The sequence below is a fragment of the Pinus tabuliformis genome, chromosome 4_2, assembly GCF_031772625.1.
Source record: "Pinus tabuliformis cultivar Carrire ecotype Pingquan chromosome 4_2, CPIR1, whole genome shotgun sequence".
Taxonomy (NCBI): Eukaryota; Viridiplantae; Streptophyta; class Pinopsida; order Pinales; family Pinaceae; genus Pinus; species Pinus tabuliformis.
The window spans coordinates 1,016,076,609-1,016,148,697 of record NC_142304.1 but is presented as its reverse complement, the minus strand read 5'-3'; positions in this window follow the sequence as shown (position 1 = coordinate 1,016,148,697).

Below are 72,089 nucleotides of genomic sequence, written 5' to 3'. Positions count from 1 at the left end.
TTTGGTTGAAGGGTTTCTTTCAGATCTTATGATATACTGTTTAGAGAGTAAAATATCATTGGGCAATGGAGTCTGGAGTTGTGAAATGATTTGATACGCTGGATTGGTGGTGTTCAAACTGTAGGGCCTATTGTGTATTTTAGACAAACAAAATTAGCTTAAATGGTGATGTATGTCAACCAACAGAAAGCAATTAAGAATTTTCTATTAAGTTGGTGAGGTGAAGGTGAACACACTGCACAGGAGCAAAACTTGAATTCCTGTGACAAAGTCCACTGTGAAAGGTGTATTCTGAAAGTGCAGCAATTAAGAATTACACTTATCTAGATTACAGCTGAAGAAAACATTCATAAGCAACACAGATTGAACTCAGGGTACTCAGTGAATAAATCCTGAAAGTTATTCTTTTTCCTTGTTGCTTAGTATTGAAAATCAGATAACATATATGGATTTTTAACAAAACAACTAATTGACAGAGAGAGTTACAGAGACTTATTGTATGGTGAAATACACAGGAATCTAGCAGTTATCAACAGACACCAGAACGCATTCAACACTTCAGAAATCCGAGAAATTCCATCGCTTTCTTTATTAAACTTCTGAAAGGATTACAGCATAAGAATTTCTTTTGGAGAAATCAACAACAACCCTTGCAAGCTCATGCGAAGGGGATTTTATAGGAATGTTTATACAAAATATCTCAGGCATTGAGTCATCTGAGAGAGAAAATATCTTAATAAATTCGTACAGAAAGTAGAAAAGAAGTTATTACAACTTTGAATGCAGCATAAGTGCTCTTTATGTTTGTCAGAGGATAATTTGACCTTTGGAGATCATTGAGTCGGTTGAGCCGCTCTGCTTTAATGCTGGCGAACGCGTCTTTATGTCTGCTACGCTGTATTTTCTCAGGTTTGCCATCTGTGACTGTGATTGCTGCAGTGGCGACCGAATAGCCTTGCTGAGTTGGCTCAGCCTTTCGTCTTTGCTCTGTATGCTTATCTATCAAAATTCTACCTGTGTATGAATTACTTATAAACTGGAAAAATTATCACTTACAGGTTCTGGCTTGATAATATTATCTGTGTCAAATTCTTCCAGACTTCCTGTGTGGGAAATTGGTGCTTCACAATTGCCTCTATGGTTTCATCTGCTTCTGTATACTTAAAGAAATTTGGAGGCACATCAAACAGATGATTGATCTCATTCATAATAAAAAATAGGTTGTCCACCCTATTGTATAAAGTTTGCCCTGATGCTGGCCCTGATTCTGCTGAAGTGCTGGGCTGTCTTGCAATTTATTCTACAGCATAGGCATCAACCCTCTTAGTGTAGTTTTCAAGGGTAAGCAGTCTTCCTACACTGCTTAATATGCTGGGGAGGCCTCTGTTCTGTAATGCCTGAAATCTGTCCATGAACTTGTTGATTTCAGTCTGCATATCCTGGGTTCTTCTTTCCAATGTTCCAACCAGGTTTCGTAGTGTCAGGACCCTTTTAACCATTGAGATTGTCTCAGTCCTGTGAGCAATTCCCATGGTGGCCAGTTGAGAGCTTGTCCTGTTATTTAAAATATTGATCATTCTGGTGGCAACATCAGGCATGTTGCCAAGGCTTGCTCTAGCTTTGTGTATTTCCCTGTTTGCCTTTGCAATGAGTACTGATTGTTCATCCATAGTCTCAATATACTGCCACTGATTGGTGATAGACCGGCCAATATTGCCCCAAAGGACTGCTTTTAGCTCTGCTGTCACCTTTTCTAGTGTGAGCTCCTTCTCAAGCTCAGTTATCCTCTTCTTTAGAGCTTTTATTTCTCGTTCCTTTACAGCTTCATTCTGTTTGCTCTTATCATATCTCTCATTTACTTTAGCCAAAGATTCTTTGGCTGAATTGAGCTCCAACATTTGAGCTTCCAGGACTTGAATTTCATTTCGGAGCTTCTGCATATCCAGACTATGAGTCTGCTCTGTTGTTGGTGCAGTTGTTGATGTAGTTGGTGCTGTAGGCCCTGTTTGCTGAGGAGGAGGGGCAGTTGTTGGAGGAGCTTCCTCAAGATTGATTATTTCAGGAGGAGGCTGGGAGGTTTGACCCTCTTCTCTTTGCTTCAATGCTGCCTGTAGTGCTGCCTTTGCAGCCTCTGATTCTCCTAGTTTGTCTTGAGTCCGGATCAGCTCCTTGTATAGAGATATCATCAGATCTGTGGCATCTTTTTCAAGTCTTTGTTGGGCAACATCATCTGTTTGAGGGTGGATTGTGGCTGGGAGTTTGATTTTCCTCCTTAAGGCCACCATGTCTGCATCCCTCAACTTCAATATTTCTTGGATACCCTTAACATCCTTGGGATCATGTCCCATCTCTATAATTATATCTTCCAAGGATCTGATTCTGTTGTCCTTAGCTTGTGATGATGCTCTCTCCAATTCTAGCTGAGAGGCTGTATTATCAAGGCTGCTTTTTAGTTTGTAATTTTCTAATGTTTCATTTGCCAAGGAGGCATACACCATCTCACCAGTCTGTTTGTGCAGTTCGATTTTGTCCATTGGGTGTATGTCTTTGGCCAGGACCTCCATGTTGGTCCTGAGGTAATCTGAGGCAGATTGGGGATGCAGAGTTGTGGGCATAAAGTGACTCATGATCATTTTGCCTTCACTTACATCAAAGGCAGACATGAGTCTTTGCTGATTGGTGGGAGCCAAGTTTAGCAGATGATTGTACAGCTGTATCTTGATAGGATCACTCCTCCTTTTGATGTCTATAAATTGCTGTTTGATGCTTACTTGTCCTTCTTTCTGCTGGCTGGAGGAGCTGACCTCTCCTCCTATAGCTCTGTCCTGTTCCTGCTGGAAGGAACTGGCTGAAACTTCTCTGCTGGGTGGGCCCATGCCCAATGCTTGCCTTGTTGCTATGTCATCCTCAGAAGAGTCATTCAACCTCTGCCTTTTCTCTCCCTGGTTTATAGGTGATGTCAGGGGAGTTTCTCTATCCCTTTTTCTAAAAACAAATGTATCCTCCTTTTGAGGAGTTTGGAGGATCGAGGCATCAAAGGTAGTCTCTGGCCTAGGAGGCACTATGTTTTGAGCCTGTTGCTCAGTGGAACTTGGAGTATCAACTACTCTTTCTTGCTGCAGGGGCTGCTGTCTGTCATGTTGCTCTCCTTCTTGCCGCTGCCCTTCCCCCTGCAGCTCCATCTCTTCTTGTTGCTGCAGCAATGTTTCCACTTGCTCTTCTGTCAAAGGAGGTGGCTGTTCCACCTGCTTTTCTTTGCCTTTGCTGGCTGTCTCTGCAGTATTCCCGGCAGCTTGCTGATGTGTTGTTGATGATGAAGTAGCTGCTCCAAGTTGTTTTTTGTATGAGAGGGGAACCTGTCCACAAGTTTCTAAGTCAGCTTCCTTTTGAATATTTCTAGCCTCTCTCTCTAGCAGCTCTTCACTAGTAATTTCCTCTTCTAGGGTACCTTCTTCCCAGCTTAATGCATTGGCATACTGCTCAATCTCAGGCTGCCTCACGTGTGAATAGCTGCCCAATTTGTATTTTATCCTTCTGAGGGAGACAAAGTGATTGGGGTCATAGGGTATCCATTCAAAGCTAGTTTGCAGTTTGAGGGCCTCTAGGATACTGTTTGCCTCTTTCCACCCCTCCACTTTTCTGTTGTATAGGAAAGGGTCCAGTTGGCTCCTTACCTTTAACTGTGACTTCTTGTTCTTGCTTTGAAAGTGGAGGTAGTCGGCATTCCCAAACTGCCTGAAATATTCTAAGGCGAAAAGCCTCATGGGGACATACCTTGGCAACCTAAAAGGCTTCAACTCACAGCCATATATTCTGATGACTGTGTGGTTTTGGTAGAGGTACCAATTACCAATGCTGTAGGTTTTGTTTAGGTGGAGAATTCTCCTCATGTCATCAGTTAACCTTGGAGGAGGAACACCATACAATACTGTCATGGCTGGATGAATGAATAAGTCAATGAACTCAGAGTATGTATATGGTGATACAGAGGCACAATGAAAGACAGAGGTCCAAAACACAACTGACCTTGGATTTCCCTGGGCATTGACTTGCTTCAAGGGAATAGAGAAGCTGGCTGGCTGATAAAACAAGAATAGGTGATATATGTATGAAGTATACCTGAACAATCTTTCCCTCTTCAAATTCATAAGCTGGTCATGGATCTTATCTGCAATGAATGTAGCATAATCATAATGTACAGCTGGGGGCTTACCAGGAGAGAATATAGACAGCATTGCCATTATGATTTCATCCACATCCTCCAGCCCTTTGAACCCTAGGACATAACTGATCAAATCTACTAGCATTCTCCCCAATTCATTCAAGTACTGATATCCAATAGGAGGAGTTCTGATGGCTTCAGAGCCTGGTTTTACAAACAACTGGTTGATTTTGATGACTTGGTCATTTGACAACTTGTTCCCCTTCTTTATCAAGTTCTGCATGTGGAGGGGGGTCAATGGCTTTGCAGTATGGAAGTGCAGCATCTCATTTATACTCTCTGGGGTGATATGGAACAGGACTGAGCCTGTAGGGCTGATGACAGCTCTTTGGCCTGGGTCATAGCACTCCTGGCATCTGTAGATTAACTCTGGCATAGGATTTACCTGTGGGAGGTTGTAGATGGGCAAGTTTGAGTCCCAAATCCCTAAGATGTCTGCTCCACTAAGGTGCTGGGCTCTCAACTCGTTCAGCATCTGAATATTATATTTGGAGCCCAATGGAAACCAGTCTAACATTTGATAATCCATATCTCCCAGGGCTTTCCATTCTAATTCCTGGTGAGGGGCATTGAGAGGCTTGATGTTCAGTGCAATTGGAGTCTCCATGGTCTATTCAATTTCTGTCTTGCAGGTGAATTAGTTTCAAGTGAGCAGTACAGCACAGAGGTGAGTTTTTGCAATGCAACTGTGATTTATGGGGAGCAGAGGGTGAAGTGGACCCGCAGCAATTGAAATACTGCTCGTATTATAAATAAGACCAATGCCTGGTCTCCCTCTGTCTTTTATGGCAGGTTTTAAGTAACTTGACCAACTGTCTCACGTTTGCGCGAGCAGTTTACAGTTTTTGACCCAAAACTCGGGAAATGAAGGCTCGGCTGGTGGTTTCAAGGTTGCATTTGTAATCAAAAGTGCTTGCAGAGGAAAGCTATCGGTGAAATAGTGAGTTTCAGTGTTCCTTAAGCGTTCTGAGCAATTTACAGTGAATTTCAGGCGTATGGAGGATGAACTATGAGAAATACCTGGCTAACCGCGAACATAGGTCGTAGCTATGGGTGGAATTGGTGCTCTGGAGGTCTTCCGGACGTTTCCCGCAGGTGGCGCAGTTCAGAACGTAAAAACAGCATGCAAAGGAAACAGTAGCAAATGAGCGAAAAGTGCAAAAAAAACACGTTTTTTGGCTAAATATGGACTTTTTGCAATTTGGTGCTTTTTCTGTGATGACATCAGCATGACGTCATAGGGTGGGGTCAGCCTTGGATGACGTCAGCATGACGTCATCAGATGAGGTGGCGGGCTGCCATTGGTCCACGGGGTAATGAGGTGGCGGGCACGTTGGCACAGATACGGACAAAAGTGTGATGCGGTGGCAGGGTGGAGGTGACGTGGGCATGACGTGGGATAGCAACTTGGCGGTTAGGGCCGTAGCGGTTACGGTTAAGGATAGCCGCCACGGTTTCTCAGGGCGGTTAGGGTACGGAGCAGATCTTGTCAGAAAGCGCTCCGAGAGTCTTGAACGGGCGACGCGTGGCCGCGCCCTGACGTAACGCAACGTCATTTTCTCGGGCGCTAAACGTCCGCCGCGGGGGCTGCTCCGATATTGATACGGACCGTCGGATCTCTTGGATTTGATCCGACGGTGGACGGGGGAATGATATGTTCGGGGGATATGCAAGCGGGCGGAGACCTTCGGATATGGGTTTTTACAATGTTTTCAATGTATTTCAAAAAATAAACCAAATGCATGCGCCAACTTTGGTTTATGCGGTTAGAAGTGGGTTTTTTGGGTCTTTTCGTGATTTGAAAGGGGTTTATGGGTAAAGGGGATTTATAAAGGTTTTCAATGCGCAATAATGCAGGCCCGATACTTTGGACAAGAACAAAGTGGGTATTTAGGGGTTATCTTTGCAAATGAAGGGGGTATAGGTAAAACAAGGTTATTTATGGGGCTTCTTTTGGCAAATGGAGCTTTCCAAGGGGCCAAATGACTTCAGAAGAGGGGAGGGGTTTTAGGGTTAGGTTCATCAAAGTGACCAGATGCCATTTGATCCCTGACACAGAACTTATTGGCTATAATACCAAGGGGAGGGATATTTATACAAAATTTGGGGTTTATACACCATGGTGTTAGGTACTAGTAAGGGAAAAGGTAATGTAGGGGATTTACATAGTAGTGTTAGAGTTAATATGGATGAAGGGGTAAATGGAGGGGAAGCCACTAAGCTTACTTGAAATTTACTTAGTTTAGAGAGTAGATCAAAATGAAAAGATTTTTAGACAAGAAATGTGGCTTTTGAATGAACAAGAACCACCATGAAACCATGATCTTCTTCCATGAATCTCAGCTGATGAGGGGGTGTTAGTAATGAAATGGAAGGGGGAAGGAGGGAGGTTAGTCATGCTCCTTGCTGTAACTTGATGAAGATGAACACCTTGTCAATTAATTGACTTTACTCTGGTAAACATAGTTAACATATCTGCAATGGTAAAGATAACCTTTCTGCAACCCCAACTACTCACCCAGCTACTTACCTAGCATTTTTTATTTCTCCTTGGAGGGTGCACTTGGACTTGCAAACCCTTACTTGCCTTTTCTTTTCTTTGGCTTTTTCTTTGTTTTTCCTATCTACTTCTACCCTTATCTCTTCCAAGGTCCCAGATTAAGCTGTTGGGAGCCTTTTCTTCTCTACCTGAACTACTTGTCTGCCAAGATTAAACAGTTTGGACAGACTTCTTTCTCTAATCTACAACTGGAAATTTAAAACATGGCATGATCCAGATTAGACTATTGGACCATCCATCAAAATTGGGATGCATTAATCTATTTACACACCTTGTACTTCCTTGGAAATATGTGATCTTTGCATGATCAAAGCAGAGCATATTTGGACCTTCCCTCGCCAATCATGAAATATGAAACCTATTGGTATAGGTAGCTAACAAGCCTACAAAAGGCTACAACCTTCTCTTTTCTACCAGGGACCACGTTTCATAAATTTTCAGACTAGATCCATCAACAACATCATTCAAGCATCAAATATATCTGCATCAACCAACCTCCTTTTGAACCAACCACAACCGAATCAATCAATCACTTTGACAACTCATCAATCTGATCATTCAGAATTATGTCACCAGAATACAGTAACGAGAACCCAAGCCAGAACCCAAAACACTGCAACAGTAAACAGAAGCAACTAGAACATATTTTATAAGGTATACGCTACTTCCATGTGTCGAACCTGCGTGCTTAAGAACTTTCCTCAAAGCGAACCAACATACATATCTGAAAATCAAATTTATGATGTATACACTGCTTTAATATGTAGAACCAACGTGTATATGCTTCTTTTTTGAAGTGAACCTGCATACAGATTTGTAAATGATGATTTAAACATTACAACTATTCCATACTTTAGTCATACTCAGATCATCATATTTATAGACTACAACATGTGCTAGTTATTTAGATACATGATCAAACCACATAAAGATAATTCACTTCAACCCTTAAGATCCTAATAAATCATTAGATCTTATCCTTCACCAAATGATAATGTTCATCCTTGGTTCATATCGAGCATAGCACCATAAGCCAATAACCTGCATACTAGATCTCACACTTCATCAGGTATTCAATGCTTGTGTGTCTTGGCCTAATGATCTTCTCCTTATTTTATAGTTTTAGGCCTTTCTCAATACCATGGACCAAAACCACTTAGGAACAATACCTTGGATCAAATACCTAGGGTCAATACCTCGGACCAGATATCTTGGACCAATACCATGCATCAAAAATACCATGAACCAAATACTTTGGACCAAAAATTTAGTTTTCCAAGGTATACACACTTTACCTTCTATGAAAGTGCTTGTGTACATATATGCGACTTGTATATAGTGAACCTGCGTGTATACGTAGGTTGGTCAATGGTGAACTTGCGTATACCTCTCTTTCTTCATTATGTGAAGAGTGATCTACAATTCTTTGTTGTATACCTGCTATACTGTGTTCTTTCATTTGAGTGAGTTACCTTCTGAATTGATTCCTTGAAGCTACCCTGCATTTCATCACATCTATAAACACAACTGTCATGCATCCTATCATATCTGATATCTCTTCTGTAGATTTATCTAGTTACCATATGCAGGTGAGTTTTTATGCTACAAGTGGGTTGCCATCAAGTAAAATACATACATCATAATTCCAAGAATCTCCCCCTTTGGACTTGATGGCAACAACAACCATACCAAGCCACTTTCCCCCTTTGACATCAAGGGAAAAGGGTCATGCTCCCCCTGAGTGCATGCTGAATCCTCTGATATGCTAAAGTGTGTTGATTGAGCTCCCATGATCGAGTCCATGCTCCCCCTAAGCATAAGCAAAGTCTACAAAAAGATGTTCTAAAAGAAGAACATGACTCTATACATACATCAAAAATGACTTTCCTATCACCAATGACTCATATATACATCCATCTCCCAACCAAGTGGGGATATAACAAATTTGACTCATCTACCCAACCAAGTGGGGATATACCAATTGTTTATACATGTCAAAAACAAGAAACATTAGATCATCCATCCCATGAATAGTGGGGTTACAAATTAGGTCTTTTCATGACCTTTACATTAGAAGATATACATGACATATATAACAGAGACCAAATATCTTAAGCAATACCACGATAGTCATCAAAAGCTATCATATGATCTACACCATCAGTAGCATCTATCTATCAGCATCCAACCAGCAACCTATATATGTCCATCATTAGTTCCCAAACTATCATCAACCATGTTCTCCCCTAAACCTATGTCACCTGTTTACTATCAGATCTGATCATTGCATATGTCAGTAAGAGATATCAAAACATCATCATCAATCAGATATATATCAAGTTATCAACATCTTTATGAGGACCAATATATTTCCACATGTTATCAGTAGAGTGAAACCATCATCAAACAGAGCAGATAATTGACAGAACCATAGCAGACTCATTTTTTTTTGAGTCGGGCCTACTACTTTCCTTTAAACCAACATATACGCGACAATGCCCACAGAAACCCGCGTATGTATGCAACTACACTTTATGAAGCTCACGTATAACCACATTTCTTTGAAGAAAATGGGATTTAATAGCAAGATGATGCAACAACTACTCACAGCTTTTGTCTGAGATATTCAAATGTCTCTCTAGGTAGTGGTTTAGTAAATATATCAGCAACCTATTCTTTGGAGGGAACATACTCCAATTTGACCTTTTGTTCAAGCACTTGTTCACGTAGAAAATGATATTTGATGGGTATGTGCTTGGTCTTGGAGTGCATGACTAGATTCTTTGAAATATTGATGGCACTTGCATTATCACATAGAATGGAGATGGGTGTAGTACATGTGATTTGAATGTCTTGCAAGGTTTGCATCATCCAAAGTAGTTGTGTACAGTACGATGCAACAGCCACGTATTCTGCTTTAGCTGTAGATAATGCAATTGAACTTTATTTCTTGTTGAACCAAGACACTAACCTAGAACCCATATAGAATGCACCACCACTAGTGCTTTTTCTATCATCAACACTTCTTGTCCAATTTGCATCTGTATATGCATGAAGTGTAAGATCTATATCTCTAGGATACCATAAACCAAAGTTCTGTGTTCCTTGAAGACATTTGAAAATCCTTTTGACTGCTTGAAGGTGTGTTTCCTTAGGATTTGCTTGGAATCTTCCAACTATTCCCACTGCATGCATGATGTTTGGTCGGGTACCTGTTAGATAAAGCAGATTGCCAATCATGGATCTGTAAGTTGGTTGATGTACTGCTGTTGATTCATCATTTGAGCTGAGACTACATCCCATTACCATTGGGGTACATATAGGTTTAGAATCTTCCATGCCATACCTTTTCAAGATCTGTTTGCGATATTTGGTTTGTGAAAGAAAAATACCATCTTTATTTTGTTGAACTAGTAGATCAAGAAAATAGGTAAGTTCACCAAGCAATGACATTTCAAATTCTTGTTGCATTACTGAACCAAAATTCTGACTCATGGATTCTTCATTGCTACCAAAAATAATATCATCAACATAAACAACAATAATTAGCAATTTATCAGTGTCAATCTTTGTATATAAATTGCTATCTGCTGACCCTTTTGAAAAACCCTGTTGGTGTAGATATTTGTCAAGGCAATAATACCAGGCCCTTGGAGCCTATTTTAGACCATAGAGAGCATTTTTGAGTCTGCATACAAGTTTTTCATCATTTCCAAGAATGAATCCTTCTGGTTGTTCAATATAAACTTCTTCTTCTAAATCTCCATTAAGGAAAGCAGATTTTACATCCATTTGGTATACTTTGAATTTCTGAAAGCTAGAAAGAGCAAGAAACATCCTTATGGCTTCAAGTCTAGCAACAGGTGCAAAATTTTCTTCAAAATCTATACCTTCTTGTTGAGCATACCCTTTACAAACAAGTTTAGCCTTGTTTCTAATGACTTCTTCATTTTCATTCAGCTTGTTTTTTAATATGCATTTAGTTCCTATAATATTTTTATCATGAGGTCTAGGAACTAATTCCCAAGTATTATTCTTTTCAATTTGCTCAAGTTCCTCATTCATGGCCTTGACCCAACATTCATCTTTGCATGTTTCATATACATTTTTTGGTTCGGTGGAGGATAGTAATGCTAGATAGCTTGAGGTTTTGGCAATAGTTCTTCTTGTCTGCACACCTGCCCCTTTTTCCCCCAAAATTTGAGTTTATAGATGATTTTTCTAAACATAGACAGAGTCTTTTCTTCTATCTTTATCTCTTCTTCTGGTGCTTCATTGGTTTCTTCTTCAGAATCATTGTGATTTCATTTGGGAAAATGATGCTCATCTTATTCATTGTCATGATCTTCGGTTTTTATCTATTTTTTATTTTTGCATGCTTCATCAACTACAAAATCAATACTTTCAATAATTTTCTGAAGTCTTTTATTATAACATTTATATCCTTTACTTCGGGAAGAGTAGCCAAGAAGAATACCTTCATCTGATCTAGGTTCAAAATTACCGAGTTTTTCATCAATCCTTTTGATGTAACATTTTCTTCCAAAAACTTTGAAGTAATTTACAGTAGGAGTTTTACCATACCAAAGTTCCTATGGATTTTCAGTGTTGTTTACCCGAACATTTTCTTGGTTGAGAATAGTGACAGCGGCGAATGTAGCTTCACCCCAGAAGGTTGCAGGAGTTCCAGATTCATCTAGCATAGCATGAGCCATTTGTTGAACAGTTATGTTCATCCTTTCTACCACTCTATTTTGTTGAGGAGTCCTTGCAGTGGAGAACTACCTTTTATTCCATGTTGTTCACAGAAGTCAAAGAATTCATCCGAGGTAAATTCCCCTCCTCGATCAGATCTGAGGCATTTGATTTTGCAATCTGATTCATTTTCAACCAAAGCTTTGAAAGCTTTGAACTTTTCAAATGCTTCATCTTTATGTTTTAGAAGACCTATCCAACACATTTTGGAAAAATCATCAATGAACAATATAAAATATTCTTCACCACGAGGTGACTTTTTCCTTGATGGTCCACATAAATCAGTGTGAATAAGTTCAAGAGGCTTACTAGCTGATCCTTCCCTTTTGATGAATTCAGATTCGGTTTTCTTACCAAATTGACATGATTTGCATATAGTATTTTCAAGAATGTTGATATCTGGAAGATCTCGAACAACCTGGAATCTGCATGCTTTTCTTATTTGAGAAAATCTTAGATGTCCCAATCTTCTGTGCCATAGCCAGTTTTCATCATTTTTTCTTAGATAGAACTATTGTTGCCCTCCCTTGGGTATGTATAGGTTTTTCTGAGTTCTTGTACCTTTAATCACAGTTTCTCATGTATCAAGCTCATGAACAACACATCCATTTGATCGAAACACTACTTCATTTCCTTGATCACACATTTGACTCACACTGAATAGGTTATGCTTTAAGCCATCAACATAAATAACATTTCTAGCTTTAACTTTTTCTTTCAATAAAAAAGAGCCTTTACCTTTTATGACAGCAAGAGTGTCATTTCCAAATGAGACACTCTTTTCCTTTTCTAAGGCATTATATGAGTGTAGTTTTTCTTTGTCATCTATCATGTGTTTTGAGCATCCATTGTCGATGTACCACTAGTTTTCTTGTCCTTCTGCATACAAGGCTATACCACATCTTTCTTTTTGTGGTTTTTTCTTTCTCCATATTTTTGGATTTAATGGAGTTTTCTCCTTTTGAGATATTTGCCAAAATTTTCTCCTACATTTAGATTCTTCATGGCCAAAGTTGTTACAGATTGAGCATTCTATTTCATTTTCAAGCAGAGAAAAGTTATTATAGGAACTTTTCTTGATCCCTGTCACATTCCTTTGATTTCGTGCTTCTCTAGTCATGATGGTTTTGTAAGAAACACATTTAGCAGCTTTGTGTCCAAAATTATGACATGAGAAACATTGACCATTAAAGAAGTTCCTGCGATTATCGAATCGACTGACCTGGTGATTGTAGTTTCTATTGATATTCATCTTTGAAGTAAATTGAGTATCATTTACCTGAGGTTGGTTGTGGCTTTTGTTCATCCTTGAAGTAAATTGAGCATGGTTTACCTGGTGATCTGCTTTATGCCTTTGCTGACGATTGTCGAACTGTTCCCTGCTCTTTACTGCATCAAGAGAGCTTTTAGTGGAGGTTGACGGCTTCTGTGATTGAGATGCTTCTTTGGTATATCAAAGACCTATCTTTATCAAAGGAGAATTCTTCACTTTGATAATTTCATTTAAGGTTTCTGATCCTTTAGAAAATCTAAGATTGAGAGCTTTTGTTTTCTCAAGATCCTTTCTTAGACCCACAATTTCACATTCTAGTTTTTCATTGTGTTTTTCTCTTTCAACAGGTTGATATGTCAAGGTATCTATAATCATATTATTTTCTTCTAAATAGATTTTAAGTTTATAGATTTCTTCATAAATGTCATCTTCATCTAAAGCATCCAAAAAGTCATCATCTTCATAAGCCATCAGAAGTCTATAGTCATTACTATTTTTATCTTCATCACTATTTGATAAACCATCACTATCTTTATGAGTATAGTAGCTCTTTTTACTTACACTTTGTTTTCTATTCCATTTTGTAGATTCCTTCCCTTTATCATATTTATCTTTATGAGGACATTTGGCAGCATAATGACTGGCTCTACCATAGGCAAAACATTTGAAAGGTAGTTTACCTCTGAATCTTTCGAAACCCTGTTGAAGGTTCTTAACAAAGTATGCTTCTTCTTCTCATTCTGAAATGTGTCCCGATTCATTGAGTTCTTCTTTTCCTTTTGCTAAAGCTTTAAATGCGGCTTCTCTCATATCTGATGGATCTCCTTTTCTCATCTCAAAGGCAGTTAAGATTTTGTGAAGCTGTGTCATAGTAATAGTCTACAGATCCTGCTTTTCTTCTATGGTAGATACTTTTGATTCAAATTTAGCAGACAAGGATCTTAAAACTTTTTCAGCTAAGGTAACTTCCTTTATCTCTTCACCCAAATTATTCATGCAATTAACAACCTCATCTATACATAAGAAGTAACTAGCTATACTTTCATCATTGTGCATCTTGAGAGTTTCATATTGAATTTTGAGAGTTTGAAGTTTAGCACGTTTTACCTAAGAGTCTCCTTTGTAGCTTAGAATGATTTTGTCCCATATTTCTTTGGATGATTTGAGCTACATAAATTTGACAAACTCTAATTGTGACAGACTTCCCAATAATGTATTGACAGCCTTGGCATTGGTTTCATATTGCTTTTTACCTGTCGTCTCTGTAGGAATTGCTGATGGAAATGTATATCCTCCTTCCACGATTTTCCAGACATCTGTTCCAAGTGATTGAATATAGGATGTGGTTCTTACCTTCCAGTAAACAAAGTTTCTCCCATCAAATATTGGCGGTGTGATGGATCCCACGCTTTCTTGATTAATCATGATGACGGATCTTCCTTCAAGCGATCAAGATTCTTCTGAAGGACCTGCTCTGATACCAATTGTTGGAAATAATAATGAGATGGGGGCGTGAATTAGTATTATCATATCAATGATTTAATTTTCAAAAATTGATTTGTATATGCTACTTCAGCTCAGTGAACTAGTGTGTATACGCGACTATACTTAATGCAACCAGCGTATATGTACAGATCTTTAGATTTACCCAAATTATCATGTAATAAGCTTTAATCACTATATCCTGAATTCATTAGACAGTGCAGTAATAGAAGAATAAAGTATCACACATAAGCAACACACAAGAACACCAAGATATAAGGTGGAAATCCAATGCAGGTAAAAACCACCTGTTGTTGTCATCTCTGTCTTCTTTTAATCATAAGAAAATTATGTTTACAATTTTTGTACTGGTGCAGTCTTATACCAGTACGTAGGCTTCTATCTGCAGAAGGCTACAACCTTCTCTCATTCTCCAGCTTCTACTGGAAGGGAGCTACAACCCCCTAGCTCTTGTACTAGCTGATATGTTTACTAGTACATAGGTGCCAACCTACAGAAGGCTACAACCTTCTCTTTTCTACCAGGGACCACGTTTCATAAATTTTCAGACTGGATCCATCAACAACATCATTCAATCATCAAATATATATGCATCAACCAATCTCCTTTTGAACCAACCACAACCGAATCAATCAATCACTTTGACAACCCATCAATCTGATCATTCAGAATGTTGTCACCAGAATACAGTAACCAGAACCCAAGCCAGAACCCAGAACACTACAACAGCAAACAGAAGCAACTAGAACATATTTTATAAGGTATACGCTACTTCCATGTGTCGAACTTGCATGCATATGCGCTTTCCTCAAAGCGAACTAGCATACATATCTGCAAATAAAATTTATGATGTATACGCCGCTTTCATATGCAGAACCAGCGTGTATATGCTTCTTTTTTGAAGTGAACCTATGTACAGATCTGTAAATGATGATTTAAATATTACAACTATTCCAAACTTCAGTCATACTCAGATCATCATATTTACAGACTACAACATGCACTAGTTATTCAGATACATGATCAAACAACATAAAGATAATTCACATCAACCCTTAAGATCCTAATACATCGTTAGATCTTATCCTTCATCAAACGCTAAGGTTCATCCTTGGTTAAAATTGAGCACAACACCATAAGCCAATAACTTGCATACTAGATCTCACACTTCATCAGATATTCAATGCTTATGTGTCTTGGCCTAATGATCTTCTCCTCCTCTTATATTTTTAGGCCTTTCTCAATACCATGGACCAAAACCACTTAGGACCAATACCTTGGATCAAATATCTAGGGTCAATACCTCGGACCAGATACCTTGGACCAATACCATGGATCAAAAATACCATGGACCAAATACTTCGGACCAAAAATTTAGTTTTCCAAGGTATACGTGTTTTTCCTTCTGTGAAAGTGTGTGTGTATGTATACGCGACTTGTATATAGTGAACCTGCATGTATAAGCAACTTGGTCAATGGTGAACCTGCGTATACCTCTCTTTCTTCATTCTATGAAGAGTGAGCTACAATTCTTTGTTGTATACCTGCTATACTGTGATCTTTCATCTGAGTGAGTTGCCTTCTGAAATGATTCCTTGAAGCTGCCATGCATTTCATTGCCTCTGTAAACACTATTGTCATGCATTCTGTCACATCTAATATCTCTTTGGTATATTCATCTAGTTACCATATACAGGTGAGTTGTTCTGCTACAAGTGGGTTGCCATCAAGTACAATGCATACATCATAATGCCAACATATTTTTGGTTATGGTCAAAACATGTTCGTCATCATTGATAATTCCAATGTGTTTTTGATGACTCGATGTGCATGCTACCATATTTTTTGTCAAAAGATAATGATTTAAGACCATTGTTGTGGAGTATTTTTTATTATGTGTACAAGGCCATAGTCGGTAGAGTCAGTCAATTTGCTAAGAAGTAATTAGTGTGTATCATTTCCCTCAAGTAAAGAGAATATAATTTTCCTATGATTCAACACATGATTCATCTCTATTAGGTTTATTATCTAACAAATTTCATTTAGATAAGGTTCCACTAGTGTGTGTAGAACCTATATTATTTAATACATAATAAGTCTCTATCAATTCTATTAATGAGAGAGGCCTAACACTCCTCAACACTCTTGGCACATATTAACATGATTTGGCCCACACTAACATTCCTTGGCACCTCACATGTCTTGGATGTGAAAATTTATGAATCTAACACATCAGAAACCCCTACTGCATTTTCTGGTGTACTATCTCTTAATTTTTCTTTGCATTAACAAGTTATTTAAATGCATAAATATCAATGTAAAAAAAAATGCAACCTTCACAAATATACAGATCAACAATTGAAATAAACTGAGACAACACAAGGGACACCATTATTTTTGGGCAATCGTCCCCGAAAACCCAATGCAAGAAAACCAGTGCAACATATATGAGGGTTTTATTATTAAGCAGATTCTAAATTCAACTAGGGTGCCAGAAATGGCTCACCCTTCAGAGAATATCCTTGGAAGCAATACCTCTATCCAAAGATAGATATTCCGGCTAATTAGCAACCATATGAACATTCCCATAGTGACTCCAGCTGTTCCTTGTGCTGAACAGTGAAAGCTACTTCATGCACTCCTCTGGAACTATGTCACCTTCTCTGGCTCTACTTCAACTAATCAACTCCTAATCTACCCCAAAAATTCACCCAATGCTGCCTCTGAAGCCTTTTGCGTCCTCTGCATCAATATATACGACTTCTACATCAGCCTCTATGGCCCACTCTGTCCTTTGTGTTGGCCTTGTTAGCCTCTGCATCAACCCTCTTAGGCTTTTTGTTGCCTCTTCTGGCACTTTGCTTCCTCTCTAATATGTATCCTTCAGCCTTGGATCGAAATCCCTTGTTGAACTGCCCCTCACTACAACTAATCACTCACTTGATTTCCTCAGCAAACCCTGTCCCAAAAAATCAAATTCTTGATCTCTCTTGGTGCGTCTCCAGCTGACCCTCAAGCCTCCTCTTATACTTTTCATGTTGACAATTCAATGATTGATATTAAGTCCCTAATCAACGATCAAGATTATATCTTGCTTGATCCTCGTTATTTATAACTTTCTCACCCATATTATATTAATACATATTAATATTATAATTTTCCTAAGTTTATACTTAGGAACCCCATCAAAAATAGTAATTATTCTAATATCTCTTCATCCAAGTGGAATTTTCCCAAACTATTTTTGGTTCTTGGAGATATCATGTACCTTAGCCTCTCCACCAATTTTCATGGCTATAGCACATTCAATGCTAACAAAAATCAACATTGGAACATATTTGTACCTAGAAAATTGTGCCATGACTAGGACACCCAAGCACATGTTGGCAGGCCCTAGCATAGCATAGCACTATCCTAGAATGTGTTGGCATGCCCTGTAGTCCCTAGCATGCCCTGAAACACTTTGGTGTGCATTAACATACATTAGCACCTGGCACACATTGGGACCTGGAATGTATTAGAACCTATTATTAGTGTGTCTGGCATTCCCCTTTGGAAAAAGATAAAGTCCTAACTTATTAACCCTCTTATGTGTTTATTTCCTTGAATTTTAGCATCATTCTTCCTTATGTTTCCTTGACACTCCCTGACAGATATTGGCATAACCTGGCACCGTGCACATCCTAGCATGCCTTAGCATATGTCATGTCTTGGAATGCCTTGGCACTATTTGGCACATGTTAACACGGACTATGGCACTTCTTGACATGCCCTAATATTCCCTAACATGCCTTACACGTTCTTAGCATACCTTGTCACTCCCTCCTTGGAATTCCTGCTAGCACTCATTGACACTCCCTAACACACCCTCATATTCATCCACTTCCATGTATTTTGACCTAGCTATCCCTTGTGTTTCCCTAGTCCTCCCTAACACTCAACATTCATTACCACTCTCTGGAACACCTTAGCACTCTTTGACATGCCATGCCACTCCATAACATGTGTATCAATCCCTAACACACATTGGAACTTGGCACGTGTTGGTGCTTGGAAAGTCTTAGCATGTATAACATTCGTTGAGATGCCTTGGTATGCTTTGGCATGGTTTAATATTAAATTTATTTGAGATCAACTATTGGAAAGTAGATGAGAAGTAATAGAGGAATATTTGGCACTTAGAATGCACTAACACTTGGCACCTATTGGCACCTAGTGTGGGTGTGCCTAGCATGACCCTCTTGGAAAATGTAAATTGATGACTTATTAACCCTCTTATGTGTTCATTTCCTTGTAGTTTAACTTGTTTCTCCTTTTTGTTTCCTTGACAGTCCTAGGCACATATTGTGACACCCTTGCACATCTTGGCATGCCTTAGCACTTGGCACATCTTAGCATATTTGGCATGCCTTCACACTATCTACACATGTTAGCATTCCCTAACATGCCTTGATACTCACAACTAGCCTCACACCTTCATAACTAGCAGTTCATGTGACATTGGCCTGCTCCGGCCGCAATAACTTGACCAATTTCACATAATACAAGTAGATTGTGCCTTTTTCACCTAAGAACTGCCTATAACTCATCTTAGGTCACTCATGTCCATGCTCAACTTGTCCCACTTAAGAACTTACCAAGACAAGGGTCATATCTAGCTATGGCTATAAAACAACTAAGCAACATAGCTTACAGAGACAATATTTCACATGTATGTCCAGCTCATATAAACAATAGATCATTAACTAAGAGTTTGAAAGAACCACAAGATGCACAAGACACACGTGATATAATCTAGAACAAGTCGAGTGCCCCAAAACTTATACTCAATAATGTACAATATGCAATTGTATAAAATAGTTTAAAACATGAGCATTTGGCAAAAGTGTGCCACATGTAATATAAAAATAATAGCTAAAGGAAAAATAGTGTTGTGCCTAGTGCAAAGTCTCCCTTTGTTTAAAACTACTTTTTCAATCCCCTTATCACAACCTTAGGCTTGTCTCTTGCAAATCCTATTATGAACTTCTCCTAACACATTTTGTCCTTGGCACAATTGAATTCATTGACACTCTATAGAACACACTCTTATTTGTTCATTTCCATGAATTTTGACCTAGTTCTCCCTTGTTATGCCTCAACACTCCCTAACACTCCTCAGCATGCATTGATATTGTCTGACATGTGTTAGTGTGCCTTTTCATTCCTTGTCATGCCTTGACCCTCCATAGCTATCATGCCCTCACAACTACCCTTACTTAATTTGCAACTTGGGAACCCAACCAAGTCCTCGCTTGACTACAAGAGTTTGAATAAGTTATGATTACTACAAATAGACTATGTTATTGAATTGTGTAGCTTGGGAGGTACTCCACAAGCCTAGTGAGATGGGTTTGTGTGAGTTTGGTCACAAAAGGCTTTGTGGGAAAAGAACCCAAGCGAAGGGTTTTTGGACCCAATATGGGGTTTAAAATCTAAAAGAAAATTAAAAAGGAAAATTAATATTTCCTAAGGTATAAGTGGATAAAACTCTAAGTTCTAGAGGGTTCCTAAGAGGCCTAGCTAGAAAAAGCTATTTAAGTAGGCATTAGTATGAAGGCAAGAACATCAAGTGAGAAGGAGCTCATTTGATCAAGGAGGCCAAGAGAGATGTATTCCTAAAGTAGGTCGAGTTAGAGGGCTGAGTAAGGGTTGCTAAAGGGAGGCCATCATCATCCACCAAGAGAAAGATCATCATGTGAGGGTTCTCTTCTGGTATATTGAGCTCAAGAGAGGCAGCTCATGAGAATTTGGGCATGTGATTTTAGTGGTGTTTTAGCATGAAGGTTGCATGAAATTCTGAAATAGGAGAGAGGGTTGAGACCCTGTCTTGTTGTGGTTAGTAGGTTGCAGGGTTCGTGATGAAGACCAACACAAAAGGAGGAGGGATTGCATTGGAATTTAGGTCCAAAACAGAAGTAGTCGTAGGTGTAATATTTAATGAGGTAATCATAGTTTCAGGGTCATATAGATCTAAATTTCAGGTCAAGATTTAGTAAAAACAATACCTATAATTTATGGATCCATATGATATAGGTCAAGTCTCTTACGGAGGAAAGAGTTGTTGTTTTTTCTATGCGTGGATAAACTTTGCTCTAAAGAAATTAGAATACAAGTGTAATGTTGTAGTTAGGTTAGTTTCCTATCATGTTCAGTCCATGAGGTATGCCCTTAAGCTTGTGTCAAATCTACGCAGAAGAAGAGGGGTCATGACCCTTAGAGCGAGGATTATCTCTGCAATATACACCACATATATCGAAGATGGTTTGCAAAATTATGTGTGGAGATATAAGATCCAAAGGAGGGTTGAAATTGAGTAGAAGATGGAACAAAATAAATGTGCAATATGAGGAATGGATTGATATGAAGAAGAGTTGATTTTGGTGGACTGTCCATAAAGTTTTGGACAGAGATAGGAAGCAACCTATAAACAATTAGTCAATGGATTGTTAGTGGATGATTTTTGACCCTAATTTAGTCATTTATATATTTTTATAAGGATGAGAAGAGGTGTAGTTCATATTTGTTCATGGTTTTGACAATAAAGAAATGGGTACACAAGAATAGTGACTTTGAGAGGACTTGAATCACTATTAGGTGGAATATTTGAAGAGTCCTAGATGAGGGAAGTGTTGTGGGCCCTAGATCGGTAAACAAATTGACTGTGGTTGGGAAAATTGATGGTGTTCCTAGTACTATTGCAGGGTTGTTAGGTGACTGTTAAGGAAGAGCCCTAAGTCTTGTACTTATGAAGGACAACAAGACTTGTAGAAGGGTAGGTGTATTGGGCCTAAGGACGTTCAAAATTTTAAGGACTAAACTAGCAGTCAAGTGGGCTAGCCAACTAGCCCTAGTTCGATGTATTGTAGAGGATTGAGTCAGTGAGAAGAAGGGTGACATCCATAGCCCTAGACTTGTCATCTTGGAGCAACAATATGGAAAAAATGGGCATACCAAAGAGTTTTTCACAAATGGAGTTGTGAACAGTTGATTGAAGAGCCTAAGTGTTGTAGACCTTGAAGGAAAAATGAGGTATCTAGAGGGAAAATTTGTTGAGTCGAGTTCAGTAACCTAAAGGAGTTGAGTTCATTGATAGAGGCAGATTAAGGAGTTGTAGAATGGGAGGCAAGAGGACCTGCCAGATGTGTTCTAGACACATGGATTGAAAGGGTTGTGTGTGGCCACCATCAACAAGTAGGTCAAGTGTTGTCTTATTCAAGGTAGATTGGTTGTCAAAGGACTAACACCAAGCCCTAGTTGTATTCCTTGTATCAATGTGATTGTAAAGGGCCATGATCCTTAGTACGAGAGCTCTAACATGTTCTATTATAATTTGTAATATAACAAATAAGGGTTTGCAAAAGTTAAAAATTTTCATGTGCACTAGTTGATTCCCTGATGTGTGTAGATTTCATTGTGCAAAGTAGATGTGTTGTGGCACTTGAGTGTGTTTGCATCAAATATTCTAAGACCAAACCCAGATTCTCACATGCTGTGGAAATTCAACATATGCCTTGTTCACCTAAGAACTACATGTAACTCATCTTAGGCTACTCATGTCCAATGTAAACTCATCCCACTTAACAAGTTACCAAGACAAGGCTCATCACATCCAACCATGGCCATAAAACAACTTAGCATTCCTGACATGTTATCATAATTCCTTAGCACTATGTGGCATGTGTTAGCATCCCCTACATTGCTTAGCATGCTTTGACACTCCCTAACACACCCTATCACTTCCTGATGTGCCTTGGTAGTTTAGCATACCATGGCACTACCTAGCATAAAGCCTTGTCACTCCCTCCTTAACACACCTAGAACTTGTTTACACTCCCTGTCACACACTCTTAATCATTCATTTCCATGAATTTTGACCTGGTGCTTCCTTATGTTTCCATAACACTCCCTAGCATGCATTTTCACACCCTAGCACCTGACACATCTTGACATGTCGGCCTAGCACTCTATAATTCCTTGGCACTACCTAACATAACTTTCCACTATCTCCTTAGCACACTTAGAGCTTGTTGACACTCCTGGTCACAAACTCTTATTCATTCATTTCCATGTATTTTGACCTTGTGCTCCCTTGTGTTTCCCTAACACTCCTTGGCACATGTTGGTACACCCTAGCACCTAGGATATCTTGGAATGTTTGCCTAGCCTTTAGCATGCCTTAACACTACCTAACATACCTTGTTACTCCCTCCTTAACACGCCTTGAACTCACTAAAACTTCCAATCCGAAACTCTTATAATTTGTTCATTTCCATGCATTTTGACATAGTTATCCGTTTTGTTTCCCTCCCAACTAACACTTCCTTGCACTCATTGACACATCTTAGTCACGTGCCACTATAACACTCTAGAATTCCTTAGCACTGCCAAGCATGCCTTGTCACTCCTCCTTAGCACACTTGGAACTCACTGACACTCCCTATCACACACTCTTATTCATTCATTTCCATGCATTATGACCTAGTTCTCCCTTGTGTTTCCCTAACACTCCTTAACACTCCTTGGCACACATTAGCACACCCTGGCACTTGGCACATTTCAACATGCTTTCCTAGCACTTTATCATGCCTTGACACTACCTAGCATACCTTGTCACTCCCTCCTTACCACACTCAGAACTTGCTAACACTGCCTATCACACACTCTTATTCATTCATTTCCATATAATTGAAACTAGTCCTCCCTTGTGATTCCCTGGCACTCCCTAACATGCGTTGGCACCACACCCTAAGACCTAGCACATCTTGGCATGCCTTAGCACTTGGTATGTCTTGTCATGCCTAACATGCATTGGAACCTTCTAGAATGTGTTATCACTTCTTGACATTCCTTGCACACCTTGGCACTCCCTAGTTGGCATGCCCTCATAGATAGCCTTAGTTTTTTTGTGACTTGAGAACCCTACTAACTCATTGAAAAAATAGTGTTGTCCCTAGCACAAAGTCTCCATTTGTCTAAACTTTCTTTTCCCATCCCCTTATCATAATCATAGTCTTAAATCTTGCAAGTCCTATTCTAAAATTCTCCTAACACACTTCGTCCTTGGGACACATGGAAGACACTCTTAATCATTCTTTCCCATTCACTTTAACCTAGTTCTCCCTTGTTATGCCCTGACACTCCCCAACACTACTTGACATGCATTGACATGGTCTAGCATGTGTTAGCATGAATTTTCATTCCTTGGCACGCCCTGACACTCTTTAGATATCATACCCTCATAACTACCCTTTTTTTTAAGACTTGGCAATCAACCAAGTCCTACCTCAACTACAACATCTTGACCAAGTTACAATTACTACAACTATATTGTGCCTTGTTCACCTAAGAATGGTCTCTAACACATATTAGTCTATTCATGTCCAATCTTAACTCATCCCACTTAACAAGTTACCAAGTCAAGGCTCACATCCAACCATGGCCATAAAACAACTAAGCAACATAGTTTACATCTTGACATGCCCTAGCACTCTTGCATGCCTTGGCACTGCCTAACATATAACTTTGTCACTCCCTCCTTAGCACATTTGGAACTCACTGACACTCCATATCATAAACTGTTATTTGTTCATTTCCATGCATTTTGAACTAGTTCTCCCTTGTGTTTCCATCGCACTCCCTAACACTCCTTGGCATGCATTGGCACACCTTGGCACTTGACACTTCTTGGCATGTCTCCCGAAGACTCTAGAATTCCTTGACACTACCTAGCATACCTTTTCACTCCCTCATTAGCACACCTAGAACTCGTTGACACTCCTTGTCACACAGTCGTATTCATTCATTCCCATGGATTTGAAGCTAGTTCTTCCTTGTGTTTCCCTGGCACTCCATAACACTCATTGGAATGCATTGGCACACGTTAGCACTCACAAATCTTAGCATGTTTCCCTAGCCTCTAACATGCCTTAACACTACCTAACATACCTTATCACTCCCTCCTTAGCATACTTTATCACTCCCTAGCACACTGTACCACTCCTTGACATGCCCTGGCACTCTTGCATGCCTTGGAACTACCTAACATATAACTTTGTCACTCCCTCCTTAACACACTTGGAACTCACTGACACTCCCTATCACACACTCTTATTTGTTCATTTCCATGCATTTTGAACTAGTTCTCCCTTGTGTTTCCATCACACTCCCTAACACTCCCTAGCACGCATTGGCACACCTTGGCACTTGGCACATCTTGGCATGTCACCCTAGCACTCTAGCATTCCTTGGAACTACCTAGCACGCCTTGTGATCCCTCCTTATCAAACCTAGAAATTGCTGACACTTCTTGTCAGACACTCTTATTTGTTCAATTCCATGCATTTTTACCTAGTGATCCCTTTTTTTTTCCTAGAACTCCCTAACACTCTATGGCACACATTGGCACATCCTAGCACCTTACACATCTTGGAATGTTGTCTTGGCATTCTAACATTCATTGGAAATACCTAGCAGACATTTTCACTCCCTCCTTAGCACACATAAAACTCATTAACACTCCTCGTCACACACTCTTATTCATTCATTTCCATGCATTTGAAACTAATGCTCCCTTGTGTTTCCTTGGCACTCCTTAACACTCCCTAGCATGCATTGGCACACCCTAGCACCTGGCACATCTTTGCATGCCTAACAATCCTTAGCACTATTTATAATGTATTAGTACTTCTGGAATTCCCTAACACACCTTGGCACTCTCTATTTGTCATGCCCTCATAGATAGACTTACTTTTTTTGCAACTTGGGAACCCAACCAAGTCCTTGGAAAATTAATGTTTTTCCCAACACAAAGTCTCCCTTTGTTTAAAACTGCTTTGTCTAGCCCCTTATCATAATTGTAGGCTTGCCTCCTACAAATCCTATTTATAATTTCCCTTCACACACTTCATCCTTGGCACACTTGGAATTCTCTAACACTCTTTGGCACATATTCTTATTCATTCGTTTCCATTCATTTTACCTAGTTCTCCCTTGTGATTTGTTAGTGTCAATCTTTGAAGCCTTCCACCAGTGATCAAACATGCTCTTACTAAGTGGTTTTAGGGTGTCAATGTCAAATTTTGTCATTTCAGTGAGTCTTCAAGTAAAATTTGGTCACTAGGTATTAGGTCTAGGATTTGTTTTCACTCCTTTCAAATTTGTCCAAATGTTGGCCCATGTCACCATTCATATGAGTGTACCATAATTTAGAGAGTTTTCATCATCATTTTAGGTTCCAATTGGTCATTTTACACCTTGTTCATGCTTCAGTTGTACTGGATAAGGCTCATTTCCCTCTCCTAGGGTTTTGAAGGAAATTTCTCTTGGATGGTCAAATCATCATAAAAACTTGTATCCTGATGCTCATACACCTTCCCCTATCCTTAATGTACCTTATTAAACACTTCCTACCACTGATATCCCTCTAATTCATCATTTTCCCACAAACTGTAGCTTCTTGCTACAATTTGACAATTTTCTAGGCTAGGCGTGTGTTTTTCCCTTTTCGACCCCTTCCCCTAACTTGATATTTGAAATTCCACATTCCCCTGCTTCCTAGAATCCTTCCCTCTTCCCAAAATTTTTTCAAGAATTTAGAAGCCTCTTAGCCCCTTCATTTCCCTTCATTTCTACAAATCCCCTGTTCCACACATCGTGATAGGTTTTAGTAAAATGATGTTTCTAACTAAGAAAAAATGAATTTGGAAAAACTGAGAGAGGATTTTTTCCATAATAGGTCAAGGAAGAAACACCTCCTTCACTTTTTACACAGGTGTCATGGTTTTAGAGAAATGTCAAAAATACAAGTTGCCTCAGGAGAGTTCATGCACCTATGGAATGACCTTGGTAAAATCAATATTTCTCCTAGCTTGGTTGGCCAAATGACTTCTTGACGAGTAAAGATATATCTAGATAGAGAGAGATTTCCAATGAGCTATCATGAGCTCAATTTGGAGTTTAGGAAGACCTTCAAAAGTTGACGGTAACAACACTCTGCATTCAGGTAGCGTCATTTTGCACATTTTGACTAGTCTTGGGAGATTAGACTTTTGGCAGGGAAAATGACCTCCAAATTGGAAAATTCAAGATTTTCTAGAAGGTAGACTCGATTATATTTCCAACGAGCCATAACATGCCCAATTTGGACTCTGGGAAGGCCTATAAAGTGGGTCTGCAAAATTTGCGCATTAAATTGGCGTTGTGCACCTGTGGCAGGTTTCCAGTGTAAAATTACACTGGCGCTGCGCATTAAATTGGCGTTGCGCACCTGTTGAAAACACCTCAAATTTGTCATCAAAACACCTCCAGAGCTCTTTAATGATTCTTCCAAGTAATTACAGTCATCCACCTTACTGAAGAAGATTTGTTGCTTGGTTTATTGAGTTGTGTGGTCTCATCTAAAGCAAACCCTAGTTGTCTTTGAATTTCTTCTCAAAACCCTAAACTGATCACTAAATCACCTCTCATAAGTTGTAAAACATCTATTGTTGCTCTCCTATTCCATTTTTCACCTACTTTCCTAAGTCCCCTCCCCTATCCATAATTCATTAGAGTCATTCCCCTAAACCCTACCCTTCATATAAAACCCTAGCCCTATACACTATTCCCAAACCCTAACTCCCAAATCCTACATCTTCACTACTCCTACTTCCCTATCAAACCCTTATCCTACATTCTAAAACCCTATTCACTCCCCTCATTCCCCTCATTCCCTAAAACCTCAAAACCTCCACTCCCTCAAGTACTCACCATCCCCATACACCTCACTCATCTAATCTTTTAGGATCTCTTCACACTCATCTTGTCCCCACCTCATCTTTTCATTCCTCACTAGCAGCTACAGTCACTAAAACCCATTGGGCAATACAAAGTCAATAAACTCAAGCTAAAATTACATGACTGAATACTGATGACTCAAAAACACCAAATGACTGAAACTGACTCAATACTAAAACACAATTGACAAACTTGAAGATATGCTCAAAATGGAGCTTATTCAATAAAACATACTCTAACTGTTCCATTCATCAGCTAATCAAGTGAAATGAAACAACCAATGCAACCAAGTAAGTATTTCGACTGCTGTTTGAATTCTCCACAAGTGCTTGATTATGAACAACAAGAGAGAACTACTGAAAGGCAACTCCCATGAAAACTTGTAAACAGACTTGTTGAATAATATGGATTCTCTATCTGGCTCCAAAAACACTGCATAAGGATCTTGAAATTCATGCACACTGGGACTTAGCTCATCCCATGGATTACTTTTATTGTCCTCGTACTATGAATGAAAACTTTCATCTAAGCTTTGTGACAAGACTCCTGCTAATGACAAAGAAACCAACTGCTGAATCAAGTTTGTATCAGTACTTGTTTCAAGCTCACAGTTAAATAATGGAGAAGGACTTTGACTGCAGAAATCATCCAAAACATTAGCTATTGGATCATGAAAATTTTGAAAGGACTGTTGCAACCCATTTTCTATTGGTTCTAATGAGATGGCATGATTTTTTATAGGTCGCTCATAGTTTATTGAAGATATACTATGCAGATTTCCCTTCAAGAACTGAAATGATTCAAAGAAAAATGGTACATAATCATCTGGCATCATTTGATCATATGGTCCAGCTTCCAAATCTTCATTTGCAACTTGACAATCAAAGGAATTCAGGAGCTGCAACTTTGGATATGAAAAGTCTTGAACAAGGATTTCATTGCCCTCAAGATGGTCAAGATCAAAACTTATCGACGGTTGATTTCTGATTGCATGAAATTTGCCTTTGATGAACTGAAATGAAGCAAAACAAAAGGGCAAAGATCCTTCACTTACTTCAAAATTTACTGCACTTTCCTCGTCACTTTCATAGTTGATATGTAACGGTTGATCACTATATTCAAACTACTGAAAGTGAACTTCCTCCTTCCACAAACCAACTGTTCATTTGTCTCCAAGATTAGCTTCTGTTTGGAGAAGATAATCATCATCATACTGATCAAACTGAGGAAAATCATCGATATAAAACACATCATCAAGCATACATGTCATATCAATAGATCTCTCTTCTTCAAGATGATCTATAAAACTATAATTATCTGATCTATGACAATTGGGATAAGAAAGAAAATGTTCTGGAGTAGCCATTTGTTCTTCTTCAATTAGTGAACCATGGTCTTGAACATCATACTCATTCCTTATAGTGATCTTCTACATCATCTCTTCCACCGAACTTACCAAAATATCAAGCTTTACCTCTAAAGATGTCGATTCCTCTAGATCTATGTTCTTCACCTCTTCTTCCTTCAACTTTGCCCTTCTGATCAACAGATTAGCCTCTACATCTACTGCACTATTATGCATCTCTTCAAGTGTTGGAAGGTTCCTTTCTCTCAGCTGAAACTCCATTTCTGGATCAAAGGCATCCTGGTAGTGCAAGAGAGCAGATCCAAGAGGAGGCCTTATATTAACCAGCATCGAGAAATAGACTTGGTTAAATCTAGCAGAAAACTGTTGTACTGTCTCCCTTGGCAATGTTTTCAGCTAGTTATACTCTTCTATAATCATGAAAGGGTTTTGTCTGACCACCCACCTGTCGAGAAAAACTCTAACTAATTGCTGGAAATCTGAGATGCTCGCATCAGGCAGGGTTTTGAACCAACTCTTGACTTTGCCTTGCAAAGAAAGAGCAAAAATCCTAATACTAACATCTTCTTCATCAACTTCAAAACGGTCAAGAAAGGACTCAAAATTCAGTACATGTCTCTCAGCAGTGATGTTGTCACATTCACCATCAAATCTTGGTAGATATAGGTCATGATTTTTAGGGAAAGCGTGGGATATAGGAGGTAAAATAAAAGGCTTGTATCGATTTGGAATTTTACAAGGTATAGGGGTATGTACAAAAGGTGTAGAATCAGTCTTGGTTTCTTGAGGCTCATTAGTTTGAAGACGGTCATCACAAGATTTAGAAGAAGGGTCTTGATCAAGATCAAAGGCATGTGAACATTTTGTATTCACAATCTTCAAAGGGAAAGAGTCAAATGCAGGCTAAGGATCTTTTCTCAAATATAATTTACTTTGCAAAGCCTTCTTGACATTCTCGAGAAAAGAGAAGAAATAATTTATAAAAAAGAACAAAATGTCTTGGATGAAATTCCAACTTGAATACCTAATCTTTCCATATTTTCCTTTCATGTTTCTGTTGTTCAGGTTCTTCCTCCAGTGGAGTTCTTAGATCTGATCTCGAAACTGATTTAGAGTCGCCAGGTGAATGATTTCAGCCTCGCTGTGTCTAATCATTGGCCACCATCAACAATCAGATCTAAACTTGATACATTTTGCTGAGGAACATAAAACTACGTTCCCCAGTATGGTCGCCACTATGTTAGTGCCTAAATCTACCTCAGGTTGAAGGAAGACAGGTCTAGGGTAACATCAAACCACGCTTAACCTAGTAGCTATCCCTACCAGGTCGGGAGAGGGCTCTCTCCTTGTCAATCTCAAGTAGGATATTGGCAACTAGGGCTTGAGATGACTCAAATGAATGCTGATTTTAGGCTAGGTATAGTAGATTAGGGTTTCTAGTTTTGATTTTAAGTTTTGGTTGCTAGATCAATTGGAGAAGGTAGATTGGGTCTGGGAAATCAACTCAGGGATACAGTCATGTCCTGTGGGGCAAGCTAGATAAGAGTTTATGTACTATAAATGGATTGAGATGGTAGAGTAAGACAATTGAGGAGTTGAGGAGGGCATAAGAAACTAGGAATCCTCTTCAAACAGTGAAAACATTGAAAACCAAATCCATTCCCAAGACAAAGTACTGTAAATTTAGTGTATTTTGTCTATTCACCTTGATTCATTTAGTTTTAGAAGAGAAAGATAGATTTGGATACATATAAAACATAAGAAAAACTCATTACAAAGAAGAAACAATACATAAACTCACTGTCACAAGAGTCCCACAAAAAATAGTTGTGAAACCTGGTTTTATTCCTTGCCAAACTGCTGATACAAATCTTCAGTGGGTCCAACACTTCTGCCAGAGTCCAACCGTTACAAATGAATAAAAAGTACATGATATAGGTGTTGGCTACTTGAATTGTTTATTGATTAAACAGTCAAGTACCACATTAATTTGTCAACCCGGGAAAGTCCTTTTATTTCAAAGGTGATCTCGTACTGTATGTACTTAATTCTAAAAGCATTAAAAGCTGTAGTATACACAATTCTATCTTCTGTCAACTCCTTACTCTATGTTATAGTAGTTAAAATATATTGCAGAGATGAAATGAAAGCAGTTAACTAAGAATACAAATCTGCAAAGAAAAATAATGGCTGCTCTGTTAGCAGAGGATCAGGACCCTATCCTCAGGGTAAGGATGTTCAACACCTGCCCCTGTAACCAAATTGCCAACACACACTGCAATTTCTAATCACCGGTGAAGTATTAACAAAATAGAGTATCAGCAAAAGGAGATTATCAGAGGTAGTGCTACAGAATCCAAACAGAGTATCAGCAAAAGAGATAATGCTACAGAATTCAAACACACTCACACACTAACAGAAAATAAATGGGTGAATCTTGTGAAGAAGTTGGGCCCTGTCCCTCTCACAAGATTCCCCAGAACATAGACGTCGGATTAGATGCTCAGAACAACCTTTTATTCATCTGCCAAAATGTCCAGTTACAATGAAGATTCAGACTTGCTTTTTTTTTCAAAATTTCCCTTACAAATTGTTTTCTCCCCCCTTCTAATGTAGATGTCTCCTCTTTATAGAGGAGACATCTATTACAATAGACCATCATGGTTCATTCGGTTTAACATTTTTGTCAAAAATAAGAAATCCATCCTTGTTACAGGATGCCGTTACAATAGTGTGACGGTGTATTCTTTCTTGGGTCTCTTACTGTTACACAGCTGGTAAACAAACCTCAACCGTCTTCTTGGAATCCTCGTACTATCCTTTGCCGCTTCACCATTGTTGATGATTTAGTAAACTCATGTTGTTCCTGGTGTTTCAGCAACTGTAACTGTGTTTTACCCTTTTTGGACAGTTGCTGATCGTGCTGTGTCAGCATGGAACTCTGCCGATCTTCTGATAGTTGCTGTTTGTCATTTCCGGTATTCCAGTTGTTGCAAAATAACGTTTTCCCTGCTTTAGATAGTTGCTATTGCTGGTGTTGCAGCAACTCTGTAGTTGCTGTTTCTAGTGTTGCAGCAACTGCGAACTATAATTTCTGCAGACTTTAGACAATTCAACGGTTACTTAGCAACTTGGTTAACTTATCCAAAGATTAATTATAAAGATAACATGAATATGTAATGAATGATTAAACATATAGTAATGAGGAGAGTTGCTTCATACCTTGGAATGATTACGTCATTATATAATCAAAAGCTTTCAACTTATGGACTGAAGAGGGTAATATTATAGCAAAAATACAAGGTCAAAAGTGGTCAATTCAGAGTCCTAACAATAGGCAAGGAAACTACTCAAGCTATCTATCAAGGTTGAGTCCATGAGAAAAGGGGTGGTTTCAACCATATCTAAACTAAGAACAGGAATATAGGTAGTGGAACAGCTTGCCTCTAAAACTAAGGAAACCAATTCATTCAGCTCAAAACCACCTTTGACTTGATGTATCCACCCTATTAAGTGTTTTACATCCATAATTACATCAAGTTACATCATTTACCATGCTAATTTCACCAAGAGAGCAAGAAAAAGTCAATTGTAGAGAAAACTAGGTGAAATCTGGAAGATCAGGCAAAATTGGCAAAATTCATCCTATGCGCAACGGCACTGATCCTATGTGCAACGGCACTGATCCTATGCGCAACGCTTTTTCTAAGCCAATTTTGGAAGGCTTCCTAGAGTCCAAATTAGGTGCAGTATAGCTCGTTGGAAAGATGGATGAGTCTACTTTCTGGAACAACTTGAATTTATGAATTTGGAGCCCATTTGCCCCTCGAAAAATTGATTCTCCCAAGACTGCTTCCTGTGTGGCAAAAAAGTGGCAGAGAGGGCACTTTTTGGGTGTTTTTTTCCCTTTGGGAGACCTAAAACTTGTCAAAAATTCTCAGCCATTTCTGAGCTTCCATATTTTTCCATGTTGATACCAAAAATATGAACTTTTTTGCAAGAAAGTGTCCCCAACAAAAGCGCAAATGTCAAAACTTTCTCCAAATTTCTTGAAATTTGACATGAATGATCCTTGTTAATTGCTTTGATGAGCCAATGATGCTTCAGCCAAGATCTTGAGTTTATCTTGCTCTTTTTTTCTCCTCAAAGCTATTTTTAGCTTATCCTTTAGCCTCTTTATCCTTGTTTTACATATCTTGGGCTAGGTAGTGATAGGCCATATGGCGTAGCATTTTCTTCTCTTTGTTGGCTTTATCAAGCATCTTATCAAGGTGAATGTTCACCCTCTCCAACCATGATTCTCGGTTAGCCTCAATTTCTTGCTCAAGGGAGGTCATCTTGATCTTTCTTTTCCTTGCCTCTTGCCTATTTTACCTAATCATTTGCAGCTCCATAATAGCTTGCTTATCTTCCAGTTTCTTGCTTTCCTGCTCAAGAAAGTTGATGATCCATTTGGCCCTCTGAAGGTTAAGTGATAAGGTTTGAATTTCAGCCTCCTTCTCTTTGATAATCATGTCCTTGAGTCTTGAGCTTTGAGAGCCCAAATCAATGATATCCTCCTCAATCAAAATAAAATCTTTGTCTTGCCCTTCAGGATGGACCTCCTCATGCATCTTTTGTTTCCCTTTGTCTTTGCTCTTTGATTGCTGGCCAACCTGTATAGCTGGAGAAGAAGGCAAAGCCCCTTTCACCCCTGATGAAGATAACATTTTCTTGTGGTCTGGTGAAGAAAACGAGAACCCTTCCACCTCTGGTGGAGATAGTACTCGCCTGACAGTAGCAAAAAGCCTCCTAGTGCCTCTCTCATAGGTGACAAACACCAACACACCTGTAGTTTCAGTCTCATGAACATGAACACCTGGCTGTCCTGATGGCCCTCCTTCCTCTTGAGACACTAATGGAATCACTTGAGGGCTTTTGAAAATATCATGGGAAATAAAGGTATCCCATGGTATGTTCAGCAAGTTTAGCTAATGCAAGACAACAATTTTAATCAATGTGAAGTGGTAAATGTTGTTGAATTGTTGAGGAAAAGGTTTCCTTTTCACATATTCAGCCATCTTCTCAATATTCCTGCATATAAAGTATGGGAGGTTCATCATCCTTACTCTTGTGAAATGCATCAATAACCTGATATGATATGTATATAGGCGGGAAAACCTTCCTTCATAGGTAAAATACTTGATGATGAGTTTCATAAGAGGAGCATAAGTGTTCTGCAAGTATTTGAAAGGAAAAACCCTGCTGATTTTCCTGTGATATCTAGCCTTAATGTAAGGCTCATAATGTTCTTTGTCCACATGCTGCCCCTCTTTCCACTTTTCTCCTACGTTAGTGATACCTGTTGCTGCTGAAATGGTGGTAGCTGAAAACATGAATGAAACACCAGCAAGGTTTACCTGACCTTTGTCTAGATGAGTCACAAATAACCTAGTCAGCTCATGGTGAAACTCAACCCTCTCCACCATTTCACAGAAATCAAATCAAGAGTGATGTTTGAAACATGATATGGCAAGTGGGCAAGCAAGAAATTGTCTCAAACTGATAGGCTCCTCCCTCATTAGTTTCCCCCTTATGAGGTCTTCTACTGCACATGTTTTTCACTCCTTTCAAAGTTGTCCAAATTTCAGTCCATGTCACCATTCAGATGAGTGTACCATCATTCACAGAGTTTTCATCATCATTTCAGGTTCCAATGGGTCATTTTACACCTTGTTCGTGCTTCAGTTGTACTGGGTAAGGCTCATTTCCCTCTCCTAGGGTTTTGAAGGAAATTTCTCTTGGATGGTAAAATCATTTACAAAACTTGCATCCTGATTCTCATACAACTTCCCCTATCCTTAATGTACCTTATTAAACACTTCCCATCACTGATATCCCTCAAATTCATCATTTTCCCACAAACCCTAGCTTCTTGCTACAATTTGACAATTTTCTAGGCTAGGCCTATGTTTTTACCTTTTGGACCCCTTCCCCTCACTCGATATTTGAAATTCCACTTTCCCATGCTTCCTAACATCCCTCCCTACTTCCCAAAATTTTCTCAAGAATTTAGAAGCCTCTTAGCCCCTTCATTTCCCTTCATTTCTACAAATCCCTCGTTCCACAAATCGGGATAGGTTTTACTAAAATAATGTTTCGAAGTAAGAAAAAATGAAATTGGAAAACGTGAGAGATTTTTTTTTCCATAATAGTCCAAGGAAGAAAAATATCCTTCACTTTTTACACAGGTGTCATGGTTTTAGAGAAATGTCAAAAATACAAGTTGCCTCGGGAGAGTTAATGCACCTCTGGAGTGACCTTGGTAAAATCAAGATTTCTGCTAGTCTGGTTGGCCAAATGACTTTCTTGATGAGTAAAATGATATCTAGACAGAGAGAGATTCCAATGAGCTATCATGAGCTCAATTTTGAGTTGAGGAAGACCTTCAAATGTTGACTGCAACAACACTCTACATTTAGGCAACCTGATTTTGGACATTTTGACTAGTCTTGGCAGATTGGACTTTTGACAGGGAAAATGACATCCAAATTGGAAAATTCAAGATGTTCTGTAAATTATACTCGATAATATTTCCCACGAGCCATCACACGCCCAATTTGGACTCCATCAAGGCCTCCACAATTGGTCTACAAAACGGAAATGCGCACCTATGGTAGGTTTCCAATGTAAAATTACACTGGCGCTGCACACCTATTGAAAACACCTCAAATTTTTCATAAAAACACCTCTAGAGCTCTTTAATGATTTTTCCAAGTAAGTATAGTCATCCACCTTGCTGAAGGAGATTTTTTGCTTGGTTTATTGAGTTGTGTGGTCTCATCTAAAGCAAACCCTAGTTGTCTTTGAATTTGTTCTCAAAACCCTAAATTGATCACTAAATCACCTCTCATAAGTTGTAAAACATCTATTGTTGCTCTCCTATTCCATTTTTCACCTACTTTCGTAAGTCCCCTCCCCTATCCCTAATTCCTTAGAGCTCATTTACAAAAACCCTACCCTCCATATAAAACCTTAGCTCTATACACTATTCCCAAACCCTAACTCCCAAATCCTACATCTTCACTACTCCTACTTATCCTACATTCTAAAACCCTATTCACTCCCCTCATTCCACTCATTTCGTAAAACCCCAAAAACTCCACTCCCTCAAGCACTCACCATCCCCATACACCTCACTTATATTATCTTTTAAGATCTCTTCATACTCATCTTATCCCCACCTCATCCTTTCATTCCTCACTAGCAGCTACAGTCACTAAAACCCATGGAAAATGACACTGATTATGAAAGGGAGGAAGAAGTCCTTAGCGACAGTTCTAGGGAAAAACATGTGAAGCAGAAGACCTCATAAGGGTGAAAACTAATAAGGGAGTAGCCTATCAGTTTGAGACAATTACTTGCTTGCCCACTTGCCATATCATGTTTCAGACATCACTCTCTATTTGATTTCTGTGAAATGGCGGAGAGGGTCGAGTTTCACCATGAGCTGACCAAGTTATTTGTGACTCATCTAGACAACGGTCAGGATTCATTCATGTTGTCATCTGCCACCATTTCAATAGCAACAGACATCCCTAATGTAGGAGAACAGTGGAAAAATGGGTAGCATGTGGACAGAGAACATTATGAGCCTTACATTAAGGTTGGATATCACAGGCAAATCAGTAGGGTTTTTCCTTTCAAATACTTGCAAAACACTTATGCTCCTCTCATGAAACTCATCATCAAGTATTTCACCTGTGAAGGAAGGTTTTCCCGCCTATATACATATCATATCAAGTTATTGATGCATTTCACAAGAGTAAGGATGATGAACCTCCGATACTTTATATGCAGGAATATTGAGAAGATGGCCCTCTATGTGCAAAGGAAACCTTTTCCTCAACAATTAAATAGCATTTACCACTTCACACTAATTAAAATTGTTGTCTTGCATCAGCTAAGCTTGTTGAACATACCATGGGATACCTTTATTGCCCATGAGATTTTGAAAGGCCCTCAGGTGATTCCATCAGTGTCTCAGGAAGAAGGAGGGCCATTAGGACAACTAGGTGTTCATGTTCATGAGACTGAAACTACAGGTATGCTGGTGTTTTTCACCTATGAGAGAGGCACCAGGAGGATTTTTTCTGCTGCTAGGCGAGTACTATCTCCACCAGAGGTGGAAGGGGTCTCGTTTTCTTCACCAGACCACAGGGAAATGTTATCTTCAGCAGGGGTGAAAGGAGCTTTGCTTTCTTCTCCAGCTATACAGGTTGGCCAGCAATCAAAGAGCAAAGACAAAAGGAAACAAAATATGCATGAGGAGGTTCGTCTTGAAGGGCAAGATAGAGATTTTATTTTGATTGAGGAGGATGTCACTGATTTGAGCTCTCAAAGCTCAAGACTCAAGAACATGATTATCAAAGAGAAGGAGGCTGAAATTCAAGCCTTATCACTTAACCTTCAGAGGGCCAAATGGATTATCAACTTTCTTGAGTAGGAAAACAAGCAACTGGAAGATAAGCAAGCTATTATGGAGCTGCAAATGATTAGGGGAAATAGGCAAAAGGGAAACAAAAGAAATATCAAGATGACCTCCCTTGAGCAAGAAATTAAGGCTGACCGAGAATCATTGTTGGAGAGGGTGAACATTCACCTTGAGAAGATGCTTGATAAAGCCAAGAAAGAGAAGAAAATGTTGCGCCATATGGCCTATCACTACCTAGCCTGGAAGAATATATGTAAAAGAAGGGTAAAGAGGCTAAAGGACAAGATAAAAAGAGCTTTGAGGAGCAGAAAGGAGCAAGATAAACTCAAGATCTTGGCTGAAGCATCATTGGCTCATCAAAGCACTTAACAAGGATCATTCATGTCAAAACAGGCTTTTCCAATAGGTGGCGCTGCGCTTTTGTGGGGGACACTTTCTTGCAAAAAATTTTATATTTTTGGAATCAGCATGGAAAAATATGGAAGCTTAGAAATGGCTGAGAATTTTGGACAAGTTCTAGGTCTCCAAAAGGGCAAAAAACACCCAAAAGGTGCCCTCTCTACCACATTTTTTCCACACACGTAGCAGTCTTGGGAGAAACAATCTTTGGAGGGGAAAATGGACTCCAAATTCAAAAATTCAAGTTGTTCCAGATGATAGACTCATCAATCTTTCCAACGAGCTATCCTACACCTGATTTTGACTCTGGGAAGCCTTCCACAATTGGCCTAGAAAAAGCGCTACGCATAGGATGAATTTTGCTAGTTTTGCCTGATTTTCCATATTTCGCCTAGTTTTCTCTACAATAGACTTTTTCTTGCTCTCTTTGTGAAATTAGCATGGTAAATGATGTAAATTGATGTAATTATGGATGTAAAACACTTAATAGGGTATATACATCAAGTCAAAGGTGGTTTTGAGCTGAATGAATTGATCTCCTTGGTTTTAGAGGCAAGCTGTTCCACTACCTATATTCATGTTCTTAGTTTAGATATGGTTGAAACCACCCCTTTTCTTATGGATTCGACCCTGATATCTAGCTTGAGTAGTTTCCTTGCCTATATCATGTACTTTTTTACTCATTTGTAAAGGTTGGACTTTGGCAGAAGTGTTGGTCTCACAGAACATTTGTATTAGTAGTTTGGCAAGGAATAAAACCAGGTTTCACAACTATTTTTGTGGGATTTTTGTGAAAGTGAGTTTATGTATTGTTTCTTCTCTGTAATGAGTTTTTCTTATGTTTTATATGTATCCAAATCTATCTTTCTCTTCTAAAACTAAATGAATCAAGGTGAATAGACAAAATACACTAAATTTACAATGCTTTGTCTTGGGAATGCATTTGGTTTTCAATGTTTTCACTGTTTGAAGAGGATTCATAGTTTCTTATGCCCTCCTCAACTCCTCAGTTGTCTTACTCTACCATCTCAATCCATTGCTAGTACATAAAATCTTGTCTACCTTGCCCCATAGGACATGATTGTATCCCTGAGTTGATTTCCTGGACCCAATCCGCCTTCTCCAATTGATCCAACAACGAAAACTTAAAATCAAAACCAGAAACCCTAATCTACTATACCTATCCTAAAATAAGCATTCATTTCAGTCATCTAAAGCCCTAGTTTCCAATATCCTACTTGAGATTGACTAGGAGAGAGCCCTCTCCCGACCTAGTAGGGCTAGCTACCAGGTTATGCGTGGTTTGATGTTACCCTAGACTTGCCTTCCTTCAGCCTAAGGTAGATTTAGGCACTAACATGATGCACTAACACTCCCTAATACTCCTTGGCATGCATTAACATTTTTTGGCATGTTTTTTCATGCCTTTTCAATTTCTTGGCATGCCTTGGAAGTCCCTAACTATCATGCCTTCACAACTATCCTTACTTTTTTTGCGACTTGGGAATCCAACCAAGTTCTGGCTTGATTATAACAACTTGACCAAGTTACAAATACTACAACTAGACTATGCCTCATCACCTAAGAACTTCCTATAACTCATCTTAGGCTACTCATGTCCAATCTCAACTCATCCCACTTAACAGGTTACAAAGGTAAGGTTCACTTCCAACAGCAGCATAGTTTACATCTTGACATGCCATAGCACGTAACACGCCTTAGAATCCCTTGGCACTATGTGCCACATGTACTTAGCATCCCCTACATTCCTTGTCAGACTTTGACACTCCCTAGAACACCCTAACACTCCCTGACATGCCTTTGAACTCTATAATTCCATAGCACTACCTAGCATAGAAATTATACATTAACATAGCCAAACAAAGTCGTAAAAGTAACATTTATTTTCCATTTTTCCCAAGAGCCAATAAAATAACTTCTTTTCCTCAAGAACCTCTTCCTAACGTCACCTTCTACTTTTCCCAACCCATTTCCAACAATAATTAACATCCCCACATAAGCTTAGGGAAAATTTAGGGTCACGGTTAAAAGCATTCAAGTCACTTCAATGCATTTTGTAGGTTAAACCCTACCCCCTCGGTCATTAAACCCTAATGTAACTCATTTACCATATTTCAAATATTTTAGGAAATTATTTCCCATTATTGTATGTCCGCTCTATGCTAGACTCATGCTTAATGAAATGTTTCTAAATATGGCCTATTGGTGTCTAATGTCCTAATGTATTCCATATTATTGGAGCAAGAAGGTCTCACTTGAGACACACAATAATTTCCAATAATAAAGTGCAACATGTTAACCATTTTAGTGGGTATCACATTCGTTATGATATTATTAGCATCCATTTAAACCACTATAACTAACATGATTCAGGTGAATAAAAAACAAACATAGATCACACAAATATATTACAAATACAAACACATAGGTAGAATAATAATCCATTATACTAATAACATGCATGGTATTACATAACTCTAATATAGAGTGAACACCAAAAGTCAATAACAAATGTAATCCCTCTTACAACTTCTACCTAGTATTTAATCTATTTAAATAACCTACCGACCTTACATATATAAAAAACTAGAATAGCTTAAAGAAACTCAAAATTATAATATACAATCTACTAGCTTGTTTACGGTGCTAGACCCACCAACATGTCAGGGGATCTCCCTGATAAGAAGTCCCAATTAGACCTCAGACCATTTGGTGTATGAGTCCCAGCAGTGGGTGGTACGGTAATGCCTTGACCGCAGTTTCGAACATAGGCAAGTAATATGTCTCTGTTGGTAGCAATGGTGTGACAACTGTGGTGAGTCAAGGAAGGTGCATGAGCAGTTCTAACACACTGAGGGTGAGGTGAGTGCACCCCTTGGAAACCGGCAATAGTACTCGGCTTGGAAGCGAACACATGAGCAAGGATCCATCACCAGCTGGAAAGAAAGGTAGTGAGCAATCCAAAGAGATTGTTAAACCAACAACACGTCTACAAGAAGATTCATACAATTGCATACAAAATAGGTCATACACAAATGCATAAGCTAAATAACATACATTGCTACAACACCCAGAATAGTTCAACTACAATAACAAAATATGCATGAAAATTTGTTGGCTTTGTTTTATTAAGACGTGTAAGTTCCAGTCATACAATACATCCATGTCCAACCACTAGTTCCAATAGTGGAACGTTATAGCTGCAACCGCTTTCTCCTCCGAAGAGATATACTAGCTCTATGCATTGGAGAAGCCAAGGCGCATTGCAATGTTGTCCAATATTTTTCTAAGATACTCCTATTGAAGCTTGGTTGACCAAAAGCCATTACAATGAGTTATGAGGGGCTATTTATAGAAAAGGGCGGGGTGACCCTTGATATTCCCCTTTGTGACAGTTCATCTACCGTCATGACTCTTCATCTACTCTATGATTGTTACATCCAACTATCACACTTGAACTTACACTTGAAAAGATGTTACATTACAATGCACATGTACCCATGTGAGACAAAATGGCTTGAGTAATCCATGCAAGACATCACTATGACTCGGAAAACCGTGGGAAGTCAAAATCTTTGACATACTCATGATGATCGACAGTAGCGAACTGATGCCAATATCGGTAGTCTGGGATGGTGTTCGTGTATTCCAAGATGGCATTTTTCTGGAACCTAACTGCTACCTCCGTAACATCCAGGTACACTGCTCAGGCTCCTCTCTCCAACTCGTCTGAAAGCACGCACATCATTGTCTTCAACGCGGCTAGACCATCAACATACTTGTGCATGATGTCTACATTGATTGTGAAGTCTGGGTGGCAGCTATGTGCATCAACCCATCAAAGTACGAGTCAAGGTCTAGCCAGACCTATGCCTTTGTCTTCACCTGGGTGAGAGTCCCAATAGGTGGGATCACATGTGCACCCACCACAACATCTATACTCTTGAATACACGTGCCTCAGAAGCATGTAGACTAGTGATGCACTGCGGGAGAACTTCATAGTTCCGAATCTGACTCTGGATGCATGCCTTCAACTCAACTGCTCTGGGCTTCATCATCATAAGCAAGTGAAGTAGGGATCCCTTGTATCTCATCATCCATGTTTGCATGTAATCAATAGCTGATTCGAGTTGACTCACCTCCCAAATTTAACCAAGATATTTTACTTCCATGATGTTTTTAGAATTGCATTTAAAAGAGCATAAATGAAGACATATGCATGCTTAAACAAATGGAAACATAATAACAATCAGAAAATCATAGACATGAGACGTTGATAATGGAGTTCGTCCATGAGGGACTATGTCTCCAGGCCCCGGTGTCAAGATGGTGTAGGCCACTGCATTAAGTGCTGGAAAGGGTGATGATGTATATGAATGTGTTTTCTCTATCATGCAAGGAATATGCCCTCACACAGGAGTGGCTCCATGAAATGTTCTACTGCAGGAACTCTCATTCACAAAAGGACTCCTATAAAAATGACATAATTTCACGTATGATAATAATGATCATCCCGCCAACATGGCATCAAAGGGATCTCAATCCAAACATATATGGCGACAAATGAGTATCCCATCAACATGGCGATGAACGGATCTCAATCAAAAAATGACAATAAGTTCATCTCACATCAAGAACAAAACAAGATCCTACATCAAAACATAAAATAGGGATCTATACAACATAATGCATCTCAAGCAAAGAGAAAAAGATGTATATGATCATGCTGCGTATACCTCATATCAAGGAGTTATCTGAAGAAGAGGACAATAAACTGCTGGATCTAGTTATACCATCAATATTGTGGTGTCGAATATCATGGAAATGAATGTTTGCACATTGAATGCTGACACCTACACTCCACTTTGAAAAGTGGCTAAAAAATGGAATGATCAAATGGAATTTCTTCTTACAACATCATATTCATGGCTTCGAATAGTGTAAAATCAATTGCCAAATTTCTGAATTCTGACAAAGTGAAAATCTAGGGCTATAAGAACCTTTTAGATTCCCCCTAGATTCCTCAAAGACTCCCCCCTCCGAATCATCTGAAGATCTGCTACTCAATTCAGTAAACTAATCTCGCCATTGAGATCCTTGCGAAATTCTGAGAAGAATGAGTATAAAGTTGGCTACATTCTAAATCTAGGAAAATTCAACCTCCAAGAATTCTGGAAGATTCCCTCATGATTCTTGAAGATTCTCCTCCACTGGGAATCTGTAAATATTCTTCTCAAAAGACAAATAAAACATTTCCACTACGTTCCCTACGAATATATGAGAAAAATGACTGTAAACTTGATTACATTTTGATAAAAAGATATTTTACCTCCCCGGAGAATCTTTGCGCATCAAAGAATATTCTACCTTGAAATACGTGCAAATCATGGTTTTTCCTCAGCACTACAAATCATGGTTCTATTGTATGGAAGTCCACTCATGACACCTCCATTATGTTGCCTCTCTCACCATTTCGTTTTGCCTCCTCTCTCCCCGTGCAAATGAAGTTGAAGGTTTATATATTGTTTCTCGGGCAACGATATCAATGTGGAGTAGTTTGGCTTAACGATAAGCATTTTAAGTTTGGTTTAGGTGGTTGGGAGTTCCAACCCCATAGACCCCCACTTGGAAACGTGCATTTTTATTTTTTGGTAATGGTGAATATATGTATCCCAACGGTATAATATGTAATCGTTACATTTGTTTTGGAGCACAGTTTTGTGATATAGATGGTGTGACTGTTTGAGCGGAGGCACCTGGGTGGTGGACTTGCCAGGCTGGCCAGGCAGGTTCAAGCCCCCCCGCCTCTACAACATCTTAATATATGGCGTGTGGATGGGGGTCGGGCCCATCGGTGGGCGGCCCGTCTGTTACAATATATTTTGATATATAATGTTTATAACAACGTGCAGGCGGGTATGGGTTGGAGGTCCGGCAGGGTCATGGCCACCGATATATTTTTAATAAACATTTTGATACACGGTTTTGGGGTCCAGCCGAGGTGGTAGGGGTCATGGCCTGCCACCTATTTTATAATATTTTTTTCATTTTTTTTCAATAATAGCCACATTTTCAATTTTGTCTAATATAAGGGATATTAAACAAATTAAAGAGGCAACAATTTCGCCTACTCTCGTGAGCTATATTCCATGTCCGGGACTCGATCAATTTGTAGGACCCTTAAACCTAGCCCACAGCCCAACTTTGACCGCAACTTTGACTGACTCTTTCTCCCTCATACGAGCTCGGATTTGAGTGTCGTTCACAACATTGGAATCAGAGTGACGAGCAATTCGATCTAGAGTTGGTTTGGGAGAAATTCGAGCAATTTGAATTTTGACCCTTTCTGAGTTGTCTGGGACTTTTGCATGTGTCTAAAGCCACCTGGATCAATCCAGCCCACTAAGGAGCTTTTGGTCCTCCAAAAGCATGAAAATAATTTGCCACTTCTTTGTACCTTGTCTACACTTACAAGTATCTGATATGTCACCCTTCCTTCTCCTTCACCTTTGTCCTTTGGATCCATTAGTGATGACCCAACACCTGCAACCTCTGCAAACATGTAGTACATTGTTTTGCAAATTAAATGCTTATCAACATGACCAACTAATCACCCAAGCGTCCTATACTTGCCACGAGTTTATAACACATACTCGGTAGTCAAGTTTACATCAAAATGGAATCAATATCCCAGCTATGAAAACAAGGCCAAAATATCATTGTTGCTTCAACAAGTGATGGTAAACACATCATCACTGCAACACATGATTTACAAAAATAAGGCCAAACACTATTTTTGTTTTAACAAGTGATGGAACACAACATCACTTTTACATTTTAAAATGCAACAAATGATTTACAAAAGCATGACCATGACAAGCTAACATATATAGAAACAATTTTTCACTTATTGATGTGAATGGGTCATCCCCTTGTGGTGGTTTTGCTTGTCAAATGACCTTTTCAACTAGTTCATGCACCGACGCTTTGTCTTTAAGGCACTGCTCTAGATGGAGCCTCCAACATGTGGCTCTTTGATGGCCACTTTTGTTGCAATGACTGCAATAGGTCTTCTTCCTCCAAATCTACTTTACCTTCTACTTTGCCTGCTTTTGAGAGGGTCTTTCATGCCTCATCCTTTTTTGTGTTTCCATTCTCTTCCAGAACTCAAAAAATGTATGGTTATGTGTTCCACAAAAATTACATGTTTTTCGATGCCATGTTTTACATCCATCATTAACAACATGATTGTAACTGAAATGAACATTCGAATATCGAGATTGGTTATACCTTTCCTTGTTTTCTCTACTGTCATGATGGTGATAAGAGATTTTGTCATCTCTTTCCATGCAATGGGCACTGCCATGGGATGATGGGGATGTGTTACCATCATTCCCTTTCCTCAACGATTTCGATGATGTCTCAGAAGCATATGACACCTTTGATCATTCTCCTTCAGTGTGTCCCAAGCCTGCAAATTGAGGTCTTTGCACAACATATTATGTCTGAGTAATGCCTTGGCTATTAACACCAAGTCCTTCTTCTTCCTTGTACCTCATCCTGGTAAGGAGCCTCATGTTTTTCCGTGTAATTTGTATCTCCAAAATTCCAATAGAAATCATACTATGTGAAGATGAAACTTAAGAGAAATCAACATCCTTTACCTCCACTGTCTATTTGGAAAGAATTGATGAGGGCTTCTCATCATCGGTTGTTGCTAGTTCACTAATTGTCTTTGTGCATTCCCCAACTTCCTTCCCGACATACCTAAGTCCTTCCTATTGGGGTAATTCCTATACTTTGATGGGGTTGAAAATTCCTTGGCCATTAATACCCAAGCCTTTTCCTTCATACCCAATTTTCCTCAATAGTTTGGAGCCAATTCTCGTGGTTTGATTTTCAAAAACAGTGAAATCATCATCAAGACACATACATGAATTCAGAGAATTTATTTTTACCTCACATGGGTCACACTGTAGCTTTTCCAAGGCCTCTTCTGTAGCTTGTAGTTGTCGTAGAAAACTATGTTTCTCCTCTTTCTCTTCTTGTAGAAGCATCTTTAATTTAGCATTATCTGCTTGAAGACTTTGGTTGTTGTGCTTCAGTTCTTCCAGTGCCTCTTCCATGGCTCACAACTGAAGATGAAATCGTTGTTTTTCCTCTATCTCTTTTTGTAGATCTTCATACATTATTTCAACCTTTTTGGAAACTCTGAGCATGGTCTTGTAGATCGCTTTGTCATCCTCCATCACTAAACATTCCATTGTTCACACTCGCAATTCACATCCACGAGAACACCGCTCTAATACCAAACTTGATCTAAGTCGACTCAACTCCAGGATTTAACCAAGATCTTTTACTTCCGTCATGTTGTTAGAATTTCATTTAAAAGAGCATAAATGAAGACATATGCATGCTTAAACAGATGGAAACATAATAATAATCAACAAGTGATAGACATGAGACGTTGATAACAGAGTTCATCTAGGAGGGACTACGTCACCGGGCCCCAATGTAAATATGGGGTATGCCACTGCATAAGCGCTAGAAAGAGTGATGATGTACATGAATGTGTTTTGTCTATCATGCAAGGAATATGCCCTCATCCAAGAGTGGCTCCACGAGATGTCCCACTGCAGGAACTCTCATTCACAGAAGGACTCCTATCATCATGACATAATTTCACGTATGATAATAATGAGCATCCCGCTAACATGGCGTCAAAGGGATCTCAATTCAAACATACATGGTGACACATGAGTATCCCGTCAACATGTTGACAAACGGATCTCAATCAAAACATGACAATAAGTACATCTCACATCAAGCACAAAACAAGATCCCACATCAAACATCAAATACGGATCTATACAGCACAATGCATCTCAAGCAAAGAGACAAAGAAGTACATAATCACGCTACATATACCTCACCTCAAGGAGTTATCTTAAGAAGAGAATGATAAACTGCTGGATCTGGCTATACCATCAATCTCATGGCGTCGAATATCATGGAAATGACTACTCGCACATTGAATGCTAACACTTGCACTCCACTTGGAAAAGTGGCTGAAAAATGGAATGATCAAATGGAAAATCTAATTATGCCATCAGATTCATGGTGTCAAACAGTGTAAAATTAACTGTCAAATTTCTGAATTCTGATAAAGTGAAAATTTGGGACTACATGAATCTCTTAGATTCCCCCTAGATTTGTCAAGGATTTCCTCCTCTGAGTCAACTAAAGATCTGCTTCTCAATTTAGAAAACTGATCTCGCCATTGATATCCTTGCGAAATTCTGAGAAGAATGAGTATAAAGTTGGCTTCATTCTGAATCTGGGAAAATTTAGCCTCCAAGAAATCTAGAAGATTCCCTCAAGATTCTTAAAGATTCTCCTCCGCTGGGAATCTAAAAATCTTCTTCTAAAAATGCGAATCCAACTCCCCATTGTGTTCCGTGTGAAAATCTAAAAAAAATGACTACAAACTTGATTACATTTTGATAAAAATTATTTTTACCTCCTTGGAGAATCTTTGGGCATCAAAGAATATTCTACCTTGAAATTCGTGCAAATCATGGTTCTGCCTCAGCACTGCAAATCATGGTTCCATTTTACATAACTCCATTTGCAACACCTCCATTCTGTTGGATCTCTCCACATGCAAATGAAGCTGAAGGTTTATATATCTTTTCTCGGGCGGAGATATCAATGTGGAGTAGTTTGGATTAAGGGTAAGCATGCCAAGTTTGGTTTAGGTGGTTGGGGGTTCCAACCCCACCGAACCCCACTTGGAAATGCGAATTTTTATTTTTTGGCAATGGTGAATATACAAACCCCAACAGTGTAATATGTAACAGTTATATTTGTTTTGGAGCACGGTTTTCTGATATATATGGTGTGACTGTTTCAGTGGAGGCACCCAGGTGGCGGGCCAGCCAAGTTAGCTAGGCCAGTTCAAGCCCCGCCACCTCCGAAACATGTTAATATATGGTGTGTGTATGGGGGTCAAGCCCACCAATAGAAGACCTGCCCGTTACAATATATTTTGATATATAATGTTTATAACAACATGCAGGCGAGTATGGGTTGGAGGTTCGACGAGGTCATGGCCACTGGCCTATTTTTAATAAACATTTTGATACATAGTTTTGGGGTCTGGTGGAGGTGACAGGGGTCATGGCCCACCACCTATTTTATAATATATATATATATATCAATATATATATATATATATATATATATATATATATATATATATATATATATATATATATATATATATATATATATATATATATATATATATATATATATATATATATATATATAGATATATATATATATATATTTTCAATAATAGCCACATTTTCAATTTTGTCCAATATCAGTGATATTAGACAAATTGAAGAGGCAACAATTTCGCCCACTCTTGGGAGCTAGATGTTGTGTCTGGGACTCAGTGAATTTGTAGGACCCTTAAACTTGGCCCACAACCCAACTTTGACCGCAACTTTGACTGACTCTTTATCCCTCATATCAGCTCGGATTTGAGTGTCGTTCACAACGTTGTAATCAGGGCGACAAGCACTTCGATCTGGTGCTAGTTTGGGAACAATCTGACCACTTTTAATTTTGACCCTTTCTGAGTCCTCTGGGACTTCTGCATGTGTCTAGAGCCACCTGGATCAATCTTCTCCACTTAGGAGATTTTGGTCCTCCAAAAGCATGAAAATAATTTGCCACTTCTTTTTACCTTGTCTGTACTTACAACTATTTGATATGTCACCCTTCCTTCTCCTTCACCTTTGTCCTTCAGAGCCATTAGTGATGACCCAACACCTTCAACCTTTGCAAACCATGTAGTACATTTTTTTAAAAATTACATGCTTATCAACATGACCAACCAATGACCCAAGAATCCCATACTTGCCACAAGTTTATAACACATACTCGGTGGTCAAGTTTACATCAAAATGGAATCAATACCCCAACTAAGAAAACAAGGGCAAAATATCATTGTTGCTTCAACAAGTGATGAAAAACACATTATCATTGGAACACATGATTTACAAAAATAAGGCCAAACACTATTGTTGTTTTAACAAGTGATTGAAACACAACATCACTTTTACATTTTAAAATGCAACAAATGATTTACAAAAGAATGACCATGACAAGCTAACATATATAGAAAACATTTTTCACTTATCGATGTGAATGGGTCATCCCCTTGTGGTGGTTTTTCTTCTCTAGTGACCATTTCAAATGGTCCATGCACGGATGCTTTGTCCTTAAGGCACTGCTCTCAATGGAGCCTCCAACATGTGGCTCTTTTATGGCCACTTATGTTGCAGTGACTGCAATAGGTCTTCTTCTTCTTGATCTGCTTTACCTTCTCCTTTGCCTATTGCTGAGAGGGTCTTTCATGCCTCATCATTTTTCATGCTGCCATTCTCTTCCAGCGCTCAACAAATGTATGGTTATTTAATCCACAAAAATTACATGTTTTTCGAAGCCATGCTTTACGTCCATCATTAACAACATGATTGTAATCGAAATGAACATTCGAATATCAAGATTGGTTATACCTTTCCTTGTTATCTCGGGTGTCATTATGGCAATAAGAGCTTCCATTATCTCTTTCCCTACAATGGGCACTACCATGGAATGATGGGGATGTGTTCCCATCATTCTCTTTCCTTGACAATTTCAACGATGTCTCGGAAGCACATGACACCTTTGAGGATTCTCCTTTGGTGTATCCCAACCTTGCAAATTGAGGTCTTTGCACAATGTCCAATGGCTGAGTAATGCCTTTGGCTATTTACACCAAGTCCTTCTTCTTCCTTGTACCTCATCCTGGTAAGGGACCTCATGTTTGTCCCTATAATTGGTACCTCCATATTTCCAACAGAAATCATGTTGTGTGAATATGAAACTTAAGGGAAATCAACATCCTTTACCTCCACTATCGATTTGGAAAGAACTGATGAGGGCTTCTCATCATTGCTTATTGGTGGTTCACTAGTTGTCTAGGCACATTCCCCTACATCCTTCCGGACATACCCAATTCCTACCCGTTAGGGTAATTCCTACACTTTGATTTGGTTGAAAATACCTTAGCCATTAATGCCCAAGCCTTTTCCTTTATACCCCATTTTCCTCAATAGTTTGGAGCCAATTATCGTGGTATGATTTTCAAAAATAGCGAAGTCATCATTAGGACACATACATGAATTCAGAGAAGTTCTTTTTACCTCACATGGGTCACACTGTAGCTTTTCCAAGGCCTCGTCGTTAGCTTGCAACTGTCATAGAAAACTATGTTTCTCCTCTTTCTCTTCTTCTAGAAGCATCTTTAATTCAGCATTATCTTCTTGAAGACTTTGGTTGTTTTGCTTCAATTCTTCCAGGGACTCTTTTGTGGCTCACAACTGAAGCTGCAATCATTGCTTTTCCTCAGTCTCTTTTCATAGAGCTTCATACATTATTTCCAAATTTTTGGACACTCTGAGCATGCTCTCATACATTTCTTTTTCATCCTCTATCATTGCATGTTCCATTGTTCATGCTCGCAATTCACATCCACACGAAGACCGCTCTGATACCAAACTTGATTCGAGTTAACTCAACTCCCGGATTTAACCAAGATCTTTTACTTCCATCATGTTGTTAGAATTGCATTTAAAAGACCATAAATGAAGACATATGCATGCTTAAACAGATGGAAACATAATAACAATTAGCAAATCATAGACATGAGACATTAATAATGGAGTTTGTCTAGGAGGGACTACGTCTCTGGGCCCTGGTGTTAAGATGGTGTAGGCCACTGCATTAAGTGTTGGAAAGAGTGATGATGTAAATGAATATGTTTTCTCTATCATGCAACGAATATGCCCTCATGCAAGAGTGGCTCCATGAGATGTTACGCTGCAGGAATTCTCATTCACAAAAGGACTCCTATCAACATGACATAATTTCACGTATGATAATAATGAGCATCTTCCCAACATGGAATCAAAGGGATCTCAATTCAAACGTACATGACGACACATGAGTATCCCATCAACATGGCGATGAATGGATCTCAATCAAAACATGACAATAAGTAAATATCACATCAAAACAAGATCCCACATCAAACATAAAAAAGGGATCTATACACCACAATGCATCTCAAGCAAAGAGACAAAGAATCACATGATCACGCTGCATATACCTTACATCAAGGAGTTATCTAAAGAAGATGATGATAAACTGTTGGATCTAGCTGTACCATCGATCTCATGGCGTCGAATATCATCAAAGTGAATGCTTCCACATTAAATGTTGATACCTGCACTCCACTTTGAAAACTAGCCAAAAAATGGAATGATCAAATGGAAAATATGATCACACCATCATATTCATGGCATCGAATAATGTAAAATCCACTTCCAAATTTCTGAATTCTGACAATGTGAAAATCTAGGGCTAGAGGAATCTTTTAGATTACCCCTAGATTCCTCAAATAATCCCTCTTCTGGGTCATCTGAAGATCTGCTGCTCAATTCAAAAAATTGATGTCTTCATTGAGATCCTTGCAAAATTCTGAGAAGAATGAGTATAAAGTTGGCTTCATTCTAAATCTGGGAAAATTCAGCCTCCAAGAAATCTGGAAGATTCCCTCAAGATTCTTGAAGATTATCCTCAACTGGGAATCTACAAATTTATTTTTCAAAAGGAGAGTCCAACGTTGCCATTGTGTTCCCTATGAAAATCTAAGAAAAATTATTGTAAACTTGATTACATTCTGATAAAAGGAATTTTTACCTCCTCGGAGAATCTTTGGGCATCAAAGAATATTCTGCCTCGAAATTCATGCAAATCATGGTTCCACCTCAACGTTACAAATCATGGTTCTGTTGTACAGAACTTCGTTGGTGACACCTCTATTTCGTTGGCTCTCTCCCCATTCCTTTCTACCACCTCTCTCCCCATGAAAATGAAGTTGAAGGTTTATATATTGTTTCTTAGGCGAAGATATCAACGTGGAGTAGTTTGGCTTAACGGTAAGCATGCTATGTTTGGTTTAGGTGGTCGGGGGTTCCAACCCCACCAACCCCCACTTGGTAATGCGTGTTGTTATTTTTTGGCAATGGTGAATATACGAATCCAAACGGTATAATATGTAACCGTTACATTTGTTTTGGAGCGCAGTTTTGTGATATATATGGTGTGACCATTTGAGTGGAGGCATCTGGGTGGTGGGCCAGCTAATCTATTCGGGCCAATTCAAGCCTCGTCGCCTCTGGAACATGTTAATATTTGGTGTGTGGATGGGGGTCGGCCCTGCTGGAGGGTGGCTCGACTGTTACAATATATTTTGATATATAATGTTTATAACAACATGCAGGCGGGTATGGGTTGGAGGTTCGGCGAGGTTATGGCCGCCGACCTATCTTTAATAAACATTTTCATACACGGTTTTGGGGTCCGGTGGAAGTGGCGGGGGTCATCGCCTGCCACCTATTTTATAATATATATTTTTTGATTTTTTTCAATGATAGCCACATTTTCGATTTTTTCTAATGTAAGGAATATTAGACAAATTAAAGAGGCAACAATTTCGCCCGCCCTTAGGAGCTAGATTCCATGTCTGGGACTCGATCAATTTGTACGACCCTTAAACTGGGCCCACATCCGAACTTTGATTGCAACTTTGATAGGATATTTATGCCTCATACGAGCTCAGATTTGAGTGTCGTTTGCACCATTGGAATTAGGGCAATGAGCACTTTGATTTGGTGCTAGTTCGGGAGAAACATGACCATCCTCTAGGACTTCTGCATGTGTCTGGAGCCAACTAGATCAATCCTCCCCATTGAGGAGATTTTGGTCCTCCAAAAGCATGAAAATAATCGTCCACTTCTTTGTACCTTGTTTGCACTTACAAGTATCTGATATGTCACCCTTCCTTCTCCTTCACCTTTGTCCTTTGGAGCCATTAGCGATTACCTGACACATGCAACCTTTACAAACTTGTAATACATTGTTTTGAAAATTTCATGCTTATCAACATGACCAACTAATGACCCAAGAATCCCATACTTTCCACGAGTTTATAACACATACTCGATGGTCAAGTTTACATCAAAATGGAATCAATAACCCAGTTATGAAAACAAGGCCAAAATATCATTGTTGCTTAAACAAGTGATGGACAACACATCATCACTGCAACACATGATTTACAAAAATAAGGCCAAACACTATTGTTGTTTTAACAAGTGATGGAAACACAACATCACTTTTACATTCTAAAATGAAACAAATGATTTACAAAAGAATGACCATGACAAGCCAACATATATAGAAACCATTTTTCGCTTATCGATGTGAATCGGTCATGCCCTTGTTGTGGTTTTTCTTGTTGAACAACCTTTTCAACTATTTCATGCACTGATGCTTTGTCTTTAAGGTGCTGCTCTGGATGGAGCCTCCAACATGTGGCTCTTTGATGGCCACTTCTATTGCAATGACTACAATAGGTCTTCCTCCTCCAAACCTGCTTTACCTTCATCTTTTCCTGTTGATGAGAGGGTCTTTCATGCCTCATCCTTTTTCGTGCTTCCATTCTCTTCCAACACTCAACAAATATTTTGTTATGTAATCCACAAAAAGTACATGCTTTTCGATGCCACGTTTTACGTCCATCATTAACAACATGATTGTAATCGAAATGGGCATTCGTATACCGAGATTGGTTATACCTTTGCTTGCTGTCTCTAGTGTCATTATGGTGATAGGAGCTTGCCTCAGCTCTTTCCCTAGAATGGGCACCTCCATAGGATGATGGGGATGTGTTCCCATCATTCTCTTTCCTCCACAATTTTGTCGATGTCTCGGAAGCATATGACACCATTGAGAATTCTCCTTCAGTGTATTCCAACTATGCAAATCGAGGTCTCTGCACAACGTCCAATGGTTGAGTAATGCCTTGGCTATTAACACCAAGTCCTTCTTCTTCCTTGTACCTCATCCTGGTAAGGAGCCTCATGTTTGTCCCTGTAATTGGTATCTCCACATTTTGATCAGAAATCATGTTGTGTGAAGATGAAACTAAAGGGAAATCAACATCCTTTACCTCCACTGTCAATTTGGAAAGAACTAATGAGGGCTTCTCATCATTTACTATTGGTGGTTCTCTGGTTGTCTCTTTGCATTCCCCAACTTCCTTCCCGACATACCCAAGTCCTGCCTATCGATGTAATTCCTCTACTTTGATGGGGTTGAAAATGCCTTGGCCATTAATACCCAAGCCTTTTCCTTCATACCCCATTTTCCTCAACAATTTGGAGCCAATTCCAGTGGTATGATTTTTAAAAACAACGAAATCATCATCAGGACACATACATGAATTCAAAAAATGTATTTTTACCTCACATGGGTCACATTGTAGATTTTCCAAGGCCTCGTCCTTAGCTTGCACCTATCATAGAAAATTATGTTTCTCCTCTTTCTCTTCTTGTAGAATCATCTTTAATTTAGCGTTATCTTCTTGAAGACTTTGGTTACTGTGCTTCAGTTCTTCCGGGGCTTCTTCATGGCTCGTAACTGAAGCTGCAATTGTTGCTTTTCCTCTATCTATTTTTGTAGAGCCTCATACATCATTTCCACCTTTTTGGACACTCTGAGCATGGTCTCATACATCACTTTGTCATCCTCCATCGTTGCACATTCCATTGCTCACTCTCGCAATTCACATCCATGCGAAGATCGCTCTGATACCAAACTTGATCTGAGTTGACTCAACTCCTGGATTTAACCAAGATATTTTACCTCTGTCATGTCGTTAGAATTGCATTTAAAAGAGCATAAATGAAGACATATGCATGCTTAAACAAATGGAAACATAATAACAATCGACAAATCATAGACATGATATGTTGATAAGGGAGTTCGTCTAGGAGGGACTATGTCTCTAGGGCTTGGTGTCAAGATGGTGTAGGCCACTGCATTAAGTGCTAGAAAGAGTGATGATGTACATGAATGTGTTTTCTCTATCATGCAAGGAATATGCCCTCATGCAGGAGTGGCTCCACGATATGTTCTGTTGTAGTAACTCTCATTCACAAAAGGACTCCTATCAGCATGACATAATTTCATGTATGATAATAATGATCATCCTGCCAACATGGCATGAAAGGGATCTCAATTCAAACATACATGGTGACACATGAGTATCCCATCAACATGGAGACAAAGGGATCTCAATCAAGACATGACAATAAGTACATCTCAGATCAAGAACAAAATAAGATCCCACATCAAACTTCAAATAGGGATCTATACAACACAATGCATCTCAAGCAAAGAGACAAAGAAGTACATGTCCATGCTACATATACCTCACATCAAGGAGTTATCTGAAGAAGAGGATGATAAACTGTTGGATCTGGCTGTACCATCAATCTTGTGGCATCGAATATCATGGAAATGACTACTCACACATTGAATGCTGACACCTGCACTCCACTTTGAAAAGTGGCCGAAAAATGGAATGATCAAATGGAAAATTTGATTACACCATCAGATTCATATCGTTGAATAGTGTAGAATCGACTGGCAAATTTCTGAATTCTGACAAAGTGAAAATCTGGGGCTACAAGAATCTTTTAGATTCCCCCTAGATTCCTCAAATATTCCCTCCTCTGGGTCATCTAAAGATCTACTACTCAATTCAGAAAATGAATATCGTGATTGATATGCTTACGAAATTTTGAGAAGAATGAGTATAAAGTTGGTTGCATTTTGAATCTGGTAAAATTCATCCTCCAAGAAATCTGGAAGATTCCCTCAAGATTCTTGAAGATTCTCCTCCACTGGGAATCTGCAAATATGCTTCTCAAAAGGCGAATCCAATCTTGCCATTGAGTTCCCTATGAAAATTTGAGAAAAATGATTGTAAACTTGATTACATTATGATAAAAATAATTTTTTACCTTCCTAGAGAATATTTTGGCATCAAAGAATATTATGCCTCGAAATACGTGCAAATCATGGTTCCACCTCAGCACTGTAAATCATGGTTCCATTGTATGGAACTCCATTCGTGACACCTCCATTCTGTTGGCTCTCTCCCCGTTCCATTTTGCCTCCTCTCTCCCCATGCAAATGAAGTTGAAGGTTTATATATTTTTTCTCGGGTGAAGATATCAATGTGGAGTAGTTTGGCTTAACATTAAGCATGCTATGTTCGGTTTAGGTGGTCAGGGGTTCCAACCCCACTGACCCCACTTGGCAATGCGCATTGTTATTTTTTGGCAATGGTTAATATACGAATCCTAGCGGTATAATATGTAACCGTTACATTTGTTTTGGAGCGTGGTTTTGTGATATATATGGTGTGACCATTTGAGTGGAGGCGCCTGGGTGGCGGGCCGGCCGAGCTGGCTGGGTGGTTTCAAACCTTGCCGCCTCTGGAACATGTTAATATATGTTGTGTGGATGGGATATGGCCCACCGGCAGGCGACCTTCCTGTTACAATATATTTTGATATATAATGTTTATAACAACATGTAGGCGAGTATAGGTTGGAGGTCCTGCAGGGTCATGGCTTCCAACCTATTTTTAATAAACATTTTGATACACAGTTTTGGGGTCCGGTGGAGGTGGCAAGGGTCATGGTCTGCCACCTATTTTATCATATATTTTTTTTATTCATTTTCAATAATAGCCAAATTTTCAATTTTGTCTAATATATGGGATATTATACAAATTAAAGAGGCAACAATTTCGCCCACTCTCTAGAGCTAGATTCCATGTCTAAGAATCAGTCAATTTTTAGGACCCTCAAACCTCACCCACAACCCAACTTTGACCACAAATTTGACTAGTTCTTTCTCCTTGATATGAGCTCGGATTTGAGTGTTGTTTGCACTATTGGAATCGGGGCGACGAGCAATTTGATCTAGTGCTAGTTTGGGAGAAATCTAATCGCTTTTAATTTTGACCCTTTCGAAGTCCTCTGGGACTTCTGCATGTGGCTGGAGCCACCTAGATCAACAACAACATGCATGTTTGACAATATATGTGCTCTTCTAACACATCGATGTTGCTATCCATTGAAGTGGATGACTGCCTTATGCACAGTACCAAGCTTGGAATACAATGGCCGCATGACTATGTCAAGGGACAATACTTCATCTAGTATTCCCTTCTTAAATTCTGCTTGGGTAGATGTTGTAACCAATTCTCCACCTTCCTCGGCCATCGGCAGCTCCTTCTCCATTCGCTCATTCTCAACTATCAGAAAGTGAAAACTCGAGCTAGTGGCTTCGACATATGCTCTGGTAGCATTGGCTAATGCTGCTTGATGTTTGCACATGTCAGACACAATCACTCATTCCTCGGACTGCACAGGAGATTTATGGTCTTCCAGATTTGACACTCTGTGAGATTGCACAACTCTATGCTGAGACTCATCGAATAAGATGTTGTGCATCTGTCCTTCCCGCTAATCTCCAAGGATCTCAGTGTCTCCTTGGTCGCTTGGGACTTGGTCATCTTCTGGATGTGGTGAAGCTAGTGGGTTGAAATCTTACTGGTGAGGCATGAAGTTGATCTCTTTCTCTAACTCCTACCACTTCATATCTGTATCCATTTCTTCAAGTTCTCACTCTATCTCCTGAGCGAAGTCCTGCTCCTGCAATGGCTCGCCCTATTTTCCTGATTGTTATAGACATATTTGGGCACTGAAACCCCAATCACATATGTCCATAAACCAAGGGCTTCTAAAACCATAAAAGTGTTGTTTCATACCCTAAAGGAACAAGGTCAGTTGATTACATAATTTCCTAGAAGTTCTCCCTGAAAAACTGCTCAGAACTGGTCAAAATTGGACCATACAGACTGCTCCATGCTGAGGGTCTGATGCATCTCATCTGTTACACACGGGGGGTGCAATGCATACTAAAAAGCCCTTCTGTAGGGTGTGATGAGCGAGAGCAAACAAATGGAAGAAGTAGTTTGTTACTAACAAATTGTTAGGTGGAAACTCAAAGAATCCTCTTGTTACCGGGAATAGCGTCTATGCAGAGCTGCTAATCCCACTAAGGCTGGTAGCTACCTTAGAAACAAACAAACTAAAACTACATTCTTTTTCCTTTATGAGAGATAGATGAGAGAAGAATAAAGGAGACCAACCTCTATCTTGCACTTGGTTCCTTGCTCGATTCCTCTCTCTTCTGATAGTCCTTTGCTACTTGCTTTCTTGTATACCCAGCTTCACAGGGTACCTATAGAATCAAAGCAGCATAACACTATATGAGAACATAGATCTATTATCATAAGCAATATAGGATCAGATGTATATTAACCACACAAATGAATAAAACATCAATCACACAAGTGTATGGAGGAAAACTTGAATAGCTTTATTGATAATCAAGAAAGAGCCAAGAGAATTACAACCAATTGTTCTGACCTAGCATCATCCTCTCAACAAGTAAGCCCTTCTTCACCTCATGAAAAGCTTAGATCACCCAACACTATGATATTGCACCAAGAAACTAACAACACTTCCTTACAAGATACAAAATTCCAACCTCTGGATCTCTGGGATGAGGGATCCATATATAGATGTCTGCAAGGGAGGTGAGTCAGATTGAGATTTGATTAGTGTCTTCCCTTTGATAGTTCTTGATTCCACTTGGAGATTGATGATCTCTTACTCATCCCTGGTCAAATTCAGAGAGGCAAGTGTCACAGGAGAAGTTTCTGTAAGATTCCATGCTTCTCTACCTTGCGGATTGACCCTGCCATTTGTCCCTTCTCACCCATTGCACCCCATAGAAGGGATTTTTGACATGCAACACACCTACTGTGTGTATTCAGGTGGGATGCAATGCACTTTGCCTATGGAGTAGGTGAAATGGTCCATTTTTTACCAGTTCTAAGTGGTTTTTCATGGAGAACTTCTGGGAGAAGCTATAATCAGTTGACCTTGTTCTTTTAGGGGTTGGAACAACACCTTTAGGGACTTAGGAGCCCTTGGTTTATGGACATTTATGCTTGGGGTTGTAGTGCCCAAAAATGTCTATAACAGTTGCCCCCTAAAGCATGAGGTCGTTAATCTTTTTGATGTTGGGTGAAATGCTTTATCATGAGGATCTGAAGTTCTTTCAAGCTGGAAGGAAACATGTAATAAGATACAATACAATGCATTATCTTCATAATATTTTCATGATCTAGCTGAGGCGAGCATTCCCATGCTCAGCTTTATAGATTCATTTTTCATGTACATGAGACAGACAATCATCTGAGTGTAGACTGATGATTCTGGTAGAGCCATCATCCCTTAGATTGGATGATTATCTGTGCGGCAATGATGTACATTTGATGTCTTTATTTTCCTGAATATATATCACAGCCCGGATGGATGAAACTAGATCCGGGGTCTTCAATCTCGTTCGATCTTCACTCAAAGTACAAGTCGATCCATGTGAGAGATGTTCTCGAGTCGAACATGGAAAGACATCGCCTGATTACCAGCCAATGATGTAAGCCATTAACAGGCGCGAGAGGAATCACCGATAATGATGATGACCCTCAAGGTACTACAGTACAATTTATGTGGTGTGAATAAAGGGCTTGGCGTCGAATACCACGCAAAATCTTTCGGTCGAAGGCCATTGATGTAAACCTGTCGCCGGAAGTGAGAAACTTGCCATTGAGGCATGCAAGCTTTAAAGTACTGAAAGGGGTGTTCCTAGAGCGACTTCTTGGATAATGAGTTGATGTCGAAAAGAAGCGATCCATCATAGGAGGGCCTTAATGAATCCCACATCAATGACACGGAACGGAGCAAATGATTTTAATGGAGGTGAAAACGATCTGGTGATATAAGGTTCAGGGTGGCGGTCATGAAAGAATGGAGCGTAAATGTATTGCAGTGGGTGAGACACAGGTGAATTCTCTGAGCGACTTCTCTTGAACATATCAGCGACACTGACATGATGGATCGGTAGCATTAACCCCAAATGTGGATGGTGTGATGGAACCATGGTGATGTGACCAGTGAATGGAACAACCCAACCCGACTTGGATGCGGAGTGAAAGTGTCATGTTCAAGAGCGACTTGCTACCAACAAAGTTTCTTCAAGTTTTCTTCCCAATTTTTCCCCAGTCATTGCTGACCAGTACCTCTTTATTTTTTTCAAGATTGAGGAGGATAACATATGCTTGTTCTATAATTTTTCCTTCGGGAAAACCCATCGCTATGTTTTAACGAGCCTAGCGATAGTGAAACTTGTTCTTGTCTGTTATGGAGAAGTTTGTCGCTATTAGGTTTTAATGAGTTTAACGACAAAGATAACTCGGTCCTTTCCAATTTTAGAGAGTCTGAAAAGGGACGTATAGGAAACTCCAAAAATCCTTTTTCGTCATCTAATCCCTTAAGTCCGAAAAAGTATAAAATAATACAGAAGGGATGAATTTTCGGTACTTTTAACGAGCCGAACAAAAAAAGCGCTCGATCTTTTTATGTAATAATCCCTCAGGTCCAAAAAGATTAAAATCTAAAGGAGGGATAGCACTTCCGGTCACTTTAACGAGCTGGAGAGGCCAATAGCTCGGCAATCTTTTCATATTTTACGAGTCAGTTGAAAAGACCGTAAAGAAGACTCGTCTTTGAGGAACGAGTGATAAATTTGGGTAGCAGCTGATTCCAGGTAAGGTTTGGAATTTTCCAATCACGGTAGTGTCATAAGGATGGCTAACAAGATCACTCTTTGCAGCTGCTCCTCAAAAGTGGTAAACAATCAAGTGGAGGTGAATGATCGGCCAATACAGAGTGGAGGTGATGATGAGAACACGACCAAGGCTTCAAAGGCTGAAGTAATACATTCACGATGGTTATTTACCGGAAATTGGTTCATTTTTTATTTTAAAATGAGCTTAAACGCTGGGGGAAACACTTGCTCATTGCTTATGTTTATTTTTTAACGAGCATGAAGTCCGCGTTAAAACTGCTCGATATAACGGTCATTTCTTGACTTTACCATTAATAACTTTGTTCCTTCCAAGATTGTACTGCATGCTCAATTGCTTCATCAAACTAGTTAGAAATGAACAATATATGTTTGAAAAATGAGTTAAGACACTAATATTTTACTTGAATTACGTAAAAAGTAATTTAAAAGTGCTTTTACCCCTCATTTTACCATTTCATTTGAACTTTGGCTTGTTGGAGCTTTGGAGGTGCTTTTCCCCCTTGATTTTCACCAGCTGATTCCGGGAGATTCTGTGGACGATTTTTGGTGCCGTCTAGACCAGGTAGGAGCTAAACTTGAGCTCTTTCATTTCGTCTTTTCCATTTTGCATTCTGAGCCTGATTTCTGGTTTTTTTTGAGCCTCTAGAGTTTGAAAAACTCGCTCTGGCTCCATCACACCCTTTCTACATCGAAAGGTGCGTTGCATGTTGGCCTACTCACTGGACAGTTGGCATGCAACGCACCCAAGACAATGCTGGAGGTGCGATGGGTGCAAGGAGGGAAATTTGTGCACAGTTTTTAATGGAAATTTTTGCCTGTTTCTCACCAAATCAGGATCTAACTCTTCTCTTGTTTGTTTTCAGAGATTTATTGGAGTAAAATGACTATTACATGGTTAGAACATGAGCATGAAGAAGAGGACATGCTTGCTTTACATGATCCGGTTACAGTAAATGCACTGCGGAACTGTGGCCTGCTGAAGTTTTTCCGCATCTCTAGCATGAGTCAACAAGTCAACTTGATGCAGTATTTTCTCGATGCTTGGGACCCTACCAGCCAGGTGTTCCAGATTAGGGGCAAATCCATCCCCTTGACTGTTGTGGACATCTATTTTTTGACCAGCTTATCGAGGCAGGGTGCCCCTATCTGTTTATCAGGTTCGGCCCGTGGAGGCGAATCTGTGAGAGATTACGTTTGTAGGTATTACAGAGAGGGATCTCAGCCGAGTAAAGATGGCAAGATCATCATCCGAGATGTCACTGACAGGTCTTTGAGGACCATTCTATTCACCTTTGGTAGGATGGCTGGCGGTGTGGCTCTTCATGTGGCCAACCAGTCTTATATGCAGTATGCCTTAGAATGTCTCGAACCGAAGGTGTTCAACTAGTGTGATGCAGTACTCCTTGTGATGAAAGAACAGTTGACCAAGGTGAAAAATGGAAGATTGAAGAACTTTGGATATGGTTCTATTTTGACCACCTTCACCTTGGAAAAGATCTTGCTGATGCAGCCGCAGTATATTTCACTTGGTTTACCTCCACCGACTGAACCACGGATGCAGAGATGGGTCGACCATATGTCCAGACATGCTGGTCAGTCTCTGATTTCCTTTCCTGATACCTTCTTCGGGTGGTTCGATCGTCAAGAGATGGTTTTTTCCAAGTATCCATATGCTGGTATGGACTTCCGGGGTGACCCATATTTGGTACTGCCGGCTAGCGAGCAGTGGGGTGCCATTGGTAAATTCTTGACCATATTTTTGTTTATCATTTCTCTTTTATAATGTCCTTGTGCTTTATTCTATCAAGACTAATTAGAAATCATGTGCTCATGCAGATGTTGGTCTCGTTCGGCCAGTAGTACACCTGAGAGTGCCAGCTGCCGCTCCAGCAGGAGAGGCTGTGGGAAGGGCTATCCTTCGCGACCTTGATGTGGCTGAGACTCTTTCAGCATTATAGGATCAGGTCGAGGGCCTCACTCTCGGTATTCCAGATGTGAGGACTGACAAGCTGCCTTTGAGGTTGCAGCGACATACTACTGGCGTGCCAAGTCGATGGACTAGGCTTTTATGCATGATTGCACAAGCGATGACTTGTTATCACCAGCATCATTAGACTAGGGTGCCCCCTAGCATTTTGAGCTTTGGGTCATTTGACCAATTTTTTCTTGGTTACAAAACATTATGTGTAAACCATAAACAATTATATATATATTTTTGATTTTCGGAGTTTTATTTTGGTTAAGTTACATGATCTGAATGCAAATATTGATGAAATGCTTCTTTTTATAAATGTTGCAAATGTCTATCTAACACATAATTTGCCAATGAGTCAGTTAATGTGTTTAAGTTTCTGGAAATATGCTGATATTGAATAAAATCAAATTGCCTTTCCAAAATCTTGACCCTTAGGAACATGCGATAGATAGCTGGATTTCGGACGGAGTAGATACCAGTGAGCTATAGTATGACGAGTTGTGAGTCTATCCTAACGACCAGTCGGCGTATGCCATGTATGATGGCATCAGAGAGAAGTTCTATCAACGCGCTATATTTAGTGATGTTATTCATTGATCAACCAATACATACCCCTCTGAAACTTACTAACTCGCCGCTTGGATTAAAAATGGCCCAGGCCACAGAAGATAGGTTCCGTGAACTATGACTTGCTCCGTCGGCATATCCAACAAAATATTCCAATAGGTTCGACATCTACGACAAATGTAAAAAATGGATTTACTTGACCAAAACGATTACCCTTAGCGAAAACAAAAATGTAACAAAAGCATATAGGTTACCACACTGAATCATGCATAGTAACGCTTAAGGTAGAACCCATTACGGGGTTGCGCCAGTGGAATTCCATGGTGATCCATCAACTCGTAGGCTCCTTTTGCTAACACTCGCTTAACAATATAGGGACCCATCCATAAAGACTTGAATTTACCTGCTCCCAATTTATCGGATTCCTAGTCATAAAGTAAGACCAAGTCACCTTCCGAGAAGACACGGGGTTTGACATTCTTGTCGAACTGCGCCTTGACTCATTTCTTATGGGCTTCATTAGCCAAAGTGGCATCATGACCGGTTTCATCCAATTGGATTAGTTCTAAGAAATGAGCCTCCTCTTCTGAAGTTCCGGGGAGAAGGTCGATTGCGAGTTTGAGGGATGAGATTTCACACTGAACTGGTAAGATTGCTTCTAGGCCATACACCAGTTGGAAAGGTGTAAACCCGGTTGCATTCCTTACCGATGTTCGGTATGCCCACAAGGCCAAGTATAGGATCAGGTGCCAACTCCTTTTGTGGACTCCAATCATCCTTTGCAGCATGCACTTCAGGACCTTATTGATTGCTTCAACTTGTCCGCTGGCCTGTGGGTAATATGGAGTAGAGCTATCGTGAGACAACCCTAATTTGGTAGCTAATTCGGCCATCATGTGATTGCGAAAATGCGATCCATGATCTATGACTATAGCCTGTGGAACGTCGAATCTGGTGACTACATGATTGAAAAAGAAAAGGGCAGTTGTTTCACGAGTGTTATCTAATGTAGGCATCGCCTCAGCCCATTTGGTAAAATAGTCCACTGTGACTATGATGTACCCATGCCCCCCGGTCAAGGTGGGGTTACATGTCATGAAATCAATGGCCCATTTGGCGAATGGCCGAACAGCAACTATTGGCTGTAGAGGTGCGGGTGGTCTTCTGGTTTTGCTATCGAAAATTTGATCAGCATGGCAACTTCTGACTGCGGTTATGCAATCTTTGAACATTGTTGGCCAGAAGTATCCTGCTCGTAAAATATTTTGTGCCGTAGCGTAATCGGATTGATGCCCCCCACACACGCCTGAATGGAAATCATTCAGGACTTTTTCGACTTCCTCATGGGTGAGGCACCTCCTCAGAACTGTATCGACACCACGGCGGTAAAGCGTGTCACCGACGATGATGTAGTCTTTTGATTGGTATCGAATACGTTTTTGTTCGGAGCAGGAGGTGTTACGCCTATATTTTTGGGTTTGGAGATAGATGATTATATCTCCATACCATGGATTGCTTGAAGATATCAGAAACAAAGATTCATCCACGATTGTTTCTTCGGATGTTCCATCGTTGGACGACGATGGGAGATCGCATAATAATTCTGCGAAAACCAAGGCTTTCTTTGACATGGATTTTACAAATTCCAGATCAAACTCTTGTAGAATTGCTATCCATTTTGAATATTTTCCCCCTAGCAACTGTCGCGACAATATATAAGTCATGGGGTTGCAATCTGACAGAATGGTAGTTTTTCGAAAGAGGACATAGTGTCGAAATCTCTGTATTGCTTGAACAGCTGCGAGCGCCAGCTTTTCAACATAGGAATATTTGCTCTCTGTATCATTTAAGTTTTTACTTAAATAATATATAGGATGTTCAATTCCGTTGTCTTCTTGAACTAAAACCATTGCGATGGTTGTATTTGCTGCAACCAGATACAGGTTAAAGTCTTTTTGATAATCAAGAGCGTACATTAATGATGCTTTCATCAGGGATTCTTTTAAAGCATCAAAGGAAGCTTGCGTGACCTGATCCCAGTTAAAGGGTACTTCTTTTTTCAATAGACGTGTATAACCTTTAGCAAGTTCTGCGTAATTTGGAATGAACCTCCTCAGAAAGTTTGCTTTCCCTTGGAGTTTCTGAATCTGAAGAAAATTTGAAGGTGGAGGCAAATTTATGATTGCTTGAACCTTACATGGGTCGAGACAAATCCCGTCCTTGAGACTAAAAAGCCAAGTAAACGACTAGAACTGACACAGAACACACATTTGTGTGGATTGAGTCGTATCTTGCAGTGTCGGCAATGTAGAAATATCGCTCTCAAATGCTGCGGATGTTCAGTCCGCTTTCGCGAATGAGCCGGAAGGTCGTCGAGATATGGTTGAACGATGTTTTTGATGTCATGGAAGGCATAATTCATTGCCCTTTGAAATGTTGCCCCTGCATTCTTTAAACCAAAGGGTAATTTGCGATATGCAAATGTGCCCCACGGACAAATAAATGCAGTGTTTGACTAGTCCTGTGGGTGGATATTTATTTGATTATACCCGGAGAATCCATCCATGAATGAAATGATTTCGCATCCGGCGCATTCATCAATTATCTGGTCAATAAAGGGTGTAGGGTATTTGTCTTTTGGACAAGCTTGATTTACATCCCTATAATCGACGCACACTCTAATCGTTCCTTGTTTTTTCATAACAGGAACAATGTTCGATACCCAATCGGTTAGAGGAACCGGGTAAATAAAACCAGCATGGAGAAGCTTTTCAACTTTTGCTTTGATGGCATCAGCTTTCTTGGGGTGCACCTGCCGTAGCCGTTGTCATACTGGTTTGACATCTAGATACATCTTAATTTCGTGTTCAACTATACTCGAGTCAATGCCTGGCATTTCATCATATGACCAAGCAAAGACATCTCTGAATTCGCGAAAAAGAGCGTTATATATTTCCAGTTCTGAAGGAGAACAACATTTTCCAACATAAATATTCTCTACAACATTCGTTTTGGTCGATATATTTATGGCGATAGTCTCTTCAATGTTGGACAAGTTTCGCTTGGAATCCACTGTGTTTACAGTATTTGATAGGAAATCAAAAACTGACGAATGATGAAGGTCATCAGGAGTATCTCCTTTACAAGTTGGAAGATGGGAACGATGGTGGTAATCTTCCCATGGCGCCCCTTCAATTACCATTGATTGAACAATTCCTTCGTCGGTGTAATGCACTTGTGACCAAGGATCTGAAGGGGTGCCGTATTCCTTAGAAATTTCTATCCAAACACTTGATGAGCGTTGATTTGGGTTTGCCTCCCATGCTAGAAACATTGATTGCTACAATATTTCTATTTGGCTTGGAGGCAACGCCAATAGATGATCCATGTTAATATCGCTTTCTGAGATCTTGTTAATAGAAGATATCATATTGCAGGTTCTTACCGACGCTACTTCCCCCAGATTGATTGGAGGTGGAAGGGAAAAAGTACCCATTAATGTAGGGTCTTTTAGTAGGCCTACTCTGATATTTTGAAGTGAATGGGGGCTTCCATGGATCATCGTAATGCTTCTCGTAACTTGGGAACCATTGGGGAGGAAAGTTTGTTGATCGACGATTGTAATCCCTCCTTGAAAGGGAAATGCAATCTTCCTAAAATAGGTCGACACAACAGCAACCATAGCATATATCCATGGTCTTTAATCGAGGTTTCCGTCGATTACTTCAACATCTATTTCTACTGTTTTCCCCCCTAGTTCAACTTGCAAGTTACTTAGAATACCATATGGGGTATATGTTTGTCTGTCGAATGCTTTTAATGTTGTCGAAGATCGCGACAAGGTTGGAGATCCTAAAGTTTTCTAGCAACTCATCGACATAATACATGTAGATGCCCGCTCATCAATAATTGTTCGATGAAAATTTTTGTTGAGAGCTTTCACTTGAATGAGGAAAGCTAGTTGTGCTGGTAACTGAGGATCATATCCTTTATGATTAAAGGACACAAGATTAGAATCCTTTGGGTCTATCCCACCGATAGCTGATAATAAAGCCTGCTTTTGGGATGGGCAATTTTGTAGTACCTCAAGTGTTGACATAGCGGATGGCGATTGGGCCAGATCTTCCACTATATTATAATGCTGTGCTGCTCTAGCACGAGGATTAAATGTCGACTTGTGTACTACTCCCTTTGGTGGTTTTATTGTCATTTCTGGAATGATGGGCAGCGCAACTTCTGTCGAAGTTGTTGTCGAACTACTAGGTTGATCTTTATCCTTGTTGTTCAACAGTTGTGGATTCCCGTAATCTTTGTTCCTTGTCTATATCAAAGCATCATTTTGCTGTTTGGAAACTGACAACATCAGCACTTGGGACGGGGAAGCATTTCCACTGTCAACCAGATTTGTCCTGGATTTGGAAATGGATCAATCAATACTGCCAACGTTTTTGAATTCTTGATGAATCTTTTAAGCTCAGCCTTATGTGGAAAATCTCTTGTCCAATGATCCTCATCACATATTACGCATGGATTTTTTAGTTTCCTGTCTCCAGGAGGGTTTGCAAAAGATTTTTCAGGTGATGATTCCTCCTGTTTCTTCTTCTTCCCTTTGTTTTTCTTCTTGCCTCCCGGTTGCTTGGCTTCTTTGCCTTTATCTGTCGAGACGGCATTTACTTTCGAGGCAAGAAGTTCTTCTTTTGCATTTTGACTGGAAATCTTACGGGCCTTTTTAGAAGTAGCCTTTGTCGATTTCGTGTCTGTTGTACCAATCACACCATCGCCGGCATGAGAGTCATTGTTTGATTTAGAAGGAGGGGGGACCGAAAATTCCAGTCTGGGAGCGTCAGATATTTTATCATAGAGCGTGCCAGACTGAGTGTAAATCAAGTCTAAATATTGCGCACAAGCGATAACTTGCTCTTTGGTGACAACTCCTCCTCTTGCCACATCTTCTGTGAGGGAAGGCAATAATGACTTAATAAACCATTCAGCTAAAAGCTGATCAAGAACATACGTTTTTAACTTTCTATGACGACGTCGCCACTCATGAATATGATCGGATATGTGAGTGGCCGTTGTTTGCTTGAAATTGGTAAGAAGTTCCGTTCCCATTTCGTACCTTATCAGTAACTGAAAATGGGTTAAAAAGGTTGTGGCTAGGGTACTAAAGTTGTCAAATGAAGCTCTGGGTAATTCGAAATACCATTTTGCTGCCAGACCAGTTAACGTCCTCTGAAAAAGGCGAAGCCTAATTGAATCATCGTTTAGGGTGTTTGATGAACACCACAGATGAAAGGTCATCACATGATTCGACGGATCTTCACCCGGATTTCCATTAAATTTAGGAATATCTTACGGAAGTTTATGCGGAATCACTGGCCACCAAGGGGCGTAGGCGATTGGATCATTTGTTAACCGATTTAGATTCGGTAACTCTAAAGTCGCCACGAAGGGTAACTGTTGATTCAGGTTAGGCGAAGCATACCCAGGATAAGATGGAATTGCCTGAGCAGTTGGTCTCTGCATACCAGCATAATGCATTTGATGCTGGTAACTTTGGTAAGGTTGATGGGCATAACCATTGTAGAATGGTTGATTTTGACCGTTTTGAATATACGGTTGCCCACTATTTGCAAAGATTTGTTGCTCATATCCTTGGTATACTTGTTGGAATTGTGGTTGTTGGTGTTGCACCAGCCATGGTTATGAAGCCATGTGCTGTTGTCCGATACTAACTGTTTGGCCAATATGACGGGTAATTGTACCCGTTTGGGCCTGTGTCATTCCACTAGTTGGCGATCGTGGTTGAGTCACAGGGTCAAGAGGCTATTGCATTACAACCTAAGGTTGGCATACAACAGGCAGCGCTTGTACTTGCGACACTGTCACAATAGCCGGTGTAGTTGGTATATTTGACATAGGTAAACATTATTGCATCGAATACACAACTCTTGGTTATTGAGGTAGTATCGGTACCCAACCGCTAGATGTAGTTCCAACATAACCTGAATTTTGTTGTGACTTCCCGTATGGTTGTCCTCCCGGAGGAGACAATGAAAGGGTATATTGCCCCCCATACGGCAGTAATTCGGTACTTAAAGGAATTGTTTTCCCTTGAGGACCAGACTGCCCAAATTGACACCATGAAGGATCAATTTGTTGAGACTCAACATAAGAGTTTCCGGATACTATTCCGGATGAACAAACAGGAATAGACCATACTATCGAAATAGCCCCTGAGTGGGCTCCTTCTAGCGATTGAGAGCTAGTTGGGATAGACGGTATACCAACGAACATTGTTGGAGTGACAGCAGGAAGTTCTGCCGTCGCTGTGTCGGATGACACAACCCTAGATTTCGACGGCTGTTCAGACATTTCTAGTCTATCCAAAAGATTGCCTAGCGATTCTACAGGAGCTTCCGATGGCGGCAGACTAATTTCTGATGAAGAAGGATACAGAGTGATCCCGACTCCAAATTGCGATGGAGTACTAGATGGAGGATCCTCCACAATCTCTTCTATAGCAATCAGACCAGGTGGAAGAGGTAGACCATTTGGTCCGTAAAATATTTCTGGTGCCGAAGAAGGTATGGAATCTGCAGTGACAGATGCTTGGGGAATAACACCCTCCGAATCAGTTGTAGATGGAACTGGTTCAGTAACACAAGTGTTTACCCTCACACTAGGATCAGTGCTACTGTCCTTCAGTGGCTGCTGAACTTCTTCTGTAAAGGTAGGGATACCAGAAATGTTTGGAGTAACCAGAGTCTCTGATGGTGTTGGAACACTTGTTCTAACTTTACCAGGGGACTTGGAAGTGGTTAAACAAGTTCGCTTTGTCCGTAACAGTTTCGATTCCGGAGACAAAGACGGTTGACTCGTAAGCCTCTACAAACGACGGGGTTTCAATTGACTTTCTTCCACGATTGCGGATTACTCGATCAACTAAAAATCAAGGGGAAGTATGTTTCCGAATTAGATGAATTTTAGACGCTTTGACACAACTTGTTTTTTCAATTTTTAAGAGTCGAGAAAAAACAAAAGATGACTCTAGTCGCCTTCGATTTTTAATGAGCCTGAAGTGACAAGTGCTTAGATGGACCTTTTCCATTAAGGAATCTGAAAAGGAACGAAAGGGACTGTTCTGGAAATCTAGACAGAGGGATTACCAAACCAATCGCAAAACTGTAGAATACTTTTTACGGTATGGCAGTCAATCTTCCCGAATGCTATGTTCAGTGCATTGCGATCGATAGGGTGGCAGACACGACTTCCTATGGATAAAGGATTAAGCCTATTGTGGTCTCCCAAAATATACTCGATGGTATGTGGGAGCACAAGTCCGTACTAGCACTTATCGTCTCAAAGTGGAGGAATCACCCAACCAACAGTGAAAACAACAGTTACCAGGCTTTACGACGCCGGAATACATCTCTAGCCTAGACTTCTAGATGTTGTGCGTTAGGTTCCAAAGCGTTTTTAGATTCATTAAATTTATTTTATAGTTGATCTTGTTTAAGAAATTTGCCTTTCAGGTTCACCACGTGATCTAAATGTACAATTCTTAAAATGCAATCTAAGATGATAAACAGTCGTTTAGTTTTCTTTTTGCAAATGAAAATCTTAGCTACTAAGGAAAGAGAGATAACGTTCTTTCAACAAAGAGCAAAGAGCACACACTATATGCATTGTCCTAAATCAAACCAACAAACAGTCTAAATGCAAATGCACATGCATGTATTTGTTTTCAGCCTTCTTAATGTGTAAATGATAAAAATAAAGCTAAGTGGAAATCTGAATTATTTTTCAAAGCGACAATTACTAACAAGTTCCTTTTCAAGACAAAATGAGGACAATGACAACACTTTGCGATTTGGAATTGAAAACTTGCTTTCGACACTAGAAAAACTACTAATTCAGATCAAATACAAGAGTAACAGGGTAATCGACTATCAAGAACAATCAGATTCTCTTCTATGATTGAAAACGACACTTGCGACACTTTCAAATCAAGAAACGACAGTACAATTACGCTACTTAGTTGTAAAGGAGAACTGAAAATGACAAAAAAAATACATAAAAACATTTATAGTTCTTTTCACAATGGAGGCGGAATAACAGCAAGGAAAGGGGTTTCAAACAGAGGTGTACCGACTACAGGCAGCAAAACTCCTGAATAGTGCTGAAAAGAATGAACACAGAAACCAAAATTTAGGAACAAGGCCTTGTCGGATCAGCGCACCTATAACACAGTGAAACTGAAATGCAACGCACCTACTACACTCGGGAAGTGTGTTGCATTTGAAGTTCACAGAACAGATAGTGCGTTGGACGAGGGACGAGACTTTGATTGGATTCCGGGTCACAGTTTGCAATTCAGTTCAGGGATTTAGGCCAAGAAAGTGGTAATCAGTAAATCAATCACAGGGGTAGATCTAAGGAGGTTACTAGAGCCAGCACAAGGGCAATTGGAGAGCTTGTAAATCAATTGTTTAATTCATAAACAAAACCCGGAGATTGACTGAAGCAACGTTGATCTACTTTGCACTTGCATAGCAAATGCAGTTCGAAGGCTAGCTGGCTTGACTTCAAGCTCCGTCTGTAAGTTGATAAAGTAAACAAATGTAGATGAACAAACAATCTACTTTCTCCCCAGTATCGTCGCCATTTTGTTACCGGGAATAGTGTCTATGTAGAGCTGCTAATCCCACTAAGGCTGGTAGCTACCTTAGAAACAAACAAACTAAAACTACTTTCGTTTTCCTTTATGAGAGATAGATGAGAGAAGAATAAAGGAGACCAACCTCTATCTTGTGCTTGGTTCCTTGCTCGATTCCTCTCTCTTCTGATAGTCCTTTGCTACTTGCTTTCTTGTATACCCAGCTTCACAGGGTACCTATAGAATCAAAGTAGCATAACACTATACGAGAACATAGATCTATTATCATAAGCAATATAGGATCAGATGTATATTAACCACACAAATGCATAAAACATCAATCACACAAGTGTATGGATGAAAACTTGAATAGCTTTATTGATAATCAAGAAAGAGCCAAAAGAATTACAACCGATTGTTCTTACCCAGCATCATCCTCTTAGCAAGTAAGCTCTTCTTCACCTCATGAAAAGCTTAGATCACCCAACACTATGATATTGCACCAAGAAACCAACAGCACTTCCTTACAAGATACAAAATTCCAGCCTCTGGATCTTTGGGATGAGGGATCCATATATAGATGTCTGCAAGGGAGGTGAGTTAGCATGAGATTTGATTAGTGTCTTCCCTCTGATAGTTCTTGATTCCACTTAGAGATTGATGATCTCTTACTCATCCCTGGTCGAATTTAGAGAGGCAAGTGTCACAGGAGAAGTTTCTGGAAGATTCCATGTTTCT